This window comes from Nomascus leucogenys, chromosome 2 (assembly GCF_006542625.1).
Source record: "Nomascus leucogenys isolate Asia chromosome 2, Asia_NLE_v1, whole genome shotgun sequence".
NCBI lineage: Eukaryota > Metazoa > Chordata > Mammalia > Primates > Hylobatidae > Nomascus > Nomascus leucogenys.
Window position 1 is genome coordinate 106,872,280 of NC_044382.1, and position 72,089 is coordinate 106,944,368.

The window sequence follows — 72,089 nt, forward strand, 5'->3', positions numbered from 1 at the left end:
CTCTCTTTTATAGAATATTCCTAAAATTGCATCAAATGTCATAGCCCTAGAATCTTACAAAGTAATTATGCATATATTTTTATTCATAAAATATCCAGAGAGCCTTGACTGCAGCTCCTTGGTAAATGAAATGAACCATCCCCAGTATTTTTGCTCACCTTAGAAAACTCCTGGACCAATTTTTCCCAACAAATAATGTATCTCCAGTAAGATTTGCCAAAGGATTGCAGAACTTTCCTTGTAGACACCAAAATTGAAGTCATGCACACTGATTTATTTGAGGGACAGCTTTGTTTGTTCATAACTTACCAAGAGTTCATTACTCATATTAAGTGCCCAATAAATATTTCTACATTCTACTACTTTTTAGGGTTTTTAAAACCCCTGATTAAGGGTAAAAATTTGAGATATGGTGGCAAAGTAAAAGTTCACAAGTCCTAATTTCAAATCTTATCCCTGGGCCAGAAGCAAAGAAAAAAGACATTCTCTTAAAAGTTGACATCACTAGCTGAAAGACCATGCCCAAGTCTTGCCCTAACTGCCTCTCCCAAAATAGTTTCTTAATGTGTCACTGAAAAATCAACATCTAAATTAAACCTCGCATTATTTTGTGACTGCCTGAGACCTTAGTGATACATCTCAAGTTAGAGGGGTGTCCACAGATTTCTAGTCAAATCTAAGTAGGAAATTCTAAAGACAATGAACCTATTACTTATGAATAAGTGTATTTGCACAATAATTGTGTTGAGAAGATTGCATTATAGCGGTATATTCCTCCCTGGCACTATTTGGGCCAAGGTTATTACATTACAGTCAAATGACTAGAATAACAGTAAGATGCTCTTTGATTTTCTAATTATTATTAAAGAATGCCTCCTGAGCCGAGCCTCAGAGGCTTCTCTTTTGAATCATCTGCAACTCGCGCTGCTTTGCATGCATTATGCATTAAACCCATATGGCCGTTTGAGTGGAGGGTCTCTAGAGGGAAGTTTCATACTGCTTTTTTCACTGCAGGAGGGAGAAAGGTAGAAAAAACAAGAAAGAGGAAAAGGCTGGGGCTAGTGAGAAGCAAGAAAGAACACCACTGGGTAAAGATCAGGATTCAAGCAAAGGTGAGTCCAGTTAATCAATATTAAATAGACATGGGAGCCAATTCTAGAAGATATTGCTTATATTTTTGTTGCCAAACTTGAGGGAGCTCCTGAGCAAGCATGCTGTTTGTATCCGTCAGTTTTTTGTAAGCACCTCTACCCTATCATTTCCTAAGATGAGAAAGAGCTGCAGCTATTTGTCAAAAATATATGTATACAGCTGAAGTTTGACTTTAATAGAATCATGTTAAAAATTCATATTTAAAAGGCACCTATGCAATGTGGTACATCCAAAAATATTTCCCCAAGTTTGACAAAATACATGTAATTTTACTGAAAGATAATATATAGAAATTCCCCAATATGCTCAGAATTCCCCCACTTAAAGTCCTCCTTTGAGAACAGATAATAAAGCACTAATTCCTCAGAAATTAGGCACAGAAGTAATTCCTTCATCCATTCTCAACAGAGTAATGCACTTATACTTTAACTTACGCAAATCCTAAAAGTAACACCTATTTATTAGTCATATTCATTCTTATTTCCCTGCTCTGGAACAAGTTCTATTCTTCAGGCTCAACAGATTATGAATATCACCTAATAATATCAAATACAATTGAGCACTAATCATGTGTCAGGCATTATGCTCAGTATTAAAAATCCATTATTTTATTTATTTCTCATAACAATCTTATCCGATATATATTCATATTATCGTAATTATTTTCACTTTACAGGTGAGAAAACTAAGGCTCAGAAAGGTTTTACATTTACATAATGTTCAGCTCTATATGTTAAATTTTATAATTTAAATCTTAAAGTAGATAAAAGGCAATTTTTTATTTTTGTTCTTGCAATGTATAGATGGATTGATGCACTTTCATCTTTAATTTGATTAGTCATCTTGCCCACAGAAATATATTTAGCCTTCAAACTTACAGGTCATTTTCTCAGTTTTTCTTAGGAGAAAAACAAAATTAAATGACAATGACAACAAAACTATGTGAGATAAAATATTAATGATATTTCAGCCAATGGGCTGTTAAAAGTCCTCCCACTCATATTTTCATTATCTAAACCTTCCTATAAATGGGGTTATATTGTTTTTGAATACCAATATTAATTTCTCAATTAAATATTTACCATTTAAAATATTTTTTAAAGAATCTGATATAGGTTAGTAGCACAGAGTTGATGGAAGAGAAGCATGCAAATAGCTCTGAACAGATTCTCTGTATTTAGTTTTAAATGAAGCAGGACTCCAGGAAAGCATTACATTTTACCATTCCCATAAAGGTGGTGTTTTTTTTTTTCTCTTTACTATTCTGGCATCTTGTCCCTGCCCCTATGTAGTAAGGGGCCTAAGTGAGCTCCAGATCTTATTTTCTCACCCTTGCTTCCATCAGTAGCAGAAAAGGTCTCTCCCTCATGGCCAGTCTATGACTCAACTCATATGTGGCACGTCATCTATCCCTTACTAATCAGAATGAGATATGCATCTGTTTCCCCAAATTATCAAGCACGTGAATTGCTACTTGTGAATAAGAACTGAAAAGAACCGGTTAAAATACAAAATTCCCCATTATGCAAAATCTTGAGCACTTCCCTTTTTGAAATAATACAATCATAAATTGTTCTATTTGTTTTCTTGACGGCAAATGGTCCTCAGGAAATATTTATTCCATTACAGTTAAAAAGGAAGTTTTAAATAAATGCCTATCAATATTCCATTGCCCCACTTTAAAAATTAGGAAAATAGGAACTTAAAACTTCCTTTGTAAATACAATTACATGCAATGTACATATTTGTTTCTCTCTGTGTTTTCCATTGGACTGAGTCAAAACCAAGAAATATTTCATTTATCTTTACAATTTCCCCCACTGATAAGTGCTTTCCACAAGACCTGATAAGTAGAATATTCTCAATAAAATTTATTAAATGAGGACTGAATAAACAGATAAGTAAAAGAAAAAAATGCACAAAATAATAGAAAGGGGAGCTTTAAAGTGTATGTAGCTCAACAAATGGGAAAATTAATGGCTTTAGGTATAAAAAGAAAATGTCCGAAATGTGGTTAGTGGCAGAACCAGAACACAGTCCCAGCTCCGCTCACCACGCTTCCCGCTATTCCACACTTAAACTCTAAAGTGTGTCCACATAACTGTGAGATACAAAAAAGGGATTAGTGACTAGAAATGTATTTGTGTAGACAGAAAGAAACAGACAAATGGGAAAAAAACATAGGGAAAAGCACAGAAACACAGTAAAATAGACTCAAAACCACATGGAATATAAAGAATCAAACCCAGAGATAGACTTATGACCCAGTATCCCCACCTATGAAGCTCTGTTGCATTGTCTTAGCCTTAAACAGTGTTGTTCACCAGTTGGTATGTCCATCAGTAGGAAGTCAGTTGAATCGTGGTGCAGGTATATAATGAAATACTATATAACTGTTACATGAAAGATATACATATCTGTATATGTGTGTATATATACACAGATAGATACATGTATCTATCTGTGTATATATACTGTATATATGTGTATAAATATACATATATGTATATGTATATACTGTATATATACTGAGATAGGCCAAGTTTTTTTAAAAAGTAAACATAAAAACAAAGTGCACAAAAGTAAGAATCAGATACTATAAGTGGGAAAAAAGAAAGTATAAGATACAGATATTTACGTACATGATGCTTGGAGAGACTAGAATATCTCTGAATATGCATACACAAGAATCCAAAATCTGGTTGACTTCAGAGAGGAAACTAAAGGACTAAAGATAAGAAGTGGGCATTTGTTTTGTTGTATGTATTCTCTTTGGCAGTGTTATAATTTCTTACTAGATACAGATGACTTTTTAAGAGACAAAAATGAAAACAAAGGATTCATCTGGCACATAATTTACTATAATACCATTATTAACACCGTTTTTTGAATTTCTCAAGTTTTACCATGATTTTTGAACCAATAGTTACCAACAAGAATTAAAATTAAAATTATAGGAGATTATATTAGAGGTTATAGATGGAAAGAAACTTTGCATACTAGTTCAGAGCACAGTGCTAGACATCAAATAGAAAATAAATCACAAAACCTGATGCTAATAATCAGTAAATTACAGAGAAGGATCCCCTTCTTCCTCCTCCCTTCCAATCAAACCTCTCTCCAAGATCTAGCTATTACTTCTCAGAGATTCCAAGCCAAAAAACCAAAAGCCTTATGACTTATTTTCAGTTTTGAAAATATACTTTATCACCCTTTGATTAAGCCTCTGATCAGGAGATGTAGTAACACTGTTAAGCATATGGTTTGATATGGGCATTTGAATTAAACCATGAGACCAATTACACTAGACACTTTTTCTCTCAGACGGTAGGCATAATTCTTGAGAAAATATATTTCTGACAGGGAGCAACTGGAATAATACAAATTTTATAGGTACATAGTAGGTGTATATACTTATGGGGTACACGAGATATTTTGATACAGGCACACAATGCATAAAAATCCCATCAGAGTAAATGGAGTATCCACCTCAAGCATTTATCATTTCTTTGTGTGAAAAACATTCCAATTATACTCATTTAGTAATCTGTAAATAGATAATACATTTATGTTGACTGAAGTCACCTTGTTGTGTTATCAACTACTAGATTGTATGCATTCTATCTAAATACATTTTTGCACCCATTAACATGATCCACTACCCCCCACTTCCCTTTTCTGCCTCTGGTAATCATCATTCTATTCCCTAGTCCCATGAGTTCAATTGTTTTAATTTTTAGCTACCACAAATGAGAAGAATATGCAAAGAAGAAATGCCTGGTTAATTGCACTTAATATGATGTCTTCCAGTTCCATCCATGTTGTTGCAAATGACGTAATTTTCTTCTTTTTTATAGCGGAATGGTACTGCATTGCGTGTATGTATCACATTTTCTTTATCCATTTGTCTGTTGATGGACACTTTGGTTGCTTCCAAAGCTTGGCTATTATAAATAGTGCTACAATAAACATAGGAGCATAGATATGTCTTCGATTTATTTATTTTCTTTCTTATGAACATATACCTACCAGTGGGATTGTTGGGTCATATGGTAGTTCTATTTTTAGTTTTTTGAGAAACCTCCATACTCTTTTCCATAGTGGCTGTACTAATTTACATTCCCACCAACTATGTTCTATGGCTACTTTTTCTCCACATCTTTGCCATCATTTCTCGCTGCCTATCTTTTGGAGAAAAACCATTTTAACCGAGGTGATATGATTTCTCATCATAGTTCTGATTTGCATTTCTCTAATTATCAGTGACGTTGAGCATCTTTTCATATACCTATTAATCATTTGTATATCTTCTTTGAGAAAAGTCTATTCAGATCTTTTTCCCGTTTTTTGATCTAATTATTGGATTTTTTCGTATAGAGTGGTTTGAGCTCCTTATATATTCTGGTTTTTAATCCCTTGTCAGATTGGTAGTTTTCAAGTATTTTCTTGGCTATTAGAGTTATTTTTTGTTTCCATATGAATTTTTAAATAGTTATAATCCCTTTGAATAAACTTCCTACTACTATCTCTTTCTCTACCTCCTCTTTAAGGTCAATAATTCTTAGATTTATCCTTTTGAGGGTATTTTCTAGGTCTTATAGACATGATTGTTTTTTCTTTTGTATCCTCTGACTGTATTTTCAAATAATCTGTCTTCAGACTCACTAATTCTTTCTTCTGCTTAATCAATTCTGCTATTAAGATATTTTGATGCATTATTCAGTATGTCAGTTGCATTTTTCTAGAATTTCTGTTTGATTCTTTTCAATTATTAATATTTCAATCTCTTTGTTAAATTTATCTGAGAGAATTCTGACTCATTCTCCACACCACACACCCACTGCTGGTGGACGGGAGAGTGGTAGTGTTAGTAAAACAAGACTGTCTCTCCTACCCAATTCAATGCCTCTTTCAGTGATGTGAAGTTAAATCCAGGTACTGTGATTGCTGCACCTGATACTGATTCTTGTGATGGTGCTTTTCTCTGTGCAGATAGTTGTTGAAATTTGGTGCTCCTTTCAGGCAAACTGTGTAGGCTTCTATTCCACCATTTTGGTCTGCCACCCTCCTCTTGATACTGATTTCCAATTTTATTCCATTGTGGTTAGAGAAGATACTTGATATGATTTTTTTTTAATTCTTAAAGACTTGTTCCTTGGGCTAACATATGATCTATCCTTAAATATGATCTGTGTGCTAAGTAGAAGAATGTACATTCTGTAGCCATTGAATGAAATGTAATGTAAATATTAATATCTATTAGAAATATGTGGTCTATAGTGCAGATTAAGTCCAATTTTTTTACTTCTTTTCTGTCTGGATGATCTGTCCATTACCAAAAGAAGGCTGTTGAAGTCTCCAGCTATTATTGTATTGAGGTCTTTCTCTCTCTCTAGCTCTAATAATATTTGGCTTATATATCTAGGTGCTCCAGTGTTGAGTGTGTGTATATTTACTATTGTTATACCCTCTTGCTGAAATGACTTATTTATCATATATAATGAACTTCTATGTCTCTTTTTATACTTTGTGTCTTGAAATCTATTTTGTCTGATGAAGTATAGCTACTCTGCTCTGTTTTTGGTTTGCATTGGCATGGAATATCTTTTTCTATCTCTTTATTTTCAGTCTACATGTGTTTTTATAGGTGAAGAGCTTCTTGGCAACAGATCATTGGGCCTTTTTTTAAAATTCATTCAGCTACTCTATTTTTTAATTACAGACTTTAGCTCATTTATATTTAATGTTATTATTGATAAGTAAGAACTCTCTATTGCCATTTCATTATTTGTTTTCTAATTGTTTTATGGTCTTCTCCTCCTCTCTTCCTTTCTTTTTTTTTGTGAAGAGGACTTTCTCTGATGGTGTGTTTTAATTTCTTGATTTTTTGTTTCTGTGTATCAGTTGTATTTTTTTTGTTTTGAAGTTGCCACGAGACTTGCAAATAACATCTTACAGCCCAATTTTTTTTTTTTTTTTTTTTTTTTTTTTTTTTTTTTTTTTTGAGATGGAGTCTTGCTCTGTCGCCCAGGCTAGAGTGCAGTGGCGCAATCTCGGCTCACTGCAAGCTCTGCCTCCCGAGTTCACGCCATTCTCCTGCCTCAGCCTCTCCGAGTAGCTGGGACTACAGGCGCCCACCACCACGCCCGGCTAATTTTTTGTATTTTTAGTAGAGACGGGGTTTCACCGTGGTCTCGATCTCCTGACCTCGTGATCCGCCCGCCTCGGCCTCCCAAAGTGCTGGGATTACAAGCATGAGCCACCGCGCCCGGCTTACAGCCCATTATTTTAAACTGATGACAATTTTACTCTAATTGCCGAAACAAACAAACAAGCAAATAAAAAAAGACAAAAACTTTACACTTTAATTCATTCCCCTGACTTTTTAACTTTTTGTTGTTTCTATCTATATGTTATTATACTGTCTATGTCTTGAAAAGTTGTTGTAGTTATTATTTTTCATAGGTTCATATTGTAGTCTTTTAACTCCAGATATGAGTAGTTTACACACCACAATTACAGTGTTATACTATTCTATGTTTTGCTGTGTGCTTACCATTACCAGTGAGTTTTATACCTTTCAGATGACTTATTGCTTATTAATGTCCTGTTCTTTCAGACTGAAGAATTCCCTTTAGTGTTTCTTATAGGAAAGTTCTGGTATTGATGAAATCCCTCACCTTTCGTTTATCTGGAGAAATATTTATGTATTTTTCATGTTTGAAGTATGGTTTCACTGGATATACTATTCTAGGATAAAAGGTTTTTTTTTTTCTTTCAGCACTTTAAATATTTCACGCCACTCTCTCCTGGTCTGTTAGGTTTCTACTCAGAAGTCTGCTGTCAGATGTATTGGAGATCTTTTGTATCTTATTTGTTTCTTCTCTCTTGATGCTTTTAGAATTCTTTCTTTATCCTTGAACTTTGGGAGTTTGATTATTAAAAGTATTAATGTAGTTTTATTCAGATTAAATCTACTTGGTGTTCTATAAGCTTCTTGTGGTTGAATATTGATATCTTTTCTTGGGTTTTGAAAGTTCTGTTATTGCTTTGAATGAATTTTCTACTCCCATCTCTTTCTCTACCTTCTTGTTAAGGCCAATAACTCTTAAATTTGCCCTTTTGGGCCTATTTTTTAGATCTTGTAGGCATGCTTCATTGTTTTTTAATCTTTTATACAATCTCTGATTGTATGTTTTCAAATAACCTGTCTTCAGACTCACTAATACTTTCTTCTACTCAATTCTGCTGTTGAGAGAGTCTGACGCATTCTTCACTATGCTAATTGAACATTTCAGCTGCAGAATTGCTGCTTGAATTTTTAAAACTAATTTTAATTTCTTTGTTAAATGTATTTTATAGGATTCAGAATTTCTCTCTGTGTCACCTTAAATTTTGTTCAACTTCCTCAGTGCAGCTATTTTGAATCCTTTGTCTGGAAGATCACATAGCTCTGTCACTCTGGGATTGGTCTCTGATGACTTATTTAGTTTGTTTGGTGAGATCATGATTTCCTGGATGGTCTTGACACTTTGGGATGCTCATCGATGTCTAGGCATTGAGGAGTGAGGTGTTTGTTGTATTCTGAGCTTATTTTGTACCCATTCTTCTTAGGGAAGCTTTCCAAGTACTCAAAGAGAATTGAGTGCTGTGATCTAAGTCTTTGGTCACTGCAGCCATATCTGCATTAGATGCCTTCCCAAACCCAGTAATGCTGTGACTCTTGCATACTCATAGAGATACCCTCTTGGTTGTCTTGGGTAAGATCTGAGAGAATTACCTGGATTACCAGGCAGAGACTCTTGTTTTCTTCCCTTACTTTCCCCCAAACCAACGGAGTTTCTGTCTCTCTGAGCTGATCTGCCTGGAGTTGAGGGAGGGGTGATAGAAGCACCCGTGTGGTACCACCACTGGGACTATGCTGGGTCAGACAGAAGTCAGCACAGTACCGGGTCTCACCCAAGGCCTGCAGTGACTATTGTCTGTCTTCCACTGATGTTTATTTAAAGCCCAAGGGCTCTTTAGTTGGCAGGTGGTGAATCAAGCCTGGCTTGTGTCTTTCCCTTTAGGGTAGAGAGTTCCCTTCTAGCTCAGTGTGTGTCTAGAAATGGTGTGCAAGAGCTAGGACCTGGAGGTGAGAATGTTAGGAATCTACTTAGTACTTTATTTTACTGTGACTGAGCTGGTACTCAGGTTGTTAGACAAAGTTCTTTTTTTTTTCCTCTCTCTTTTCCTCAAGCAGGAGTCTCTCCTCATGGCCACCACTGCCCATGTGGTAAGTACTGACTGGCTACCACTGATGTTCTTTTCAATGCTCAAGGGCTCTTTAGTCTGCATGTGGTGAATGTTGCCAGGCTTGGGTCTCTTCTTTCAGGGAAGTGGGTTCCCTTCTGCCCCAGGATGGGTCTGGTAATGCTGTCCAGGAACTAAGGTCTGGAACTGGGGATTTTAGAAATTTACTTGGTGTTTTATTTTACTGTAGCTGAGCTGCTACACGCTGCAAGAAAAAAACCTTTTTACTCTTCCTTCTTCTTTCACGAAGCAGAAGGAGTGTCTCTGTGGCCACTACAGCTGGGAATCCACTGTCACACCGGAAGGCAGCACAGTACAGGGTCTCACCCAAGTAAGCGCCCATGGCAAGTGCTTCTTGGATACTGCTGATGTTTATTCAAGGCCCAATGGCTCCTTAATAAGCAGGCGATGAATCTTGAGGGAACTGGCTCCTTCTGTCCAAGGCAGCGGTACCCTTCTGGCCCTCAGTGTGTCTAGAAATGTCATGTAGGAGCTAAGGCCTGGAATGGGGACTTCAGGACCCTGCGTGGTGCCCTATTCCGCTGTGGCTGAGCTGGTAGCCAAGTTGCAAGACAAAGTCCTCTTTGCTTTCCTTTCTCCTCTCCTTAAGCAGGGGGAAAGAGTCTTTCCTGGAACTGCAAGCTGTGCTGCCTGGGGTTGGGGGAGGCGTTAAGCAAGCACTCTGTTGGCCACTCTAGCTGGTGTCTCACTAGGTCATGTGTACCCCAAGTACACTGTCTCTGAGCCCAGAATAGCACCAGGACTTGCAGTCCTTGTGGCGTAAACTGCCTTTCAAGTTTACTTAGGATTCTAGATCACTTGGATCACTTAGGATTCTAGCCCATAGTAGTGAGGCTGGCTGGAACTCAGTTCCCAAGCACTGGAACGGGTGATTTCCCTCTGCCTAGGGCTGGTCTAAATCCTCCCTCCATGGGCACCAGCTGAGTTCTGCCCTGTATTGCTTTCTGCTGTAACAGGTGGTACTGAGTTCCAATGCAAAGCCCACAATCACTGCACTTCCCCTCTGTCAAGCACATAGATTCTCTCTCAGTGCTATACTGTGCAGCTGGGAGATGGAGGCGGGATAGTTCAGGAGATTCAAGACTGTCTTTCCTACCCTCTTTAGTGTCTCTTTTCTTAATGTGATGTTAAAACCAAGTACTGTGATAACTCACATGCTTTTTGGTTCTTATAAAGGTGCTTTTTGAGACAAGGCCTTGCTTTTTCACCAAGGCTGGAGTGTAGTGTTACAATCTCAGCTCACTATAACCCCTGCCTCTGGGATCAAGTGATTCTCCCACCTCAACATTCCAAGTGCGGGGACTACAGGCATGCACCACTATGCCTGGCTGATTTTTTATTATTTGTAGAGATGGGTTTTTGCCATATTGTTGCCCAGGCTGGTCTCAAACTCCTGGGCTCAAGCCATCCACCTGCCTTGGCCTCCCAAAGTGCCAGGATTACAGGTGGGAGCCACCACACCTGGCATAGAGGTGCTTGCTTTTGTGGATAGTTCCATCTGGTGTTCCTGCAAGGGGTGGGAGATGATCACTGGAGGATTCTATTTGGCCCTCTTGCTTCACCTCCAAATCTCCTAGCACAAATATTGATAGCCATTCACTTGAATCATTGAAGTTAACATATTTTTAAATTATTTTCCCATTTTTCTTTCTCATCCCAGATTGCCTTTCTAAAACACGAATCTAATCGTGTTCCTCCCTTCCTGATAAACAGCCGTCAATGTTTCATATATATGTCTACAAGAAATCTATGTTCATAAACCACCTAGCATTCCTCAGCCTCAGTATGTGAACTGTGTAATAAATACATATTTTCAAAAAACATCTTCTGCTTGTTTCTTTGACAAATTAGCTTACTGTTGATACACTGAATCAAGAACAGTTTATTTATAAGCTTCTTTTCATCTATTATTGAGCATTTAAGAAAAATCAAAACCTGAACTGAGAAAAATCTTTTTAAGTGCTTGGCTGCCTCAGAAATGAGGACACTGTGAACAATTTGCAATAGAAATGGGAGGAGCCTATGTGAAGATATAGATTTCTAACATGTTATATGTGGTTAGAAAATGTTGCCTGGTAGCATCATTAATCAAAGCTAAACATTTACCTAACAGAACCCAGCAGCCCCAAACTCTAGCCATTTCCTCGCTGGTTTCCTATAAAAACACACCAGTGTGAATTTGATTAACACCTATCCCTAATCTGTCTGTTCAGCCCTACCACCTGTTTTACAAATTATTATCAGTCAGGGATTGGGACTGGTTTGTCTTCAGGAAAGGCAGAACCAAAAAGAGGAGTTTTCTGGCCTAATTACTTGTTTTTTAAACAGGCACACCCACACATTTTGCCTACAAATTGTGATGCTTTGATATGCAGTAAAATTATTTTTACTCTGTAGTAATTTTAGATTGAGCCATTTATCACAGAACATCAAGGGTTGTCTTAAAAAGATAAAATGAATTGTGCCTCAATTGCCTAAAATTGCCTCAAGTGCCTTAATTTCCTAAAAATGAAGGTTCCTTGTTTGTATTTAGCATGAGGATTACTCATGCAAACACTTAGTCTTCCTCACTGGGTGATTCTAAGCCCCTTAAGGTTAGGATTCCTGCCACACTCAAGACACACACACACACACACACACACTCACACACACCATCTAGCCCAATGTCATGGACATGGTAAATACTCAGTATATCTGAGAAATTAATAATTCAAGTTCCCTACCTTGTCTTTTTCTTTAGCGTGTGCTAGATATTGTACACAATTCCAGTGCCCGGTTAATTTTATCTTTCTGGTAATAGCTTGTTAGATTTGTGGAATTATAGAGCCCACAGGCAGCTTCAAGGTTTATTTGATGCACCTCTTTGTTTCACAGATGAGAACACTGAGGTTATATGGAATTAATAAGAGAGTTGTCTAAAGTCATGCAACTAGGGAGTAGCAAATCTGGAACTAGTCTCATTCCTGAGTTCCAGTGATCTCTTCTCTGAATCACACGGAACTGTCTCCTATCAGAGCAATCTAATTGGAGGTTAACATGCAACCCTTGAACCTTGCTATATATCTATTTATTTCCTAGGATACATCCTTTTTGCCTTTAAATGGAAAATATGAATATTTGTCCAAGACATACATGGAACAATCTGAATATCCCCAAAGAATGTCATTCATTAAAAAACACCAACAACATTTGGCATTACCACAATAAATGATGGAGAGAGAGAAAGTCCTTGGAATTTTTCTTAAGTTGATCAGTGCAATGATTTCTTAGCCAAATTTACTATCTTACACATAATTTGCATTAAATACAAAGACAGGAGTAAATAAAAAATAATTAATACATTGGCTTCATCTAGTCTTTCTGATACCTTGATTGAGAATTAACTTTGCCAGACTCTATGTGGAACAGACATAAAGAAACCGGTTTTCATTCTCAAAGAAGTAACGTGAGATTTGATTGCTCATACTCTGTGAAGCACGTAGGGACATTCATCACAGCCCACTAAAGAAAGAACGACTTTTGCATTGCCACACCTTAAATGCATAATAGCAACTGAACATTAAACATTTCAGTGTTTAAGTAACTGATAAGCTCCTCCTCCCCAAAGTGTTTAACTGAGAAGATAGAAAAACAAAACATGTTTTCAACTATAGTTATAATAATTATAAAAATCAAAGACAAGCCGCCAGAGCCCCTTAAGCTGGATATCACAGACAAAGCAGACAGTCCTCTGATGAGCTATGATGTGGTCCTTGTGCTGCTAAGCTTTAAGAGGAATGATGGAGTTCACGAGCTAGGAAAGTTTGCTGTGAAATTCCTCAACTTAGGGAGAGAGGAATGTCAACAGGAACAATGAAGTCTCTAGGAAAACCAAGAAAATAATTTTCACTCCCAGATATGTTTCTTCTTTTGGAAATCCCAACAAACCTGAAGAGGGAGTTTCTTGTGGAATTCAGAAGAGGTGGTGATAGCAACAACCAGGTACAACTAATGCACTGCAAGTGTTAAAAATCTACCATGCCCTACTTATGTACTGATTTGAAATCAATATAATTGATTTAGTCAGCTCTCTGACCCAGTGAATTCAAGGCAATCAAAATAGCAAATGCAGATAGCTACACGAATGTGATCATTCTTATTTAAATAAGCTACACTGGAAAATAAAAATAGCAGCAACTATAAAAATGAAAATAACGATGGCTAATATTTGCTAAGACTCTGTCTCAGTTGCTCCCTCTGGATTATATGTTGCATTTAATCCTTACAATACCCCCTCTGAGATAGTATTATCTGTCAAAACTCATGCTACTACCTTTTTCTGTTTGAATAAGCATTCTAAAGCACTCTATCGGTAATCTTTTCCAAGGCATTAAGCATATTCTGCCTTGATTTCTGAGTTATGTGCTTGCTTATCTCTTTTTCCTGATTATAAACACCTTGAGAGCAGGAAGCATAACAGCAAAATAACAGTGCTTGCTATTTAAGTGAGAATCAACAAATATTTACTGGATTGAACTGAATTAATTTGCATTGAAATGTAGATTGCAAATGTGCAGGAAAAATCCAAGTTACATGTGAGTTAATTAGCAAGTCACTGCTCAAACTCCAGGTGTTTATATCAATTACTAGAACATGGATATGGTTCTAAATTTAAGCCAATTTGCTCTTTCTACATTTCTATTCTACCATAATTTGAAAGTTTGTCAATATCATCAACTATTGCTATCCTGTTAAAGGACAGGATGACTAGAAATCTGAGACTATCAGGGTATGAAATGAGGAGCAGACCCCAAAGCATATAATTCCATGTAGCCAGATATTGCTATGCAAGATTATTGATGCAGTAATTAATGCAAATATCACAGGTCATGGGAAAAATTTATTATACTGAATTCATTAAAATGTTACTCTAACAAGCATTTTTGATGTTCTCTTTCTTATTTTTACTTTCATTTTGTAGGTATTGTCTTGGATCATAGTTTTTAATGACTTTGTGTCATAAAATATAGTTTGCTTTGGACTGCATTGAAAAGGTGGATGATTAATTTGTTGGCAGAGAAACATACACAAGGAATAAATGTAACTTTCTCAGGAACTTAACTGAAGCATACTGCTGCTCAATGCTGCATATGCTGTACCCACAAGTCATTCTAGTCATTTTCTGTCACATACTGCAACAATCTTCTGAAAAGATATTTACTACTACTTTTTTCTTATATAGTTTTAGATAAAGAGACCTGCATAGGAAGTGTTGATATTGTTATCCTAAGGTCAATAATTACATCATTTTTGGAGCTAATGTTGGAATTATGAACTTTTATTTTGTACATAACTACAGGTCATCGAACAATTTACAGGAGTGTGAAACTTCTTGTAGCTACTTATATAATCTGTTTCCATTTTCTATTACCAACTATTTCTAATTTGGGAGAAAAATTATTCAGAAAATTACTACTTAACCGGAAAATCTTTTTTTTTTTTTTTTTTTCTGGCAGAGATACCTGAGGTTTTATTTTGGACAAAAAAAAAAAAAAAAAAAAAGCAACTAAATTGTTTTGCAGCTGGAGAAATGGACAAGGGGGGTCCCCAGGCAGTAAACTCCCCGGCAGGTGAGCTGAGGGCTAGGGCTGAGCCTCCGGTGGGTCCCCCGTTCCCTGTGCTACTCTGCACAACGGCCTCCCTCCCAGGCTCTGGGGCAGCCGCAGGAGGAGTAGGCTGGGAGGGGCTTCCGCACCTGTCACTTGGGCAGGACGTCAGGACATCAGAGGACTCAGACACCAGCTTCCCACCGCGTGTCTCAATCTTCTTCACAACCACGCCTCTCGTGGAGCCGGTGCGGCTGAAGGAGCTGGAGCCCGTGCCAGAGCCAAAGCTGGAGCCCAGGCGGTAGCTGCGGCTGGGAGTTGTGAGGCCCCCATGGGCGGAGCTCAGTCCTCTTGCATTGCCGCTGGTGGTCTTCCTATGGATGAATACTCATGTTCTGCATCCCAGACTCCAGCCAGCTCTCCTCGCCCTCCAGCAGCTTCCTATGGGTAGCAATCTCAATGTCCAGGGCCAGCTTGACGTTCATCAGCTCCTGGTACCCACGCAGCTGCCGCGCTATGTCCTACTTGGCCTGCTGCGGGGCAGCCTCCAGCTCGGACAGCTTGCCGTTGGCATCCTTAACTGACAGCTCCCCACGCTGCTCGGCACCTGCGATGGCGGCCTCCAGGGAAACTTCTGGCCTTTGAGGCCCTCAATCTCAGCCTGAAGCCAGCTGATATTCCGGTTCATCTCAGAGATCCGAGTCCGTGCGCTGCAGGTCATCCCCATGCTTTCCAGACAGCGTCTGCAGCTACTCATACTTGATCTGGTACATGCTGTCAGCCTCAGCCTGGCTGCGGTTGGCCATCTCCTCGTACTGCGCCTTTACCTCAGCGATGATGCTGTCCATGTCCAGGGAGTGGCTGTTGTCCACGGACAGCACCACAGATGTGTCCAAGATCTGGAACTGCAGCTCCCGGATCTCCTCTTCATATAGCCGCCTAAGGAGGTTGATCTCGTCAGTCAGCCCTTCCACACGAGACTCCAGCTCTACCTTGTTCATGTAAGCTTCATCCACATCCTTCTTGATGAGGACAAATTCATTCTCCATCTCTGTCCGCTTATTGATCTCATCCTCGTACTTATTCTTGAAGTCTTCCACCAGCCCCTGCATGTTGCCAAGCTCCGCTTCCAGCTTCAGCTTCTCGTGGCCCAGAGTCTCCAACTGCCACCTAAGGTTGTTGATGTAGCTCTGGAACATGTCCATGTTGCTCTGAGCCGTCTTTTGCCGCTGCAAGTGGCTCCACTTGGTCTCCAGCATCTTGTTCTGCTGCTCCAGGAATCGTAACTTGTCTATCAAGGAGGCAAACTTGTTGAGGGTCTTAATCTGCTCCTTCTCCTGGGTGCGCACGACCTGGATGTTGGGATCCACCTCCAGGTTAAGGGGACTCAGCAGGCTCTGGTTGAACGTGAGGGCGGTGATGCCTCCCATGCCGCTGGCCCCACCATAGCCTCCACCCAGGCCACCCAGGAAGCTGCTGCTGCTGCCCACTCAGGAGAAGCTCAAGGAGCTGATGCGGGCACTGGGCCCACTTGTGTAGGAGCAGCTGCTGAAGTCTCGGGGGCCAGAGGTGGACACCTTGTAGGACTTCTGGGTCACCCTGATGGACAAGGTGGAAGCAGGAGTGGAGGCAGGCAGGTGGGCTAAACCAGACGGAGATCCCAGAAGGAGCAGAGAGGCTGCTTCTTGGTGGAAAATCGTTTTATACTTTAGGATTTGTATTCCAAAATATCAGTAGTTTTCAAAAATGTTAACTATGACCCATGATAAGAGGTAATATTACAGCGTGGCCAACACAAAAACAAGCATATATAAAACATGAATCAAAAGCTTTATTACATAGTACCTATCCTTGCTATGCACCACTGATTTTGACATTTTTTGTTAAATACTATTTTATTTCATGTTTTAAAAATGCTTAGCATAACACTAAATTAATTTCACAACCATTAATAATCACAACCTTCAAATTTTTTTAAATATCATGAACATTAGAACGATTATATAAATTAGAAGTGAGCTATTCTTAAATATATCCTTTTCTCTGGAAATTCCCTACAGATTTCCAAAAACTGCCCCTTAGCACCTCAGCTAAATGATTAGATTTGTGGTTATAGACATGAATACTTCGCCTGTAAAGGTGATATAAGTACTTCATCTTTTGGGTGTGTGGTATGTTAGTTTTCATTCAGAGCTGCAGACCCAGACAACTGTTAGGTATGGGCACAAATACTGAGATTTTTTCCTCCACAGAGATGAGAGTTCTTGAGAAAAATGGTGAAGTGCAAGATAGAAATAAAAACGAAGACTATGAGATGCAGCTGAATAAAGATAAAAGTAATAATTAATCTCTCCTTTCCCAGTCCCAGCAAATGGGATTATCTGGCCAGGTCAGTACCTATCTTGACAGAGGAAAGTGAAATTCTTTCTCAGACACCTGCTTGCAATTTCAAAGTAGAAATTAACAAACAACAAAATCACCGAACGAAACTATAAAGGAGAAATACTTTTATTCATTTTCTTAAAATTTTTATCTATAAATTCAGAGGATAATAAATTATTTAAACTGTTTAAATTATTAATTGCTCCCATGTTGCTGACACTGTGTAAAGAAAGATTAATTGTAATATTTGTTGAATTAAATTTATTAATAATATATGTCCAACTTATTAAATAATATTTTTAAATGAATGAATAAAAATCTTCTAAGTCAAAGATTTACAAGAAATGTTTAATATTATTTGGTCTTCTAAAGTAAGGTTATATTTGAAAATACGTAAAGTCCAGTTTCTCTAGTGTATTTGTTTTTTAGTTCATTCATATTTACCATCTGCAGTTATTAAATTATTCAAACAATTTATTCATTCCAATGTCTTCTTGCTTCTATTTCATTCAACTCCTAATCACCAGATGAGACAGTATTCTGGAAAACCAATATTTATTTCATTATTCTTCTACCTCATATATCCAGTGCCTTCTAATTTATATCCAAGGCCCTAAAATTAGAAATAAAGGTTTCCCTAACCTAGATCTAGCCAATCTATCTCACCTAATTCCTTGCTTCACTGTATGTTCAACACTATGGACAAATGGAAGCCAATGATAATCCCGAAAGACACACCCATGAACACCATAAATCCAAATGTTGAACTCACAAAAGATAAAAATCCTGACACCATAACTCTGCAAAAAGTAATTTTAAAAATATTTAAGGCCGGGCGCAGTGGCTCATGCCTGCAATCCCAGCACTTTGGGAGGCCGAGGCAGGTGGATCACAAGGTCAGGAGATCGAGACCATCCTGGCTAACACGGTGAAACCCCATCTCTACTAAAAAGACGAAAAATTAGCTGGGAGTGGTGGCAGGCGCCTACAGTCCCAGCTACTCAGGAGGCTGAGGCAGGAGAATGGCGTGAACCCAGGAGGTGGAGCTTGCAGTGAGCCCAGATGGCACCACTGCACTCCGGCCTAGGGGACAGAGCGAGACTCCGTCTCAAAAAAAAAAAAAAAAAATTTAAAAGATATTTACATTTTTAAAAGGAGATTTATTTGAGAAACATACAAAAACACAGCAGAACACTTCATAAGCCACTTTACCCAATAACATAAGCAATAATAACACAGATTTCAAGTATGAACATTCAGGTATACTGATAGTCACACTGATACAACAGTTATGAGCAGATGAACTATATTCATAAAAAAATAGGTCAAAAGCGAAATGTATGAATACCTACCACTATGGTTGTTAATAGTGTGTTTTAGGACTGCTGTCCTAAATACTGTGAGGGACGAACTAAGTCTTTTGACATGATTGATCGAAAACCAGAATGGGTCACCACTGTACCAATCACCCAAAGAGCCAAGATCTCAAAAAATTTTATCTTTCACAAATGCAGATATACAAAAATTGTCTTCATTTACTGAGGAAATTCCAGTGTGTTTACATACATGCTCCAATGCTTGCATTCGAAGTCAATGTTGTGATAATGCACTTTCATGGAATCATATTTACAAAAAATGCATAAAACAAATTAGAAATTTCTAGAAGTCTCTACATGATTTATACTTCCAGTATTGGAAATGATGCAAAGATAAAATACATATCACAGAGAACTGCAAAAGAAAAAAAATGCTGAGAATGTAAAATACTGGGAAAAAAACTGAAAAAAAGAAAAAAACTCCAGAAAACTAAAAAGAAAATTTAGCATTTGAAAAATGTGTATTACAAGGATAGATTATGGGCAATTGCACAGAGATCGTTCATAAGAGCTGGCTGACTTTCACAACATTAACAATATTTTGAACCCTAGCATCACAATGAGTAGCTGATTTGTTTTCTTTCAGGACATGGCTTTTCTCAGACAAAATGTTCACCTTCACTTTCTGCATGGTGCAGCTCTTTTTGAAATGCTTCTATGATTTGATATACACAGACATGAAGATTTTCTATTACATTTTCCCATCTTCTGTGCCATGCTTCTGTGTTGTTTTGCATACACAGAAATCTATTCCACATGCACTTATATACAGACCACAAATTTGGCAGAAACGATACTGGTGATCAAACAGCAACACCATTGCTTAAGTGTCTTCTTATCCTACCATCATATAATTATTTATGCATCAGTAAGCAACTTCATGAGCTTCTTCAGGCAGCTTCAATTCATTAGAAGCTCCTGGAATATCATCAGCTGAAGGAAATGCCAATGCAGGCAATGACGCATTTTAAACTGAAGTTCTCATTGTTGCTGTAACATGTGGCCAATCCTCTCATCTGAATTTTCTGCCAAGTGCATTGGCTGAATGGAAAAAAGCAAACTTTATTGGTAACACCTTGAAATTCACTTTTAAAGCCTTGATTGCACCTAGTTCTAAATCTGTCATTACAGCTTGGGGATTCAAGTGAAATTCATTTTCTTCTGCAAAAAGGCAGTAACAAGGTAACTGTTCTGCCTAACAATGCAACTATCCTGTGATTGTGATTTTCAGGATTTCAGACTTTAGCAATTTTAGGCTTTAGGAATATTGATCATTAGGAAACTTGATCTTTTGGGATCTTATGGCACTCAGGATTGTGTCTTTCAAGATTATGACCCAAACTTGAACAAATCTGTCCCTTTGAATATAGATGTATCTGTGTTTCTGCCTTAAGCAATATACATCCTTCTTTCAAGAAAGGCTTCTCATTGTTTCAGCACCCAGCCAAATCCCATCCTATACTTAAGGAGCAATTCAAGTCTTGCCCAAACTCTCCTCAGGTCTTTCTATCCTGTGAGTAAAAATGGGGTTCATATTTCTGCATACCGTATTATTCTATAACTTAGTGACTTTAAAAAAACTATTAATCACACTTCTTAGTATTTCTCTTTGTTTCTTGTATTAGGAATTTGGAAGAGGGTTGTCTGAGCAGCTCTGGCTCAATATCTCATGAGGCTGCAGTCAGATGTGGGTCAGGACACAGTCATCTGAAGACTATGTGTGAAAGATACGCTTACTCACATGGATGGCAAGTGTGGGCTTTTGGTGGGAGGTCTGTTACCCTCCCTGTGGGCCTTTCCATAGGATGGCTTGGTTTTCCTTAAGACATGAAGTTTAGTTTCTCCCACAATCAAAAAAAAAAAAAAAAAAAACAAGGTGGAAGCTGCAACGCCTTTTATGTCCTAACCTCAGATATCATACACCATCACTTCCACAGTATTCTACTGGTCACATGGGTCAGCACTAATTAATGTATATGGGCTCTACCCAAGGATGTGAATATCAGAAGCCAAGGACTGCTGGGAGGCCTTTGGGAGGCCAGATACCACAGTTGTAATTGTAATAAATGGACTCTCTAGGGCCTGCTTCTACCCACTATTTGAAATACCTGGAGTCCCTCAAAGTTTCCCTTTATTATTTTTAAAAGTATCTCATATGGACTGAAGCACAGAGTTCTCTCAGATACCACGCAATCACAGCAATTTTTTTCTCTCTTTTGGCTTCAGGCTTATAAAATCCCATGAAGGCCCATTTCTTCAATATCTGGCACAAATCCTGATCATTGTGACTGAATACGCGCTATGCACATGCCCCACTGGGCCAAATCCTCTCTGCTGGGCCAAACATGATGCGGTGCCCAAAGCTGCGAACCTTGGGCAGCCTCCCGTATGCTTGATGCCATCAGGTGGCAGGCACGCTCTGTTGTCTGTTCTCTGCACATGTAAGGGAGAATGAATCCCAGGGAGTCAGCCCACGTGGCGCAGTACATTATATGGTTATGGAGCTCCCAGTGATTTCAGAACTTTTGATAAGAGAGCCCTTTCATGTGTTACCTCAGTTTTCCTAGCACTTGACCTAAGTCGTTTCAGGCTGAAGGATGAGCTGAGTGACAGGCATTATTCTATATTAAAAACAGCTCTTCACTTCCAGTACCTATCATGTTATTGGGCATAGCAATGTGCCAAATTTCTTTCTCCCTTGTAATAGTTATTTCCCAAGAGGTTTGCTTTCTCATAAAAATCTGTCTCTACGAGTCCTAAAGTGCATTCAATTTAGGTTCAACTGGGACTCCAACTACACTCCTCCTGCTAATATCCTTAAAAGGTCTCTAGTCCCAGAAATGGAAAATCTTTTTTATTGGGATAAACAGAATCTTTTCCTAGGCTTGACTCTGAGGGATGCTGTTACCTACACAATAAATAGCCAAGAGCCACCTGCGTAAAGACTTTCCAGAAGCTCTGGCAGAAGTAGTATAATCAACGTTGATTTAACAACTCTTGTGAAAAGTTAATTTAGAATAGCTTTATCCGTTCCCTAACAGTATCACTTAAGGAAGCAAACAGACTAGTGATATAGTTCATAGGTTTTGAAGAAAAACAGGCTGAAATTAAAAGCCCAGTTTGTCCACACAGCAGCAAAATACACTTGTAAGTTACTAAGTCTAATTTTCCTCATCTGATATCATATGGTTATCATAAGAATTACATAAGACTGTTCAAGTCTGTGTTTAAAAATAAATGATAGGAACATTCACTATTATCATTATCATCCTAATAATTACTGATACTATCCCATAACAGGGCTTCTCAACATTCTGTAAAACCCTTTTGTAGCTTAGGGGCTAATAGTGGACTGAGGTCCAGCCTGTAGCTGATCTTCCAGGCCACACCATCAACAGTACCCTCTTTGTCCCCAGAGTCAAATTTTAATTTTGGATCTTCAGGACACAAGCAAGAGGGAGATTGAATCTCAGCTTACCTCCAGTCTTTATGATGGGAACTGGAATAGACAAAACTCTATTGTTAATATCAAATTTGAAATCAATTTGAAGCAATTTGAAAGGCAAGATCATGGAGTTTCTGACTACATTCCCTGCTCTGCACTTTCCTTCTTGGTGGTTGTCTTCCTCCCCCTGCCTTTCCTCAGAATTCACCAATCAAAATCTCCCTGGAACTAGGCTTCTCAAAGTACAGTCCCTACAGTACTTGTCACTTCAAGAAGGAAAGCATAATAGTTGAAATTAAGATTCCCAGGACCCACCTCTCTTTCTCTTTCTCTCTCTCTCTCTCTCTCTCTCTCTCTATATATATATATATGTATATACACACACACACACAAAACACACGTGTGTGTATATATATAAAACATGCACATAAATATATATATAATATATATATGTGTGTGTGTGTGTGTGTGTTTTTCTCAACACACTTCTAAGGTGATTGATGTGCAGGGAGCTTGGATCCAAACTTTGAGCAGCACCACCCTACTGCACAAATAATTTGGGAGCCATGGAATCAAACCATCATTAATTAAGCCTCATGTTTAAAAGACCAGAAAAGCCAGGCTTCACATGGCTTACCAAGTAAAACTGCGCTTTTAAATTACTAAAATTTTGCTTTTGCTGTGGTCATGTGCCACAAGAAAAAATGGTATTAATGAAACAGTAATGAAATGGTTGTTCCGACTCACAGTTCTATATGTTTATTACACAGAATATTAGGGAAGAACTTAATGATCAGCCACTAGTTTGGGTTACCTGAAAGTTACTTCTAGGATAGTGCCTTGAAATGCTGGATAACTTGGTAGCTGTTCCAATGATTAGTGCTTCCCCATCTTGGGTTTTGCCCATCTTTATGCTATAAATGACTTTCTATTTTTCCTCTATCAATTTGTATTAAGTATGGGAATCATACTTTCTTTCCTATTATCCTAGCCACCATTAAAATATTTTACTATAGCAACCATTTGCTTAGAGTGAACCTCATCTCACCTACTATTTCTATTACTGTCAATAAAAAAGCTTTTTTTCCACAATTACGAGCACAAATGTCCTACAGTCTGATATATCTTTAAAAATGGAATCCATATGGTTGTGGGGCCTTTTCCTTGGTTTAAAACACCTATGTACCCATCACCAAGCATTCCCCCACAATTGTAAGACATTCTTTGCCTTGATAGAGCAGATGTTATTCCCTATGGATCCTGTAGGCTTCAATCAACACACTTTTCTTTCTATTTTCCATCCCTACCTCCTTTTACATAATGCCTTGGTGGAAAGTTCCAGCTAGGGTCAAAACGTTCTTTGCCTAATGCTGGCAGGGACCCTCTGGTCTCCAGGGAAGACCATCACTTTTGCCTTGGAAACTAAACAGTCTTTTCTACTAGCTGCAATAATGTTTCTAACCCGGTTTTCTATTGCTATGCCCAGGCTTGGGGATATATAAATAATCTGTGGCAGTACACATTTTCTCTATGCTCATGCTATTATCTGTTTAATACAAGGCAGTTAGTTCTAATCTTTGGGTAGCAATTAGTCCATGCTATAAATAGATGCTATACTGGAATTACTAATTACCCAGAGAAACCCAAGGAATATAATTTCTGTTTCACAGAGCACACCAGCCTGAGGATTAAGAAAAATCATAATGGCAGTATATTATTTCTCTAATTTGGCTCCATTTCATGACTGTGGAATTTGCAGGCTTCCTTTTCCTTGGTGCCCATACACAGAAACTTCTGAGCTCTCACATTGCCTCTGCCAGTCCCTCCTTTCCTACTTTGGCTCCGACACACTGTGGTGGCCCAGCTGGCTTCTGTCTGTGAAACCCCTTCTAGGCCCCTCTCCATAGGCAGAAAAGGTAGTGCCATTTCGCACTTATGCCCTCTGCAGTCCAAGGTACTCCAAGGGAAGACCCTCTTCCTCATGATAAAGTTACACCCTGGGAGCACAAAGCAGAGCTGCTTTGTGGTCAGTATATCATCTCCCAGAAATTTTGGAATACTTGCCTTTTCTAGAAAACTTTATTTCATTTTTCCCAAAGCAGCTTTCTCCATATTCCTGTTTGTCCAGGCCAAGCAGTCCATTTAAGTAGAGCATCAAGCTGTGTTCACTCTTTTCTAACACTAGGACTTGACTAATGTAACAAATCTTTTTAGGAAGAGTTTATTCCCAGGATGCTTTTAAGTGCCCCATGCAAATGTATTCTCAGCATGTCCACTTTATCAGTGTCATAGGAATACACAGGTCCAACTTTTAGGGCGAACAGAGTTTTGCCTTATGCTCAGTTCTCCCCTTCCTCCACCTCTGCCTTTGCAGAGTACTCAAAATCCAACATTTGGTTGAAGGTACAGTCTTGAGTAAGGTACTAATTTTTTTATGAGACTTTAAGATGCTCAAGGCTGGTGTATTAGTTATCTATTGCTGCCTCACAAATTACCCCAAAATGTCATGACTGCAAACAACAAGCATTTGTTATCTCGCAGGCTCTGTGAGTCAGGCACCTGTGAGCAGCTTAGCTAGCTGGGTCTGTCTCAGAGCCCGTCATGAGGCTGCAATCAAGGTGTTGGCCAGGGATGCAGTTATCTCCAAAGTAAATTCAGAGACCTTTTTAAAAAAATATTTACAGTGTTATGCCAAATTAGATATTGATTACATATATCATAAAATTAATAAATTAAGCAGATTTTTCTACTTCATAATTCATGTCAAATTTAATAGTCTCTTCACGGATTCTTTGTACTGAGAAAGGGTATTTTCATTTTCCCCCTCATTCTTTTTTTTTTTTTTTTTTTGAGACGGAGTCTCGCTCTGTCACCGAGGCTGGAGTGCAGTGGCGCAATCTCGGCTCACTGCAAGCTCCGCCTCCCGGGTTCACGCCATTCTCCTTCCTCAGCCTCTCCGAGTAGCTGGGAATACAGGTGCCCGCCACCACGCCCGGCTAATTTTTTTGTATTTTTAGTAGAGACGGGGTTTCACCATGGTCTCGATCTCCTGACCTCGTGATCTGCCCGCCTCGGCCTCCCAAAGTGCTGGGATTACATCCCCCTCATTCTTAAGACTAATAAAGGACAATTCTGTAATCTTCAGTTTCTTTGGTACCAAGAAGCTCTTATTTATTCCTTATACTTCTCAGCAGCTTTAATTTGGATAAATGTTTTCAGGATTTGTTTTTTTTTTTTTTTTTTTTTCCAATTGCTTCCAACCTCACGCTCAGGTCATTGCTGGCTCTAGACTGAAAACACCAGTTTCTCCTCAAATAAGTCTCCCCATAAGAGTTGCTCGCAACATGGTAACTGGCTTCCCTCAGAGTAAGGGCTCAAAAAAACAGAGGCAGATAGAGAAAGAGAGAGAGACAGATACAGACAGATGGAGAGAGAAACAGAAACAGAGAGACACACAGAGAGAAAGAAAGAGAAGGAAGGAGATGCTCAGAATTCCTATGCCTGGTTACATGGATTTTGTGTATGTGATTTTTTTCCATTGTAATTTGACAATATTTCAGGATAGAGTCATTTTATAGTGTTTATTAGGAAATTCTAATGAGTATTGGGCTCCAGGAGAACTCTTTGGAAATGGCATGTGACAACTATGTGACTATTAATTCATTGAATTCATTGCCATTACACTGAACACAAAATAATAAATATATCCAAAGTAATTGGCTGTTTAAAATCACGTTTGCAAAACAGCCTGTGGTTAAACTGCTTGTTAACTTGGCAGTGGCAAAATAGGACAATTTTATACTGAAATGGTTTTTATAAAAGGTCTCTGCCAGAACTAAGGACTTTCCTGGAAATGATTTGTAAAAGGCTTTGCATAAAGACATACTGCAAATGAGGCCACCAACTTCATATTTCTATACTCATTCTTTATTGTTGTAAGCTGAGTAATACCTGCACCCCCCCAACCCCAGAGATGTCACATTGTAATCCTTGGAATCTGTGGCCTTATATGGAATACCTACAACGAAGAGGTGGCCTTACATGGTAAAAGAGGCTGTAGACATGATCAAATTAAGGGTCTTCAGATAGGGAGATTATTCTGGATTATCTGAATAGGCCCAGTGTAATCACAAGGGTCTTTATAAGAGAAAGAGGTGTGGCCAGGCGCAGTGGCTTATGCCTGTAATCCCAGCACTTTGGGAGGCCAAGTCGGGCAGATCATGAGGTCAGGAGTTCAAGACCAGCCTGACCAACATGATGAAACCCCATCTGTACTAAAAATACAAATATTAGCTGGGCATGGTGGTGTGCACCTGTAACCCCAGCTACTTGGGAAGCTGAGACAGGAGAATAGTTTGAACCCAGGAGGTGGAGGTTGCAGTGAGCTGAGATCGTGCCACTGCACTCCAGCCTGGGTGACAGAGTAAGACTCCGTCTCAAAAAAAAAAAAAGAAGAGAGAGGTGTCTCAGACTGAGAAAGATGACCAGGTGGTGACACAAGCAGAGGGACAGAAAGAAAGAGATTTGGAGATGATGTACTGCTGACTTTGAAGATGGAGGAAAGGAGCCACAGCCAGGAAATACTATGACGTCCAGAAGCTAGAGAGAGCAAGTAGATGGATTCTCCCCTAGAGCCTCTAGAAGGAACCAGCCTTGCTGACCCCCTGACTTTAGTCCAATGAGACTGATTTTGAACTTCTGGCCTCCAAAATGGTAAGAGACTAAATTCATGTTGTTTTAAGCCCCAGGTAATTTGTAGTAACTCATTACAGCAGTAATAGGAAACTAATATAGTTATAAAAGAAATAGTGATGAGTCTGTCAGCATTTTTAGAAGTATTCCATGATAGGTTAAATGTCTTAAAGCTTTTTTAACAAACATGTAGCCAACCCAGTTCTCCAAATACAGAGAGAGGCATCATTTCCACATCATGAAAGAGCTAGACTAAGAGGACGTTCCTCCCCAAGAAGACCTCTCCCTCTTCCAGGTGGAGCTGGGGCTGGGAGCAGAGCCTGAGCATCAGCTGGGATACAGATCCTCTACCAAGGGACACAGAAGGGGAGAAACCCTGGCAGCAACTGTTCCCTGGGATCCCCATTGGGCGGAGCCCAGGGACTGCAAGCATCATCGTTTCCATAGCAACCCATGGATTTTTTTTTTTTTTGGAATATTATACGGTGGCTCTATTCCTGCAGAAAATTGGGATTATTCACCCATTTCTACAAAGAGGTATAAATTAAGAAATATGAAACATATCCATGTCTCCCATGGCCCAAGTTATGCACTCCAATCCTTCCCTGAACTTTTCATTACGTGCTGAATTGACCATGAAATGAAATTTCAAACAAGGTTCTTAGAGCTCATGCTAGAGTTACTTGTAAGACAAAAGTACTTATTTTACAAAATATGTATACCTCTCCCACAAATATTCCATATAATTTCAGAATCAAAAGTAATTAATGAGACAAAGTTTTAACATATTTCTAGCCACTGTGGCTTTGTTTTATTTAGAAGACATTTTACTATAGCATTTACAGAACCACTTGTGCATGGGAGATGAATAGTTGGCAGACCTCCTTCTTACAGAAAAAGAAGTCTTCAAGGGGACTTTGTAAAAATCTCAGAAATGAAATTGTGTGATAGAGCATTGGGGGAATGCCACTAACTGCTGGGGAGTGACGCTGGTAGGCAGAGGGCATTTTCAGCTCATAATTGGGTTTCAATGGTGTGGCTTGGGAGACTTAACTGAAGAAAAGACCCAGGGCTCAACAGGCAAAAAAAAAAAAAAAAAAAGTCTAAATGCTAAAAGTAGTGATGTGTACACTGCCTCCAGCTGCCTACCCCTTCTTCTAGCTGACCCCAGAGAGGGGGTCACTGGCAGGGAGGGCTGCTGTGCCTATTCTGTGGCAGGGCAGGCACTCCAAGTGAACACTCCTAGCATGAACACTACTACGTAAACTAAAAAAGATTTCTGTAATTTAATGCTCAACAAGAATCTGGCAGAGCCTTGTCCTAAATCCCACGGCACTCTATTCCTTAGTCTTCAAGGGTAAGGAGAAGCCCCTGGTGACTCCACAACCTCCCGTGATCAACCATATTAAGCTCAAGTCTCTGCCCACAGCACCTACCTACAGAAGGACCTGTCCCTATATAAGTGGGGGGCCATAATGCCTCATGAGGCTGGACTCAGGGGGCCATAATGCCTGTCCACCAAGAGTTTTCCACATTTTCCCTGGTCCTCAATGTCTCCATACTGGACATCCATGATATCATCCTCACCTGAAGGATCTACAAGCCAAACTTCTTTGAGCATTGCTGTCAACGCTGCCTGCAACTCTGAAGGAATGCCATCCCCAGTTCTTCTCTTCTTTGACCAGCCCACTCCAGGGCAGATGCCCCTCTCCCCCTGCATCTGGAGAGTAATTACATGATAGACCTAATAGTGATACAAAATTTTGGGGGGTTTTTTGTTGTTGTTTTTGTTTTTTGACCAGATTCAAGGACCTCTGAAGACACATAGCTCTACCCTCTGCAGACACAACTGGAAAGGGGTCTCAGGCCCTCTGTCACTTCAACTCTTCAAAACCTAGAGAGCTTCATCTATGCAAAATAGCCACAGCCCAATGAGATAACCAAGGGAGAGTCCCCATGTTCCCCATGAGTCCCAGCACCTGAGCCTACTGAGCCCGGGGATACATAAAACACCTATATCGAATAAAACAGTTCAGACTTCCAAAACCATCAAAATAAAGAAGACACTCTTACGGATTTTTCCCACATAGTTTGAGTAGATTTTCATATAGTTTTCATGCAACCTCCAGGTAACTTTAATTGAATGAAATACTATCTTACCTCCTGGTCCATGGCCACATCTAAAACTTAAATGACATTTTAACAGAGTGGATTGATTTCACCTCCCTTAAATCTCTTGTTCAGGCCACTCACTCACTCAAGCTATACTGAGACATGTATATTCAGGACCATGAAAATCGAATTTCTGCCTTGCAGTGTTAGCGTAGAGATTTACATGCTTGTGGACAAGTTACTAACAGTTCTGAATGTGAAAACACCAAACAATCAAGGATGTCCAGTGGTTCTTGGATTTGCATTAAGTGACCACCTTAAGTGCTCAATTTATCATGCAACTCACAGGTTCTTCTGAAAGGAAAGAGATTTATTATATATCTACTCAAAGACAAAATATTTGAGTAATTGGAATCCCTGTCTGCCTGATTTTATTCTACTCTGATCCAATCCAGGACACACAAGATGAAACTGTTTGCCCCAACATCAGAGTGGAGGCCATTGTATCTCCTCACTGGTGGAGGTAAACATTGGGCCTGCATCTTCAAGATATTGGTCTCAGACCTAGACAACTGCCTTATGAGAAAGAAAGAGTTTCTGGTCATTAAAGCTGTCTTTGAGTCATTAAAGTCAGATGGTCTTTCATGGTGGCACAATCTTATCACTGCAGCCTTGAGTACCGAGGCAAGGGCAGACACACTGAGTCCACTGCTGGGTAAGATGGGAATAATTTTTAAATACTTCTACTCTCAAATTATTTATGGGTCAGAATGCATAAACCATCATGGAAAAGCAAAGTTTCACAAGAGACAAAACAGAGTGGAAGAGGTTGCCCTACAGTCCCCATTTTCTCAATATAATATCCATGGAATATTATGGCTGCTTGCCCTCCTGGCCAAGGACAGAGATGAAAGCACAAGGGCTAATAAAACTTCTTGCTGTCACTGCTTGTTCCCAGGTGATATGGTTTAGCTGTGTCCCCACCCAAATCTCATCTTGAATTGTAGCTTCCATGATTCCCACGTGTTGTGGGAGGGACCTGATGGGAGGTAATTGAATCATGGGGGCAGGTCTTTCCCATGCTGTTCCTGTGATAGTGAATAAGTCTCACAAGATCTAATGGTTTTATAAAGGGGAGTTTCCTTGCACAAGCTCTCTCTTGCCTGCTGCCATGTAAGACACATGCCTTTCATCTTCCACCATGACTGTGAGACCTCCCCAGTCATGTGGAACTGTAGTCCATTAAACCTCTTTTTTTCTTTATAAATTACCCAGTCTCAGGTATGTATTTATTAGCAGCATGAGACCAGACTAATATAACAGGATTTGTGCAGAGGATTTGCCTCTCCTCCATGACTTGCTGCCATCTGGGTGGTGGTGGGCCACTCACCAACATGCTGCCCCTTATCCCACACCTTGCTTCCTTCTGATCTAGCCACCGCTACACTCTTCACCAAGGAAGTCTCCTTCTTCTGTGTGCCATCCAGACACCTGGGCTATTACTATGACTCCCAGTTTAAAAACTACTATGAAAAGCATTGCTTGAATTATTTAGCTTTTGTATTCTTCTGGTCTGCTAACGTTTAGATACAAATCTACAGCCAGATGCAGAAAGTTAACCCAAACACGTGGCAGAAAGAGCATCCACTCAAACAAACCCCATGGTCAGAAAAAAAAAGTAAACTATGTGGCTAGAAAAGCAATTATTGCAGGACTGGCTACATCATTTATGGGTCCAGTGTAAACTAACAGTGTGGGGGCCCTGGTTCAAAAACTATAAGAATGTCAAGGTGGTGACAGCAGAGCATTAAACCGAACATGGGGTCCTTTTAAGCACATGGCCCTGTGCAACTACACAGGCTGCACACACAGGAAACAGCACTGATTATGGGAAATCATTTCCCACTTCCCAAATTAGGAGTTTTCACCAAGAATCCACCAGAACATGAGATACCTTTCTTCTCAACAATCCACAAGAAGCCTTGGTACACTCCAACTGGAGAAGAGAGCCTATAGATGATGGAACTAGCGTCTGTTATTCCACTGAGACTGACCCAATGTGGCTACACCTGGGCTGTTACATTTTTTAAAAGATCCTGATCTGGGAGGAAGTTCTAGACACCTCCCTTCTATTCTCACCTTGCTTGTGCTTGTTCTAGTCTTTCTTTGTAGTTTCCACCTTCCTGTCTCCATAACTCAGCTTTGATATCTGATTCTGGTGCCTCGAGCTTGGTAATCATCCAGATGCCCCCTTCTGACTTCTCAGACTCTAGTTTCAGCTCTGGCTGGTTTCAGCTTTCCTAGCTCCTCAGGTTTTGATATCCCACATCTCACATGAGACACCCTCTCTTTCTGTTTCCTCCCTAGCTCTTTGTAATCTCACTGGCCAGACTAGCCTTCTTTCCCCTATTACACAGGGAAGGGAAAAACTATGATCAGAAGGTAGCATATGTAACCATGACCTAGTAGTTACTTTCTTTAAAAATAGTCACTAAAAAACCTTTACATGAATCAGGGAATACATTGGTATTCCCTGGCCTCTCTTCTCCTTTCTATGGCCTTTTCCCTAAGTGTCACATACTTTCTATAAATTAATGACCCCCATCTCTGACTTCATCCCGAATTTCAAACCCCTACATGAGTTCTTAATGACTATTTTTTAAGAAAGTAACTACTAGGTCATGGTTACATATGCTACCTTCTGATTGTAGTTTCTTTCTTTACTTGCCTGTTAACCTTCTTGAAATGCTGTCTTTTAACTTTACCATTGTACTCTCCTCTTCTTCCTCATATCCCGTTGAAGTGCCTTCTCTTTTTTCTTTTCTAACTAGTCTTCCTCTACTTTGCTTCCTCCATCTCTAGTACCACAACTACCATGTTCTTACTTTACTTTGCTGTAAAGGTTGACATGGCACAATGCCCATTCCTGAGCTCTCTTCTCTTTTTTATGACCTTTTCCCTAAGTGTCACCACATACTTTCTACAAATTAATGACCTCCATCTCTGGCTTCATCTCAGATTTCAGGCTTGCATATTTTACTGCTTTTCTGTATTCATGTATTTTGCTTATCAAACTGGCACATACTGATGTACTCCTTGATTCTAAAAAGACTGTTATTCCCTCAGTCTTTCCCATCTTGGTAAGAGTAAACGTCAAATGTATAAAGCTAAAAACCAAGCAGGCAACAGTTATTCTGCTCTCTTCTTCACTCATTTATTCCTATCAGTAAGGGCTACTGTAGAGTACTACTGAATATATCTTCTGTCAATAGCTTCTCTCCAAAGCCTCTGCTATCTCCCTTATCTGAACCACTATAAAAGAATAAATCTTATTCTTATAAGGTTATCAACTCTGAGGAGTTGAAGTTCTCCTGGCTTTAAGTCTGCTGTTGAAATCATACAAGAATAGAAGCCTAAATCTTCAGAGTCTGTATGTTTATAGCTTCAATGTCATTGGTGGCCAATTGCTTTGATGGTAAGAGAAGGGTTGCTAACCTCGTCTCTTATGTACAGAATACGTACGGATGGGACGGCAATTAAAATTAAGATAATGGTGGGTAAAATAGTTCACACAGTCTCGATTTCTTGGGCATGTATGGTGCTAATACGAGTTAATTTTATTCTGAGTATTAGGGAAATAGTGTATGGGACTAGGGAACTAATTAGGAAAATAATTATAAGAGCTTGGTCATGGAAAGTGAGTAGTTCTTCTATAATAGGGGATGTAGCGTCTTGAAGGCCTAATTGAACAGGATGAGCCATTAAGACATATAGGGTTTAACCTATAAATTAACTTTGACAAAGTTATGTAATAATCTTACTAATATCTCATCAAGAGAGTCACGGAGGTTATGGGATTGGCTTGAAACCAGTTTCTGGGGGTTCGATTCCTTCCTTTCTCATTTAGGTTTTCACATAGGCTGGCTCTTCGAATGTATGGTAAAGTGGTGGACAGCCGTAAAGCCACTCTAAATTAGTAGATAGTTGTTCAATTGTTAGTACTTTTCGTTTTGAAACAAAGGCTTCTCAGATCATAAAGATTATTAGCATAACTGCTGTTAGTGAGGTAAATGGGCCTACGGATGAGATAATATTTCACGTGGTGTACGCATCGGGATAATCAGAGTAACATCGAGTCATACTGGATAGGCAGAGGAAGTGCTGCGAAAAAAAGGTTAAATTAACACCTACCAATATAATGGTGAAGTGGATTTTCGCGTAGGTCTGATTAAGTGTATAACCTGAAAATAGGGGGAATCAGTGGACACAGCCTCCTATAATGGCGAATACAACTCCTATTGATAAAACATAGTGGCAATGGGCTACGACATAGTATATGTTGTGTAAGACAATATCTACTGATGAATTAGCTAATACGATGCCGGTAAAACCTCCTACTGTGAAAAGGAAAATGAATCCTAGGGCTCAGAATATTGCAGAAGATCATTTGATGCTACCACCGTGCAGGGTGGCTAATCAGCTGAAGACCTTGACGCCAGTAGGGATAGCAATAATTATGGTAGCAGAGGTGAAGTATGCTTGTGTGTCTACGTCTATTCCTACTGTAAATATATGGTGAACCCGTACGATAAATCCTAAGAAGCCAATTGACATCATGGCTCATACTAAGCCCATGTATCCAAATTGTTCCTTTTTTCCAGAATAATATGTTACAATGTGGGAGATTATCCCGGAGCCTGGTAGGATAAGTACATAGACTTCAGGGTGACCAAAAAATCAGAATAAATGTTGGTTCAAAATAGGGTCACCGTCTCCAGCAGGGTCAAAAAAAGTAGTGTTGAGGTTACGGTCAGTTAGTAGTGTAGTAACAGTGTAGTAATGCCGGCGGCTAGGACTGGGAGGGAAAGGAGTAGAAGGACTGCCGTAATGAGGATTGATCGGACGAAAAGGGGTGTTTGATACTGGGATATAGCTGGGGGTTTTATGTTAATAATTGTCATAATAAAGTTAATGGCCCTTAAAATAGAAGAGACACCTGCCAAGTGGAGCGAGAAGATGGTCAGGTCCACAGGGGCTCCTGCATGTGATGGGTTTCCTGCTAAAGAGGGATAAACTGTCCAGCCGGTTCTAGCGCCAGCTTCTACTATTGAAGACGCAAGTAGGAGTAGAAAAGATGGGGAGAGAAGTCAGAAGCTCATATTATTTATCCGGGGGAATGCCATATCGGGTGCACCAATTATCAGAGGGACTGGCCAGTTGGGGAAACCCTCAGTTATGATTGGTATCACCATAAAGATTATAATGAATGAGTGGACAGTAACAATAACATAGATCTGATCATCTCCTAGCAGAGTTCCTGGTTGGCCTAGTTCTGCTCAGATCAGAAGGCTTACAGCGGTGCCAACTATCCCCATCCATGCGCCGAATAGCAGGTATGGTGTTCCGATATCTTTGTGGTTAGTTGAAAACAATAAACGATTGATGAAGATAGGTGGTGGTGGGACAGTGATTATCATATAAAAGAATAAGGTTTATAGGTTTATAAAGAATAGGCTTATAAACCTATTCTTTATAATACTATTCTTTATTATAAAGAATCACTTGAATTATATCACAAGTGGTATCACTTGAATTCTGTGTAAAATAATTCTTAAAATGTTCAGGCATGACCCTTTCTCCAGTATGAAGGCACTCAAGTGATCATGGGCCCTTTTGAAGTTGAACTGGGAGTGTCAAAAATAGGTTTATAAACCTATTCTTATAAAAAAGTAAATCAATTATTTCCAGAATTACAGCAATAGCCTTCTAAATGGTCTCCCATCTTAAGTTTTTCCACAAAATCCACTCTTCAAATAGGACCAGAGTTATCTATTTAAAAAACATAAATCAGAAAATGTAATTTTTCACTTAGAACTCTCCAGTGTCTTCTCACTGAATTTAAAATAAAACCCAAATGCTTTACAATTCTCACACTTTCCTCTCCCACTTCAAGTCCTACCACTCTCTCTTTAAGTCAATTTGTTTGACAACACTGCACTTCACTCTTTTCTCAATCGCACCACAGAGACTTTGAATTTGCTTTGTCCCATTATTGGAATATTTTTCCCAGATCTTCACATAGTTGAAACCTTCTCAATTATTACTGAACATGGAAAAGTATTTGTGGCAATGCTATCAAATGTGGCCTGTCCTACAATCTGATTTCTCTATCTCATCCCCCCACCACTGCCGCCTTTTATTTGTTATTATTTTTTCTTGCTTATTTGCTTCTACATAGTTTGCTTTCTCTATTTTTTTCTTTTTCTGTTCTTTCTCTTTTCTTTCTTTTTATGTGTGCTTATTTATTGTTTGTTTGTTTATCAAGGCAGAAATCTTTCTTGGATTGTCTGTTTCGTCCACCAATGTGTCCCTAGAAGAGTTGGCACACAGTATGTATTCAATATATATTTGCTGAATAAATAAGTTCAAAAAGTTATGAAGGATACTGTGATTCAACAATATGTGGGACAACAGATCACAACCCACAGGCCAAATGTGGCCACCACCTGTTTTGGTAGATAAAATTTTATTGGAATACAACTATGTGTATTTGTTTACAAATTGTCTATAGTGCCTTTCGAACTATGACAGCAGAGCTGTGTAGGTGCAAATAAGACCATATAGCTCACAAAGCTGAAAGGTTTACTATCTGGCCTTTTAAAGGAAAAGTTTTCTAACCTCTGCAATAACACATACCAGGCCAAGTTAACATTCAATTTAAAAGAAACATAAACATTGTCAGGAACGGTTTCTGAAAAGGTATATAATTTTCTGTTGCAGATGACTTTGCCCTGAATCTTACAGGACTTGTCTCCCTTCCTCTAGAGTTCATGTATCTTACCAAGGTCTCCAGGGCACTAACCATTCCTGCTTATTTAGTGCAGTCAGCATGATGTCATCAGTATAATGGATCTATGTGACATTCTGTGAGATGTCAGAGAATCCATATCTCTTTGGAATACATTGTGTCAGAGTGGACAAGCATTGACATAACTCTGGAGCTAATCTATAAGTGAATATTGGTGTTCATTCTACACAAACTTGAACTTTTTCTAATCCTTCTTTCTAGTTGAAATAAAAAGGAAGGCATTCCCCAAGTCAATGGCTGAATTCCATATACTTAAGTACTTATTAATCTGTTCTAGCAATAATACCACAGTCAGCATGGAAGCTGTAAATGGAATGTTACTTTATTGAGTTTGTGATAGTCTACAACAAGTTGAACAAAGTCAGTCACCAATTTGACTATCAGGACCCTACATAAAATGGATAAATGCTGGAAAATTAAATGGTGAAATAATAAGGACCACCATCCCTTTAACTTTTAGATCTGTAACTGAAGAACTAATCCCAACCATTTCCTGCAAGGTGTTACAGTATTTTTCAATTTAATATCTTGGTCAGGGGGCTGTGAAGAGCATTTTCAGAGTTTTCCACTTGGCACTGGTATTCACCGTGATAACTCTTACTTCACAGGTCAAAGACTCAGATGGATGTTATCCAACTGCCAAGAATATCATTTCCTATTATACGCTCAAACACCAGGGAAATAATAATTAGGTGCTTCTACCCAGGAACACAATAGCTTAACTTTTAGCCAGGACTCCATTTATTACTTAGCCCTTGTTACTCCCTACTCTCTCAGGGAACAATAATGAGCTTTGAGTCTCCTAGTATGAATATCAACTTGAATTCTCTGTAAAATCATTCTAAAAATGTCCAGGCATGACCGTTTCTCCAGTGCGAAGGCACGCAAGTGATCATGGGCTCTTTTGAGGTTAAACTGGGAGAGTCACTGCAGTACATACTGGCAGCTCTTTACTCTAGAAAATCTGGCTAATTCTTCTGTCAGTAGTTGCTGTATTTGAAAATTAGCTCAGATCTGGAAACTGAGCAAGGAAATATGATTGCTTATAGAAGTGACTCCCCACAGCCTCCTGCTCTTCCATTCTTACCATGTTCTGGTTCTAGATATTAAGCAACACCCTTGTTGGCTGCCCATCTATTTTCCCTCTGAAGCCATCATCTATTAACCATCTCCCTGAATCTTGACTGCCCCTCTGAACTTTCTGATTGTTATAGTTATTGTAACCTTCTGGTTTCTGATTTTAAATGGTACCCCTGGTGTTTATTATTTTGGTGCCTCATCATCCACATGGTTATTAAAGAGCCGAGGTCTGTGGGCCCCTCACCTGCTGTCAGCCCTAACCTAAAGAGAAGATACACTCCTGAACTTCTCAGTAATGCTGAAGATCCTCTCACCAGAACATTCCTCATGGCCTTAGTGATAGAACATAATCATCTGGTGGGCCTTCTGGCCTTGCACAATATATCCATTCCAGTATGTCCACATGCCTGAAACATTTTATTCTATTTCTACAATATAGCAAGAAAATTTACGAATTTCTACTTTATTCAGCATGGCCCTTTGATTTTCCATACATTGAAGGGCCACCTCAGCAGTAAGTTTTCCTCATTCCCTTCAGTCCTTGCAAGGTACTAAATCACATCTCCTGAGAAAGTACCACCAAGTAAATGAATTTTCAAATATCCTGCCTTATATTCTGCTCCCCTTGATCAAAAACACCCTCTAATCTAATCCAAAATTAATCTCTGACCATGCAGAGAGGAAAGGCCATGTGAGGACACAGCAAAAAAGTGGTTGGTCATCTGCAGGCCAAGAAGAGAGCTCTCATCAGACACCAATTCCACTGGCACTCTGATCTTGAACTTCCAGTCATTAGAATTTGAGAAATAAATTTCTGTTGTTTAAGTCATGCAGCCTGTGGCATTCTATTATGACAGCCTTGGATGACTAATACATGACTCCGGGCTGGTCTTTCTACAGAAGAGGAGGGGATTTTTATAAGCTACCAAATTACTTAACTGTCTGTTAATCACCCTCAGTGTCAATACAAGTAGTAGTAACTAGGCAACTCCACAGTCCTTAAAAAGGAGTTGTTGTCCACATATGTCTTAAATACCCGAAACATTGCACCAGCAAAATTATTTCTCTATAACAGGACATTTTCCCAGGGCCCTTCATGAATTAGGCCATTATTTTGTGATGGGGATTATTCATGCTGCACATTCCCCTTAAAACAATCTCATCTTTATTAGTCAGGTAGAGAGTGACTCATTCTCAAAACTCATCTTGTCTTATTTTCTAAATAAATCAATCCTAGCTCCATTTCTGTCAGTTCAGGTCCTCCAGTAAAGAAAAATCAAAATACAATTAGACAGTCGAGAGATTTATTGAGGTGGCTCTGTGAAAGACAAAAGTGGGAGTAAGAGTGACAAGAAGAGCCTTTAAGCCACCCTATAGGTCTGACACTTGTGAAAGGAGAGAGGGAAGAAAAAATGAGTTAGAAGCAATCTCTGAAAACTGCAGTTCTAAGAACGTCTTGGCCAGGCCAGGTCAATGGTGGACTCTAAGAACCAGTTGTTCTTGGAGAAATCTCACTTTGAGCATTAATGGTCTGGTTCTTGCATTCCCACTAAGCTCAATCATTGACTCACATCAGCTTGAGGTATCGACTCAAATGTGTAACAGCTGGGGCTGTAAATCAACTATGCTCCCCTCATCAGATCCTCTTGAAAGAGATCTGAGTGGCCTACTTCCATGGCCAACATAGTGTGAACATTAATACTCTGACTTAATTAAAGAGTGAAACTCAAATGCTTCTATTTTCTTACTAAACCCATTTCTTTTTCTGCCTCTCCTGAGCACTAAATTCCCCCTCCTCCTTAAAGGTGGTGGGGCCATATGACTCTACTTTGGTTGATGGAATAGGTGCCATTTCAATCCCTGGTCCCTTAAATCTCCCACAAGCAATCCTCCACTCTCTTTCCACATCCGAGGCAAGCATGAAAGTCATGTGTTGAACAGGCACCAAAAGATGAAGGGAGAGGATGAGCTTCTGCATCACTATTTTGAAGAGAGATGCCAGACTGCCATGGACTATGTGATGTGAGCAAGCAACAAGTCTTCACTGAAATAAGATTCTGATATTTAAGAGCTGTTTATTTCAATAATTAGCTGGCTTTTTTTTTTAATATTCTAGGAGGTATCCTACTATTTTGACAGAAACATTGCTAAATAGGCAATTTTTTAAATTGTCTTTTGGTTACTTAGCTAGAGCCATCATGTTCAATGTGTGTTGAGAGGCTTGAATGAAAAGAAGATGGAACATACACACTAACAGCTATTTATTCTTATCATTATTATCTGTCCTATCTTTTATAGTGATATACTGTAAAACACAGCCAACTCTACTAAACAATCAAATAAAGTTCTTAATAACCAATGTAATATATACTTTTTAATCTCTTAGACAAATTCTTTGAGATCAACTTGCAAAAATAGGACTCACTGGTATTCTTTAAAAATGAGAATGACCACAATTTCTAACATCTAAGTCATTGTTGTTCAGATCATGCCTAAACAAAATTAGCATTTTAAAGCACTTTTCATGTTTTCTCTAAATGATGTATTAATGAAATAAGCCTTTACCTTGTATTTCCACAATAACTTGTGAAAATTGTGTGTAATGTTGAGGACTGTGTGAACAGTTACAGAAAATCTTTTTAAACTCAGTGAGATAGATACAATCAACTTTATCTCCAAGCTTTTAATATGCAATGGTCGAATAATTTTTACATGATTTGTTAATCTGAGAAGTGCCAAATCACAAGTGAAATGGTTTGTAATCATCTAAAATCTATTATACTTCACCTACCCATGAAACTAGAATCTTAATACTTTGCAAGTTGCCAGGATGGCATGTATTCAGCATATCCTAAAAGTACAAGTTACTATTTTATTTCATGTTTTAAAAATCCGTGGTCTGTCTCACCTATCACCTTAAAGGCACAAATGTCTGCTAATTGTAGTAATTTTTCAGTGGTTCTACTTTAAGCAATTTCCTCCAATAATTACACCTAGATTAACTAACTAATTACTTTGCTTTATGATTTCTTCATTTTGTCCTGGAACTAATCCCCCATAGATACTGAGGAACTACTCTACACAAATCTTTATTTGTAACAATACCAAAACCAGAAATAAATACACTTCAGTGGGCAAACGGATAGATAAACAAACTGTGGTACATTCATACAATGGAATACTACTCAGCAATAAAAGGAGCAAAGTTTTGATAGATACAATAACTTGGATGGATCTCAATGGGATTATGCTGAGTAGAAAAAAAAGCTTATCCCAAAAGATTGCATACTTTATGATTCTATTTATATAGCTCTCTCGATATGACAAAACTATGGAAGTAGACAAGAGATTAGTGGCCACCAAGGATTAGTGGCCACCAAGGAGAATAGAGTGTAAGGATAAAAGCTAACACAAGGGAGTTTTTGAGGTTGATGAAACCATTTTGTGTCTTGATTGTGGTGGTAGTTACACAAATCTACAAATGTGATAAAATTTTATAAAATAATATGCCAAAAATAGCTCCATTAAAAACTCCTGAAATCCAAATTAAGGTCTGTAGTTAATAGTATTACGCCACTGTCAATTTTCTGTATTGGATTATTCTATTAAAGTTATTAAGATGTTATCATTGGGTAAAGCTGAAAGACTAGAATGAAGGAACTCTGTATACTATTTTTGAAACTTCCATGTGAGTCTAAATTATTTCAAGATAAAAAGTTTAAGAAAAAAATACTAATCTCCAGGACTACTTCCAGAGATTCTAATTCAGCAGGTCTAAAGTGGAGCACGGAGATCTCCCCAAGTGGTTCTCATGAGCAGTCATATTTGAAATCCCTCCATATAATGTACAATGTGATTAAGAGCATCACTTGGCAGTGAAGATGACAGCAGGTTCTACACAACAATTTTCTACAATGCCTCTTATTGCAAGCTGAAGGAATCACGACAAAGCACAAGATAACAAATCTATGAGGGACAAAACAGCATCCAAGGGGGTTCTGGAACTAATACCCCCCAGATACTGTACACAGATATTCACTGCTGCTTTATTTGTAATAACCCCAAATTGGAAATAACACTGCATCCCAGTAGCATGGTTTGATTCCCAGTTAGCTTCTAAACTAAGACTAGATGGCTTCAAATATTTCAAGCAGCACTCCATAAGCATCAGTTCTTACCCCTAAACGTTCCATAAGATGTTTCACATTGCCAGTTAGGGGCAGATGAATACAACATGATATTATGCCAAGTGGAAGTAACGGTGACATCATTTTAAGAATATTACAGAAGATTTCTATTTGAAGAGTAGACCTCCCACCTTCAAATGGAGGTAGGCTAAAGGAAAACCTGTGAAAACGGTCAAGATTTTACTAGAAAAGCTGCATAGAATTTAAAAAGTAATTAAGCCCTAAGGCATTATCTTTTTTTCTTCTGGAGTTGATTTTTTTTAATTTTATTATTATTATACTTTAAGTTTTAGGGTACATGTGCACAACGTGCAGGTTTCTTACGTATGTATCCATGTGCCATGTTGGTGTGCTGCACCCATTAACTCGACATTTAGCATTAGGTATATCTCCTAATGCTATCCCTTTCCCCTCCCCCCACCCCACAACAGTCCCCGGTGTGTGATGTTCCCCGGCCTGTGTCCATGTGTTCTCATTGTTCAATTCCCACCTATGAGTGAGAACATGTGGTGTTTGGTTTTTTGTCCTTGCAACAGTTTGCTGAGAATGATGGTTTCCAGCTTTATCCATGTCCCTACAAAGGACATGAACTCATCATTTTTTATGGCTGCATAGTATTCCATGGTGTATATGTGCCACATTTTCTTAATCCAGTCTATGGTTGTTGGACATTTGGGCTGGTTCCAAGTCTTTGCTATTGTGAAGAGTGCTGCAATATGTGTACATGTGTCTTTATAGCAGCATGATTTATAATCCTTTGAGTATAAGGCCAGTAATGGGATGGCTGGGTCAAATGTTATTTCTAGTTCTAGATCCCTGAGGAATCGCCACACTGACTTCCACAATGATTGAACTCCTTTACAGTCCCACCAACAGTGTAGAATTGTTCCTTTTTCTCCACATCCTCTCCAGCACCCGTTGTTTCCTGACTTTTTAATGATGGCCATTCTAACTGGTGTGAGATGGTATCTCATTGTGGTTTTGATTTGCATTTCTCTGATGGCCAGTGATGATGAGCATTTCTTCATGTGTTTTTTGGCTGCATAAATGTCTTCTTTTGAGAAGTGTCTGTTCATATCCTTTGCCCACTTTTTGATGGGGTTGTTTGTTTTTTTTCTTGTAAATTTGTTTGAGTTCTTTGTAGATTCTGGATATTAGCCCTTTGTCAGATGAGTAGGTTGCAAAAATTTTCTCCCATTCTGCAGCTTGCCTGTTCACTCTGATGGTGGTTTCTTTTGCTGTGCAGAAGCTCTTTAGTTTAATTAGATCCCATTTGTCAATTTTGGCTTTTGTTGCCATTGCTTTTGGTGTTTTAGACATGAAGTCCTTGCCCGTGCCTATGTCCTGAATGGTATTGCCTAGGTTTTCTTCTAGGGATTTTATGGTTTTAGGTCTAACATTTAAGTCTTTAATCCATCTCGAATTAATTTTTGTATAATGTGTAAGGAAGGGATCCAGTTTCTGCTTTCTACATATGGCTAGCCAGTTTTCCCAGAACCATTTATTAAATAGGGAATCCTTTCCCCATTTCTTGTTTTTGTCAGGTTTGTCAAAGACCAGATAGTTGTAGATAAGTGGCATTATTTCTGAGGGCTCTGTTCTGTTCCATTGGTCTATATCTCTGTTTTGGTACCAGTACCATGCTGTTTTGGTTACTGTAGCCTTGTAGTATAGTTTGAAGTCAGGTAGCGTGATGCCTCTAGCTTTGTTCTTTTGGCTTACGATTGACTTGGTGATGCGGGCTCTTTTTTGGTTCCATATGAACCTTAAAGTACTTTTTTCCAATTCTGTGAAGAAAGTCATTGGTAGCTTGATGGGGATGGTATTGAATCTATAAATTACCTTGGGCATTATGGCCATTTTCAAGATATTGATTCTTCCTATCCATGAGCATGGAATGTTCTTCCATTTGTTTGTATCCTCTTTTATTTCATTGAGCAGTGGTTTGTAGTTCTCCTTGAAGAGTTCCTTCACATCCCTTGTAAGTTGGATTCCTAGATATTTTATTCTCTTTGAAGCAATTGTGAATGGGAGTTCACTCATGATTTGGCTCTCTGTCTGTTATTGGTGTATAAGAATGCTTGTAATTTTTGCACATTGATTTTGTATCCTGGGACTTTGCTGAAGTTGCTTATCAGCTTGAGGAGATTTTGGGCTGAGACAGTGGGGTTTTCTAGATATACAATCATGTCATCTGCAAACAGAGACAATTTGACTTCCTCTTTTCCTAATTGAATACCCTTCATTTCCTTCTCCTGCCTGATTGCCCTGGCCAGAACTTCCAACACTATGTTGAATAGGAGTGGTGACAGAAGGCATCCCTGTCTTGTGCCAGTTTTCAAAGGGAATGCTTCCAGTTTTTGCCCATTCAATATGATATTGGCTGTGGGTTTGTCATAGATAGCTCTTATTATTTTGAGATACGTCCCATCAATACCTAATTTATTGAGAGTTTTTAGCATGAAGGGTTGTTGAATTTTGTCAATGGCCTTTTCTGCATCTATTGAGATAATCATGTGGTTTTTGTCTTTGGTTCTGATTATATGCTGGATTACATTTATTGATTTGTGTATGTTGAACCAGCCTTGCATCCCAGGGATGAAGCCCACTTCATCATGGTGGATAAGCTTTTTGATGTGCTGCTGGATTTGGTTTGCCAGTATTTTATTGAGGATTTTTGCATCGAAGTTCATCAGGGATATTGATGTAAAATTCTGTTTTTTGGTTGTGTCTCTGCCAGGCTTTGGTATCAGGATGATGCTGGCCTCATAAAATGAGTTAGGGAGGATTCCCTCTTTTTCTATTGATTGGAATAGTTTCAGAAGGAATGGTACCAGCTCCTCCTTGTACCTCTGGTAGAATTCAGCTGTGAATCCATCTGGTCCTGGACTTTTTTTGGTTGGTAAGCTATTAATTATTGCCTCAATTTCAGAGCCTGTTATTGGTCTATTCAGAGATTCAACTTCTTCCTGGTTTAGTCTTGGGAGGATGTGTGTGTCCAGGAATTTATCCATTTCTTCTAGATTTCCTAGTTTATTTGCATAGAGGTGTTTATAGTATTCTCTGCTGGTAGTTTGTATTTCTGTGGGATAGGTGGTGATATCCCCTTTATCATTTTTTATTGTGTCTATTTGATTCTTCTCTCTTTCCTTCTTCATTAGTCTTGCTAGCGGTCTACCAATTTTGTTGATCTTTTCAAAAAACCAGCTCCTGGATTCATTGATTTTTTTGAAGGGTTTTTTGTGTCTCTATTTCCTTCAGTTCTGCTCTGATCTTAGTTATTTCTTGCCTTCTGCTAGCTTTTGAATGTGTTTGCTCTTGCTTTTCTAGTTCTTTTAATTGTGATGTTAGGGTGTCAATTTTAGATCTTTCCTGCTTTCTCTTGTGGGCATTTAGTGCTATAAATTTCCCTCTACACACTGCTTTGAATGTGTCCCAGAGATACTGGTATGTTGTGTCTTTGTTCCCATTGGTTTCAAAGAACATCTTTATTTCTGCCTTCATTTTGTTATGTACCCAGTAGTCACTCAGGAGCAGGTTGTTCAGTTTCCATGTAGTTGAGTGGTTTTGAGTGAGTTTCTTAACCCTGAGTTCTAGTTTGATTGCACTGTGGTCTGAGAGACAGTTTGTTATAATTTCTGTTCTTTTACATTTGCTAAGGAGTGCTTTACTTCCAACTATGTGGTCAATTTTGGAATAGGTGTGGTGTGGTGCTGAAAAAAATGTATGTTCTGTTGATGTGGGGTGGAGAGTTCTGTAGATGTCTATTAGGTCTGCTTGGTGCAGAGCTGAGTTCAATTCCTGGATATCCTTGTTAACTTTCTGTCTCGTTGATCTGTCTAATGTTGACAGTGGAGTGTTAAAGTCTCCCATTATTATTGTGTGGGAGTCTAAGTCTCTTTGTAGGTCACTCAGGACTTGCTTTATGAATCTGGGTGCTCCTGTGTTGGGTGCATATGTATTTAGGATAGTTAGCTCTTCTTGTTGAATTGATCCCTTTACCATTATGTAATGGCCTTCTTTGTCTCTTTTGATCTTTGTTGGTTTAAAGTCTGTTTTTCAGAGACTAGGATTGCAACCCCTGCCTTTTTCTGTTTCCCATTTGCTTGGTAGGTCTTCTTCCATCCCTTTAATTTGAGCCTATGTGTGTCTCTGCATGTGAGATGGGTTTCCTGAATACAGCACACTGATGGGTCTTGACTCTTTATCCAATTTGCCAGTCTGTGTCTTTTAATTGGAGCATTTAGCCCATTTACATTCAAAGTTAATATCATTATGTGTGAATTTGATCCTGTCATTATGATGTCAGCTGGCTATTTTGCTCGTTAGTTGATGCAGTTTCTTCCTAGCCTCGATGGTCTTTACAATTTGGCATGTTTTTGCAGTGGCTGGTACCGGTTGTTCCTTTCCATGTTTAGTGCTTCCTTCAGGAGCTCTTTTAGGGCAGGCCTGGTGGTGACAAAATCTCTCAGCATTTGCTTGTCTGTAAAGTATTTTATTGCTCCTTCACTTATGAAGCTTAGTTTAGCTGGATATGAAATCCTTGGTTGAAAATTCTTTTCTTTAAGAATGTTTGAGTATTGGCCCCCACTCTCTTCTGGCTTGTAGAGTTTCTGCCGAGAGATCAGCTGTTAGTCTGATGGGCTTCCCTTTGTGGGTAACCTGACCTTTCTCTCTAGCTGCCCTTAACATTTTTTCCTTCATTTCAACTTTGATGAATCTGACAATTATGTGTCTTGGAATTGCTCTTCTCGAGGAGTATCTTTCTGCCGTCCTCTGTATTTCCTGAATTTGACTGTTGGCCTGCCTTGCTAGATTAGGGAAGTTCTCCTGGATAATATCCTGCAGAGTGTTTTCCAATTTGGTTCCCTTCTCTGTCACTTTCAGATACACCAATCAGATGTAGATTTTGTCTTTTCACATAGTCCCATATTTCTTGGAGGCTTTGTTCATTTCTTTTTACGCTTTTTTCTCTAAACTTCTCTTCTTGCTTCATTTCATTCATTTCGTCTTCCATCACTGATACCCTTTCTTCCAGTTGATCGCATCAGCTACTGAGGCTTCTGCATTCGTCACGTAGTTCTCGTGCCTGGGTTTTCAGCTCCATCAGGTCCTTTAAGGACTTCTCTGCATTGGTTATTCTAGTTATCCATTCATCTAATTTTTTTTCAAAGCTTTTAACTTCTTTGCCACTGGTTCGAACTTCCTCCTATGGCTCAGAGTAGTTTGATCGTCTGAAGCCTTCTCTCAACTCGTCATTCTCTGTCCAGCTTTGTTCCATTAAAGGTGAGGAGCTGCATTCCTTTGGAGGAGGAGACGTGCTCTGATTTTGAGTTTCCAGTTTTTCTGCTCTCTTTTTTTCCCCACTTTTGTGGTTTTATCTACTTTTGGTCTTTGATGATGGTGATGTAGAGATGGGGTTTTGGTGTGGATGTGCTTCCTGTTAGTTAGTTTTCCTTCTAACAGACAGGACCCTCAGCTGCAGGTCTGTTGGAGTTTGCTAGAGGTCCACTCCAGACCCTGTTTGCCTGGGTATCAGCAGCGGTGGCTGCAGAACAGTGGATATTGGTGAACCGCAAATGCTGCTGCCTGATCATTCCTCTGGAAGTTTTGTCTCAGAGGAGTACCTGGCCATGTGAGGTGTCAGTCCGCCCCTACTGGGGGATGCCTCCCAGTTAGGCTACTCGGGGTCAGGGACCCACTTGAGGAGGCAGTCTGCCCGTTCTCAGATCTCAAGCTGCATGCTGGGAGAACCACTACTCTCTTCAAAGCTGTCAGAGAGGGACATTTAAGTCTGCAGAGGTTACTGCTGTCTTTTTGTTTGTCTGTGCCCTGCCCCCAGAGGTGGAGCCTACAGAGGCAGGCAGGCCTCCTTGAGCTGTGGTGGGCTCCACCCAGTTTGACCTTCTGGGCCGCTTTGCTTACCTAATCAAGTCTCAGCAATGGCGGTGCCCCTCCCGCAGCGTCGCTGCCGCCTTGCAGTTTGATCTCAGACTGCTGTGCTAGCAATCAGCAAGACTCCATGGGTGTAGGACCCTCTGAGCCAGGCATGGGATATAATCTCCTGGTGTGCCATTTTTTAAGCCCTTTGGGGAAGCGCAATATTAGGGTGGGAGTGACCCGATTTTCCAGGTGCCATCTGTCACTGCTTTCTTTGACTAGGAAAGGGAATTCCCTGACCCCTTGCGCTTCCCGGGTGAGGCAATGCCTTGCCCTGCTTCGGCTCGTGCATGGTGCACTGCACCCACTGTCTGGCACGCCCCAGTGAGATGAACCCGGTACCTCAGTTGGAACTGCAGAAATCACCTATCTTCTGTGTCGCTCACACTGGGAGCTGTATACCGGAGCTGTTCCTATTCAGCCATTTTGGCTCCTGGAGTTGATTTTTTGGCATTATCTTTTAATTAAAGTCCAAAATGTGATTTATCTTAATGAATATCACTTGCATTCAGTGAATAAGGTCTACAATGTGGTAAGGAGCTCAACACTTCTGTATTGCTTGCATAATATCAACTTCTATCATATGATAATTCTACTATCATGAAGAAAATGACTATGTCAGAGTATTATCTCTCAATTGTTTAAAGTATTACCATTAATATAAAAATTAGATGGGTAATATTGGTAATAAACACTTGTAACTTTATGTAAGCATATACATTATAAGAAGAAAATTATTCATTTAATAGATACATTTTTAGTATCTCTACTATATGGAAGTTATTATACTAGATACTGACATTGAAACATATAATATATTGTTTCTTTCCTCAAGAATCCGGTGTCTACTGGAGTAAATAACTCAACAATTACTATATAGTCCATTGATTATAGTATGGGTGTCTCTTAATTTGAATCTTGAAAGCTGAGTAGAATTTAGCTAGATGAAGAAAAGGTACATGTGCATTGCAGGGAGAAGAAGCAGTTTGAATGCATGGAAGAATACAATTCAATGATGTATTCAAGTAGCAGTGACTATATCTGAAATCAATAAACAATGAAGCATTTGAGTATAGGTTTGTGGGTGGCAGAATAACTACCTGAAGGCAGGTCATGGTGGGTGTGTGGGTGTCTCCAGCACAACACTGGCATGCAAGGCCATCCTGAAAGTATTCAAGCATTTTGGAAACAGCATTCATACAGTAGTGTTGACAATGGACTGGAATATGATTAAACTGAAGGCAAAGAGAAAAATAAAAGTATTGAACCAATAAAATGGGGTGCAGAATTATTCAGTATGATGATTTTCATTGTCATTATAACTTATACTGGTCTTTGCACATTGGAAAGCCACATCTTTGTTAAAGCAGCGAAATTAATTAGCAAAAATCCCAAAAGTCGGTTGGGTTACACCTGTAGTCAAACCATCTGTATACAATAATTTTAAGGAAATTTTTTAAAAATACATGTGCAGTGAAGTCTCTGTTACAAGAAAAACAAGTGTCCTTTGGGTTGAAAATACCATCTGGATCATTTCAAACTTACCAGGTACAAAACATAGCACTGAAAAAGCCTGAGGTCTGAAATATATAAACAAAAAAATCTTAAAAGAGATCTTAAATCTTTAAAACATTCCCTCCAGATATCAGGTTGGCATTTTTTACACTGCACCTGGATTTTCTTACATTAAAATGTCATGTTACTTCCTAGAAGGGATATTGTGAAGATTAACACAATCACATTTTAAAGCTCTTTGAGTTTGTCAGAGTGAAGTTCTGTAAGTACAAGGTGTAACATTCACTGTTCACTGCACAGTTATTTGAATCCTAGTTATGTGGGATATCAGAGTGATGCAGATAAACTTCCTTTTACCCACATGAAGTAGAAAAATGAAATTCAGTAGAGAATTAGAATTGGTAATGTTTGAATTACTATGCAAAATTGAGGCATTCTTCTTGCTTCTTGGTGTCTTGACAGACCCTTCATAATATAGAAAAAGATTTATATCCAAGTCAAGTAATAAAGGAATTTACTCATTGATTTTTAAGGTTGGGGGAGTGAAAGAACGTTCTTGCAAGTTAAAAAAAAAAAAGTGTAGATTAAAATTTTTTTTAAAAATATCGGAAAATCAAATTTACTTATTTTAATCAATTTTAGTCAGTCAACAATACACATTCAATAGTCTTTGATGCTAGGCATTCCAAAAACTTATAAAAAGCAGTAAACTCAACAAAAAAATAATCTGGGTCTTTTTTTATCTTTTAAAATACTTAAATTTATAGAGATAAATACACACACAAACAATGGAAATATTATCTGGTGTTTCCTAATAATATAGTCCATGAGATCTGTGCCAAACACTGTTAAAAGTGAAGATCTGCTTTTTTTTTCCCCTTCCATTCACTCATTTAATCAACTTTTATTGATTACCTCATGCAAATAAAAAGAGGGTCATATGGCTTGCACTGTAATTCCATTTGTTCATTCAAACATTTATTGAGACCCAGACACTAGGGCAAATATGAAATATAGTAAGCTCAATTTTATGTCTTAAGATTATTTTTCTATAGTGGTGGAGTGAGATATGTAAATATATCATAAGGTCATATTTTAAGGTGGAATAGTAACTACAATGTATAAATAATACAATGAAGCTTAAGTACTTAGACAGGAGTTCTCAAGGCTAGCTGCATTTTAAGATCACCAGAAGCATTTTCCTTTAAATAAAATGCAAATGCCTCATCCATCCAGCCTCAATTCTAATTTAATTGGACTACAATGGAAAACTAGGATGTTGTGTTTTTGTTTTTGTTTTTTTCTCAAAGCTTTCATTGAGTGTAATATGTGCCCAGGGTTGAAGCTTCCCCACTCCCACGCTAAATGGTTTGCTTAAAAATCTAATGAAGAGAGAGTTTAAAAATTGTGTCAAAATTGAGGACACTCTTGAGAAAATCTGTAGGTGAAAAGTGAGATCACTTAAGACACCTATCACTAAAATTGAATACAATATGGTACATGTATTCTAAAAATTCAGAAAAATATAGCAGAGCTTTAAATAAAATCCACTAAAACCAGGAACCCAAACTTAGGACTAAGTATACTATGCAAATATTTATCCTTGGGCCCTCAACCTCCAAATTCTTCCAATTACCCAATTAAATTCAAACTAGTCAAAACTGCTAAGGCAGGCAGTGCCATGTTTTATATTTGGAATAAATGAGTGATGATGTAAAGATGTTACATTCAAGGAGCCTGCATTTCAAAACAAAACTGAAATTCCAAGTACCAACAAGAACAGTGAAGAATCTCATGGGATGATCAGATCTTCCTAGCCACTGAAATGTCAGAAGGCAGTAGTCTACATTGGCAGGGTATTCCATCAGGAATTACAATTCTGGAATTTGGGGTTCTTGCTCAGTTTTCCTTGGTAATAAACAAAAAGTAAATGAAATTTTAAAACCCAAGAGTGTCTTCATTTAAGAGTTTTCCAAGAAGTTCAACTTCCAGGTGTTTCTGCGCACAACATTTACCATGTCACACAACTATGATGAGAGTACAAATCAGACAAAAGGTGATCCTTTATTAAGCAAGGCAAAGGGAGGCTTAATAGAAATAAAAACTCAGGACCAAAAAGCACTATATTGAAATTTTCAACCATGAAGTATCCAAAAAAGTACAAAGTTTATAGTCTTTTAAAAATATTTTTTCCATAACATCACACCTCCACGTAATGTTTTAAAGCATGCCTAGCAAGTTGGATTCAACACAATTAGAGAAAAAGAACCATATAAATGAGTAGGTAAGTTTCTTCAAAAGGGGATTTAGAACATAGCCACACATTCTCTCCACTTCAGCACTCTTTTGGGGGCTTACGGTCTTACATTTAAAAACAGGGTTCTGTTTTTGTTTCTCTGACTGATATATGTAAATACACCTTTGAAATATATCAGTAAGTTATAGACCTAGAATTGTTATCAAATACTCATAATAGAATTTTCCAAATCTAAATTGTCTATGTACCTATAGGCTACTGACATGGTGTTTTCTTGATGTTTGAATTGTTAGAACACAACACAGGATTACATAAACATGTATAGATAAAATTTATGGTGACATTTTTTATAGCTAACAGAAATGAGTGGTCAAAAGCAATCTTTTAACTATTAGCGTTATTCATAGAGGAAATAAAGACACCTTTTTATTTCTTTGGGTTTTCTAAAATAGCAAGCTGGATGACTGAATAAGTAAGCTTCTTGTTGAGTATTGGCTCCCATGAGGTATTTGCTTTTTATTACTGATCTATTCCTATAAATCTTTCTCTGTTTTTTTTCCATCACTCATACAACCCATACTTACTACTGAGACAAGATCACTACCAAAAGAGATATTGGGAGGCTGGAAGTCCATTTCCCAAGCAGTTATGATCACAGAAATCTCCACGTTAACTCACAGCCCCTGCATAAGGAATTCCACTAGATTAGTAGTCCCCACCCTTTTTAGCACCAGGGACTGGTTTTGTGGAAGACAATTTTTCCAGGGTTTAGGGGGAGTGCAGAGGGATGGTTTCAGGATGGATTCAAGCACATTACATTTAATCTGCACTTTATTTCTACTATCATTACATTGTAATATATAATTAAATAATTATGCAAATAATGTAGAATCAGTGGGAGCCCTGAGCTTGTTTTTCTGCAACTAGACAGTTCCTTCTGGGGGTGATGGGAGACAGTGACAGATCATCAGGCATTAGATTCTCATAAGGAGTGCGCAACCTAGATGCTGCACATGTACAGTTCACAATAGGATCCATGCTACTATGAAAGTCTAATGCTGCCATTGATCTGACAGGAGGCCAAGCTCAGGCAGTAATGTGAGTGATGGGAAGCCGCTTTAAATACAGATGAAGCTTTGATTGCTCACCTGACCCTCCCCCCCACTGTGCAGCCCAGTTCCTAACAGGCCACGGACTGATACTGGTCCATGGCCTGGGGGTTGAGACCCCTGTACTAGATGAACCGAGATATTGTTTATCATTTTTAGCAAAAGTGTTAATTCCTTGAAATACTCAGAATAATAGTAATGAGTAAGACACAGAGCAATCAGAAAGGCTTTTTTTTGTTAGGCTACATGTAAGCTATAGACAACATCTGACGGCAGCAAAAAGATAATCTTTTCCCCGGATATGGCAAGGACACTCAGCCTCACTTTAGTCTTTTAAAGTTCACCCTATACAAAGACATAGATTACCATCAGTGGTGGTATCTTCTGAAACAAAGGGCAGAAATTGGTATTTCTCTTAGTGGGAGGTAATGTCAATATAATAACCCAACCCCTTCTCAAGATGGCAAAAATGTTTTTTCAAGCTGCTACTAGAATCTATTTTGCCTAATTTTCACAAATAAAAAACATGACGGTTTTGTTTCCCTGACAACACTCTTGAATGTGACTGGCCTTCATGCTTTGTCCTCTGGTCTGTGTCCAAGTAACAGTCCAACACCTTAAATTAATCTTTGCATCCAATGAGAAGTCCCGAGGAAGACCGGACAGATGTTCCTATGATTATCACTGTCATATATTCTATTAAAGATTATACAGATAAGAAAAGCTATGACTTCTTAGAAGTTTCCGGTTTTCTGTGGCTTTAGTAATAGAAAATGTGTAATTCTTTAGGAAACAACAGATACAAGATATTTTGTATATACAGGGTTTTTTAAAGATTGTTTTTCATATTGGTCAAGAATATTGGCTTGGATAAATACACAGAATATGTATGTAAAAGTATGAGAAATGGACTAGAAACCAAGCGCATTAACCTCATGATAGATGTTGTCTCTGGGAAGAGAGCATAAATAATAGAATGGTGAAACGTGGTTATGGAGAGTTTGGCTAAATCTGTAATGTTTGTCTCTTTAAAAAATGATAAGGTAAATATGACTGTTAAGTTTTAAATATTATGCATTATTATGGGTGTCTTTATGTTGTTATTTAATCTTTTCTGCATTTGAAGATCTCCAAAATTTAAGAAAACAAGACTATTAGCTAATCACATGCCATTGTGCTTTCTCTTCTGAAGAAAATGATTGCAATTACAACACCCTTCCTTGTTGTCCAATTAGTAGCTTGCATCAAAGAAATCTTCACTGGGCATTAATCAATTCAAAATCATGATTTTAATGGTACTAGTCACCCTGCTTTTAAAAACACATTAATATTCAAATTCATGTGTAAGTGCCCCATATATCTGATTAACTGGAAGTAAGAAAAGCCTTAATATATGCAGAACACCATTCACGTGCTCTAAAAGACAAATGAAGATGCTTGGATATATTATGAGTTATATGTGCCTGTCTTTTATGAAAATGAAGAAAAATTCCCTCAAGAACCCAGATATTTGGCCGTTTTGACATTTTACAAGGTATAGAGCAAAGCACTCAACCAGGCAAGCATCGGTAAGAAATAAAAATGAGTGCATTTACTTACAAAAATAAATTCAAAATAACACTCATATTATGTACATGCATCACACACAGCAACTGGGTAAGTATGTAGAAGTTCTTTGAGTACTGTTTATAAGAACTTTCAAAAAAAATCCTAAAATTATTGATGACTGTTTACTTTTGGCCCATGAATCATTTCCTGAATGTATTTTACAGTTGTGATTCAGCTCAGTTTTTAATTAATTTATTTTTTTGTTTCTTTTTTAACAAAATCACCGTTTCTCTTTTCAGACTATCCACAGGTTTGGCCTAGCTCCTGAGGTAACACCAGGCACATCTGTTGATCTCCCCAAACACCAAGACAGCAACAATAATGGGCTTACAAAATAAAAGCTAGAGAGAGAGTCTTTTCAAAACACGACGGGAAAAATAACTCAAAATGAGATAACCAGCAGATGCTCCAGAATATGGAAGTCATCTGTAAGCGTTTAGTGGAATGGAGAATGCTGAAACAGTTCTCCATTTGCCAGATGCCTGAAATAGAGACAGAAGAGCTGTTTCTCTGAACTTCAACAACAGCGCCAGCTGAAAAAGCAGACCCTTTCTGCCAAGGGTCACTTGTTGGAGCTGTTGACTGTAAATCAGAGTTCTCCTTTTGGACTTATGGTACCCAGAAAATGCAACCAAAATGTTCATATGTGCACCTTACCTTGGGCACAAAGACCATCATCCTTAGTTGCTGAAGGTCTGTGGGGGTGGGCGCAAATTGTTTAGATGTTTTGAACAAAGGTACCTTTTTATAAAAAACACATGTTGTACACAGCATTTCTTACCTTTCCCATGAGCAAGAAAGGTTCCCAAATAAAATAACCCACATTTCAACTTCATTGGTAAATAGTGGTAAGATATTTAGGTCTGAAAATCTTTATGAAAAGGCCCTTTATGTCTTTTCTTCCTCGCTAAAATAATTGCTGCTATATTACAGTGTCTAACCTGCATTAGTGGAAAAAAATGCCTTTGTGTGAAATGTACTATCTGGAATCCTTTTTCTCATATTGTTTAGATCAGGAGTCTGTTTTTTTGCACTCTCTCCCAGGGTGTCTGAAACATTTAAAAATAACAGTGGGTAGTCAGAACTGCTCATGCTGGCAGTGGGTGCCTTACGGTTTGCCATCACATAAATGTCAACTTTGCTTTCTTTTATAGAGCTAAGCAGAGATAAATCTCAGTTGCAAAGAAAGAGGTCTTTAGATTTTGTAGTTTCCTTCATTTCTGTGTGTGGCCTACCAATCAGCCCAGAGCATCTCTGCACCTCTTCATCCTGTTTAACTCTATCACCCATTTCTTTCAACTTTTCCAAATCTGCCACGAGGCTGGGAGGAATCTTTAGTGGTGTTAGAATGTAGTGGGGTATAGTGGGATATAGACCAATGGGTCTCACAGTGCAGTCCAAGACCAGCAGCAGCAACAGCATCACCTGGGAACTTGTTAGAAACACAGATTCTTTAGACCTCGCCTTCTGAATCAGATACTATGAGACAGAGATTTATTAATCTGTTTTAATAAGCTTTTCAGACCATTCAGACCCACACTAAAGTTTGGGAAACTCTAGTCTTGACCACAATGCCAAAATTTCCCATAGGAACTCCATAAATGTTACCCTTAGATTTCTCCACCTGGTGTTTCCCAATTGTGAAAGCCCAAATATTTTTAGATGCCCATTTAGTATCTATACTACAGTGACCCCAAGATACAAAAAGGACACCATCTAAATTAAACCTGGTGTCAGCTTTTTGAATGTGTAGTGGTGAATTAATTTGCCTTAAGAATTTGTCTTGGATCAGCAAAACAGATTGGCTAAGCTACAGCCCCAGTGCCTTCTAAAAATCACACCCCTTTTATTTTCCTACCAACAAAAGAGAAATTTAAGAGCCTTGCAGAACAACACTGCCAGCTGTGCATAAGACAAGCACTTGGGTTGGTTGAGGAATGGATTACAACTATCAGTGCAGGTGTCCTTATTCATGTATAAAAACAACTGATTCATTCTCTCTCTTAATTAGCTTTGAATGTACTACTGCACTGTACTCACTGAGTGAGGCTTTGCTGAATATTTTAGGTTAAATTCCAAAAGTAGGAACCGTGGAAATATGAAATTGAGGAACTGCAAAGAAAATATCAGCCAGGTGCAGGTCATGTGCCTGTAATCCCAACACTTTGAGAGGCCAAGACAGGAGGATAGCTTGGGCCCAGGAGTTTCAGACCAGCCTAGGCAACATAGGGAGACCCTGTCTCTACAAAACATTAAAAAAAATTAGCCGAGTGTGGTGGTGTATACATGCTGTCCCAGCTTTTTGGGAGGCTGAGGCAGGAGGATCACTTGATGCCAGGAGCTTGAGTGAGCCTTGATTGAGCCATTGCATGTTAGTCTGGGTGACAGAGGAAGACCCTGTCTCTGATAAGAAAGGAAGGAAGGAAGGAAGAAAGAGACAGAGAGAGAGAGAGGAAGGAAGGAAGGAAGGAAGGAAGGAAGGAAGGAAGGAAGGAAGGAAGGAAGGAAGGCAGGCAGGCAGGCAGGCAGGCAGGCAGGCAGGCAGGCAAAAGAAATATCAACAGACATTTTTTAAATTGATGAAGTTGTTTATGAATCACCTGTGAAAAAAATATCTTGAACTTACGTTAAGAAAATAGATGACTCTATCTACTCTTTAATTGTACTTTCCAAAGGTATTATTGTGAAGATCCTTTGAGAAAACTCCCGCAATGTCACTTATATGTAATCTTCACCAGGACCTCTCCACACCCCCAATTAGAAATTGCATGCTTTTCTTTCTTTCACCACCCAGCTTCAAGTCCAAGAAAGGGCCTTCTCTCTCCTCATTTGTTATGTCCTTAACCCAGGTCGGAGAAAGCTTGCTTTACAGGGGAGACGCCAGAGGACACGCCTGGAGCTAAGAAGTGCTCAATTGTCAAATAAACCAGGAGTTTGTTTGCTTTTAAAATGGTAACAAGATAATCCTTTCTTCAAGCCTTCACTCATGAAGTATTGTGGGAAACGTATTTTAAAATCAAAATGTCATTTTTCTAGCATTTTTGGTTTTTTATTTTTTAAGGGTTAAGAAGACATTGGTTTTGACTGGGTTGCTGAATTCTGAGTTCCGAACCCAAAAATGAGTTCAGCTAGTCTCATGGCTAAGTGCCACAGATAGAGCTGTCTCCTTCAGGACCTAGTGGAACGTGAGGGCCCCAAGCACCCAGAAGCATTTTTTTAGCAGGAGCCAGCCAAGCAAACAAAAGAATTTCCAGCCTTCCACAATGATTGGATTATATTTACTGTACCAACACTGAAAATATGTTCTTAATTATTAAGCGTATACTTCAATGCCTACTGTGTGCAGATATCCTGAGTGCTATGAAAAAGTATGGAAGAGATAAAAAACAAAAGACAAAAAACAAGCTCATCCCAGGAATAAGCTGCAACTCAGGTGAGAAGAGCAAACCTATGGTAACGAAATGGCACAAGGGTGCTACGAAGGAGTCCCACCTTAAATCAGGGTGTTAAGCTCCATTACTTTGCACTGAAGCTCCTCTCTCCAAACTCAATGCTCTGAAAGTGCAAAAAAGGCAATCATGTTAAGTATGCTGCTGAGAATGTGCTATCTGTAGGTCTGGGAGACATTAATAAAACATGGACAAATGTATCAGGCATTAAAAAACTAGAGACTATGCCACTTAAATTATTTTTGACAAAATATTCGTGTTATACTCTCAGCTCAGAAATGCAGGCTTTGTTGCAAACATAGGGGCATTTCATCCAGTGATTAATCTCAATAGTTATAGCAGGAGGAAGAATTCACCAAGAGCAATCCACACTCTTCTCTCCTACTCTAGAGGTAAATCAGGTATTCAGAGAAATTCTGCCTCTAAATAAAAAGTGAAGGAATTTAGCTTTCTAGTTCTGTGGCTGTTTAAGATGCTATCTTTTCACGTCTTTAAATAAAAAATTTAGAGTATTTTCATGTACATGTAATGTAAATGCATGCATGCACACACACACATACACACATATAGCATTTGGTTGCATTTTAGCAACTAACATTCCTTTTGTGAAATAAATGGTCCTCAGTGCAACATTACGTCCTCTAACAATACACTATGGCATTTCTAGAGCACAACATTATGTTCTGAACTTAGAGCTATGTGAACAAATTCACACCCAAAGCAAACCCAGCAAAGTGTCTGGCTTGCTTCCAGTTTCACTTTCCATGTTGTTTTGCAGAAATGAAGAGCAATTTTGTGGTTGAAAATGAAAATGTCTTTTCCCAACTGTGATCAACCCTTTGACCTGGCAGAAAATGGCTTGACACCTGTGCCTTTCAGGCCCTGGAGGCTTCTACCCTAAAACAATTTCTGCTCAAAAAGACAGTTTCTGGAAGTTTTAAAGCATCTCAAGTGCTGGTCTACACTTACCTACCCGCTTGGTCTTGTCCTACTTTCCTGTATGTGTACGGTAAGTTCTCTTTTTTCCCAAAGTCTCTCAAAAGGGAAATGTATTATTAGAAGATGTGACTTAGGGGCATATTGAAGAGTTAAGCTAAATCGGATCTTTAAGTTAAAGTGCCTACAGGGCCAAATATAGTATAAAGTGTGCCCCATACAGTATGAAATGGAGTTAAGCTTCAGAGCAGGAGTTCCGATTGGTGTCAAACTTGTTCTATTACATATTTTTTTGACACAAAATAGAGCGTTCTGTAGGAAAAAGCTATTCTTGGATTGAAGTAAAATTATTCAGTTTTACAAATTATACACTTTGACAAATTTTTTATGAGAGATTTATGGAGCAAAATGGTGGCGATGTAAAACAATGGAACTAAACTTTGAAGAATTGTGTACCAAACAGTTTTAGGTTGGTATCATATATAAGCAACCACATACAGAGAAAAATAAACGATAGGTAAAATTTACTCAACGATTTTTTTTTCTTTTAACTTGTGGAAATGGAGAAACGAATGGATTAAGAGTTTTATGAAAAGTGTTTAAATTAGTAAGTAAAAATTAATTATTTAATCTCTGGTGTTATGAAAAAATCAATATCATTTCAGTTTTAGCATTTATATATGGAATTAAATATATATTTTAAACTGAATTCTGTTTGACAGAATTGAAATTTGAAATCTTCTAAAAACTTTAAAATTTAAAATTACTCAAAATGAGATGCTATATTTTAAAGACTCAATAAAATCACCTACTTTGCAAAACAAAAGTTCAATGGGCTTATTTTCCAAAATTTTAAGAGAACAATACTAACCAACGTCTCTCTCATCTTCTCCCTTTTTTTAAATCTCTCTCCACTTGTTCACCCCCTCTTAGTGCTTAAATGTTTTTCTATAGGCAGAAGAGAGTGAGTTTTCATTTCCATTTTCATATCCCTCTTTGGTATTCTCAATTATCTTAAGGAATCTCTTAAAAATTTCAGAGCAAAGACAATTTATACTCTCTCCCCACTTTCTAAGATACATTATTATCATTCAGTGCCATTGGAAATGAAGAGATAAATGATGGTATTAGAAACCCAAACAAATTATACATTCTTTGTGTGCTCCTCCTTTGAAAAAAAAAAGTGTAACTCAATGAAACAAATTAAGGAATTAAGTTTAAGCTATTTCAAAATGTGCTGAAAATTACAATTGAGTCTATTGTCTTTTTGAGAGAACTCACCTGGACCTTTTGACTCTCACCTTTATTACCATATGCACCATTTCTGGGCAATACATGCAATGTACAGAACTTGGAAAACCCTTACCCTGTAGAACAAAGCAAATGCTTAATGGGAAATAATGACTATGAATTTTCTTCCTTTTCATATTATGGAAAGCTCAGCCATAATAGGTCCCATTGCAGTAAGACTAACCACAAGTATAATATGGAAAGAAAATTTGTGTCAATCATCTTTATCCTTGTTTTTCCTAAAATATCAGAAAAACCTAGAAATCTGAAGCTGGAAGGGATCCTAAAGATCATCTAATTGAAATGCATTCTTTAAAGAATTATGGGAATAAGGTCTGTACGAATTACCTGACATTGAAGATCACACAGCTAAGCTATGAGACATAGAAATCTCCTAGCTTCCTAACTGTTTCATGTTGCAGAAGCAGTATAGGATTCTTGCCAGCATATAGCTAAGGGCACAGTCTAGTTGCACCATGTCAATGGGAAGCTGGTGCTTTCAGATATTGCAAGTATCCTTCATGACTATCCCAACTTTCTCCAGTTGAAGAAATTGCAAAGAAGAAGGAATAAAAATCTATTTCTGTGGTTAACATTTTTACTTTCTAATTCAAACATGGTTTTCTCCTCTAGCTAAAAAATCATATGTTAAATTTTTTTTACCTATTTGTTGTTGATTTTAAAATAATGGTAGATACCACTTTGCTTCTCACAGTATTGAAACTTCATACACAAGCCTTCAAGCAAGCCCAGTGCTAAATTACCAATGGCTAGATATGTTGGTCCATAAAGCCAAACAGCTGCAGAGAAGGATGTTTGATGGACTAAACCTAAAGAAGGGAGCATTCTTCATTTCTTTCAGCTATGCAACACTAATGAGAATGTTCACCCTAAAATTAAAAATTAAAGAGTAATATAATAACAATGTGTACCTACAATGTGGTCAATTTCTACGTTGAGCAGAAGATGCAGAGACGAGTAAGAGACAGACTCTCAACTCAGAGTTTATAGTTGAGCAGGTAAGATACAATAGTACGCACACAACTGATTACAATTCAAAATAGCTCAGTTCCATAAAAGTTGTACAAAACTCTAAAGGGACTCAAAGAATATAGCTTTCTAGAAAACATGAAAAACATCCTGTAATAAGTGAATTTGAGGTAAAACTTGTAGACTTCCATAGGCCTGGAATAGCAGGAAAAACAAAAATTGTTTAGGGCTGAGGTGGCTTGGAAGCCACCTCAGACCTCTCACCTGTTCTTTCTCATTTCCCTACCTCTGTGTCTGTGCATGAGTTTATTCTTCTGAAATATCTACCCCCATCTCTTTGCCCCCACATCTCCCTCATTGCTTGTTTGTGGAACAGATAAATATTATGAGCTGGACAGCTCCAGACATGCAAATAACTACTTGCAAAAAATTGAACCCATGTTTCTGCTTTTAGTGGACTTCACCAATGGAGCCTGACAAAGTGCCACATACATAATAGTTGATCAATATTCATTCATTCAATAAATACTTATTGAGCACTTACTAAACATGAGGCACTGTGTTAGCAGGTTGAAGATATAAATAAGCTTAATGTAATCTTTACTTCTATGGAGTTTAAAGAAATTTAAATAAGCAATTGCAGCAATGTGATGAGCCTTATGGTGGTGGAAGCACAAGATGCTGCTGTAGTGCAAGGCAAAGACACCTGCCCAGGTTAGGAGGGTCAAGGAAGCATCTCAAGAAAACAAGTTAATTCTTCAACAATGGTTATAAGTTAGCAGGTGCCATTGTACACTGGAAACATGAAACTGCTACCACATTGGGAAGCCTGTGGCCTTACAGGAAGGCACATCTGAAGGCAGCAATAACTGGGAGCAGCCAGCAAAATGACTGTTGTCAAACATTTCCAAGTGAAAAGCTAACCTTTTCCGGCGAATTATGAGGCCACTGACCAAAGGTCAAAAGAAGGGGAAAGGGAGCTGAGGCTTTCCTAGAGTCAGTGAAAGGTAGGACTGCCATTGAGGTTAACAGCAAGGAATGTATCAGATAAAGGGAATGGAGCCTAAGATAAAGGATGGGGTATTGCAGCCTTTTGAAGCTTCCCCATCAATAATTACGACTGGAGGTCAATCCGTCAGAAGTTCAAACAGCTAAAGCTTCAAATGAAGAGGACTCATTCTCATGCAAATGTCTCTTAAAATGCAAACTAAGGAGAAAAAAGATAAGAGAATGTGGCATGAAAGACAGGAGAGTGTCTTATTCAGCAGCAATTTCTTTAAATTAAAAAAAACAACTTGCAAATGGATGGGGAAAACATCTCTTTACAACAGCAGGTGGCTAAGTATGTTCCATGTAGATGGCATTCTGCTACAACTCTCTAAATTCCATCTTTTGAAACATTACTCTAAATTCTTTCTTTTAAAACATTGATTTGCCAAATAGAAGAAGGCTTAAGAACATTTCACTCTGTAATTTCAACAGAGCAGGCATTTGGGGTCCACCAATGCAAAAGAAAGATTCTTTAAATAACAGATTGACTGTGCTGTGACCACACTGGATGAGGTCTCCTGCTTAGGGGTTTTGACAAAAAAGAGTAGATTTAAAGATAGTGTATTTGACTCCAAAAATGGTGCTGCAAGACTGAATATTACTTCACTGTGGGCTGTAGGAAATGTATTTTGTCGTTCTGTTTAATTCTGGGGTTAAAAGCAGTAGTCAAATCATGACAGCAAGGAGCTGCTCTGTTATATTACAGCTCACTTATTTCCCTCCAAATATTAAACAATGCCAAAAAAACTTTTAGTTATTTGGGATAGGATCCATTTTCATTTTACTCTTGTCCTTTTTTGGTTATGAGATGACAGTTTAATATTCCAGGCTCCAAAGCAGAGTTTCGCAAATGGATTTTTTAAAAAAATAAAGTTCAATGCTGTAGGGAAGAAAAAAGGTGTGCAATTAATTTTCCATAAGAAATTGTATAACTGGTATTATACAAAGATGACTGACTATGTTTATCATCCATTTATCTCATACAATTCTTTGAATTTTCTAGGATAACATAGCATATTCATAATTTTACTAACGTTCATTCATCCTTGGTTTTATTATATAAAAATTGACTCATTTTGTTCTACTTGAGGTTTTTTCAGTTGGTGGTTTATGATCTGGATTCAGTGTAGGATAATATAGGGATTACAAACACAAATTTGAGAATTAAATTCAAATTTGAATCTTCACTGAACTCTACCCTTAGAAATGGTGAAGGTGCTAAATTTTGTAAGTATAATGCACCTCAATTTTAGTAAAAAAAACTAAGAAGAAAATAAATAAATAAAGCAAATTAATACTCCATAATATAGTTTGAGTCTCACTCATGACTCATAAATTGTGTCACCTTGGGAATGTTATATAACCTCTCTTAGCATTAGTCATCTTTAAAAATGATAATGTTAATAATTCCAAATTCCCTGTGCTGTTCACAGGATTAAATAACATAAACCATATGAAGGAGCTGATACATAATAAGCTTTCAGTGAATTAAAATTTTGTAAAATTTCAGTAAATTAAAATTGTCATTAAATGAATGGACTCTTCTGAAGATTTGAAAAGCCTTCCTTGGCCAGGGTCACCATTTGGTTCACACAGAATACAATATTTTTCTAAGTATTTCTGTATTTTATTATTTCATTTCAAAAAAAAATGCCACTTTAAATATGTATGTAACATGAGAGCTAGCTCAAAAAAATGAAATAAAGCGATTTACTCAAATGAGTATACCTAACCTGATTCAGAGCTAAAAGTTGACCACAAAGACAATCTCAGAAACTCTTTCACCACAAGAGAAATCAAACAAAGAAAGACTCATGTGCCCAGTTGCCTTGTTTACTACCAAACATAGTAGGAAAAACAGTCTGTTTTGGCTTACTAGCTTCAAGGCTTTCTTTTAAATCCAAGTTTATAAAATGAATATAACAGAGAAAAAGTGCAGTTCTGAAAATGCCAGGTGCTGTGAAGAAATGCTACCAAAATAATGAGAGGATAAGAGGTTGAGAATATTTGATATCATAATTGTCAGGCCTCTGAGCCCAAGCTAAGCCATCATATCCCGTGACCTGCACATATACATCCAGACGGCCTGAGGCAACTGAAGAACCACAAAAGAAGTGAAAATAGCTAGTTCCTGTCCTAACTGATGACATTCCACCACTGTGATTTGTTCCTGCCCCACCCTAACTGATCAACCTTGTGACATTCTTTCTTCTGGACAATGAATCTCACCCCCACCCCTGCCCACAAAAGAACAACCCCTTTAACTGTAATTTTCCACTACCTACCCAAATCGTATAAAACTATCCCACCCCATCTCCCTTTGCTGACTCTCTTTTTGGACTCAGTCCGCCTGCACCCAGGTGATTAAAAAGCTTTATTGCTCACACAAAGCCTGTTTGGTGGTCTCTTCACATGGAGGCGTATGACAATTGGTGCCAAAGACCTGGGATGGGGGACTCCTTTCGGGAGACCATTCCCCTGTCCTCACCCTCACTCCATGAGGAGATCCGCCTATGACTCCGGGTCCTCAGACCAGCCCAAGGGACATCTCACCAATTTCAAATCAGGTAAGCGATTCCTTCACTCTCTTCTCCAGCCTCTCTCACTACCCTTCAATCTCCCTGTCCTTCCAATTCCAGTTCTTTTTCCTCTCTAGTAGAGACAAAGGAGACACATTTTATCCATGGACCCAAAACTCGGCTGCCGGTCACAGACTCAAGAAGACAGTCTTCCCTTGGTGTCTGATCATTGCGGGGATGCCTGCCCTGATCATTCACCCACCATTCATCCACTGGTGTCTGATCACCACGGGGACACCTGCCTTGGTCATTCACCCACATTCCCTTGGTGGCAAGTCAATTGTGGGGATGCCTGCTTTGGCTGCTCACCACCCCCTTCTCCGTGTCTCTACCTTTCTCTTTAAACTTACCTCCTTCACTATGTGCAATCTTCCAACCTCCATTCCCCCTTCTTCTCCCTTAGCTTGTGTTCTCAAGAACTTAAAACCTCTTCAAGTCACACCTGACCTAAACCCTAAACAACTTCTTTTCTTCTGCAATGCTGCTTGGCCCCAATACAAACTTGACCATGGTTCTAAATGGCCAGAAAACGGCACTTTTGATTTCTCCATCTTACAGGACCTGGATGATTTTTGTTGAAAAATGGGCAAATGGTCTGAGGTGACTGACGTCCAGGCATTCTTTTACACATAGGTCCCTCCCTAGTCTCTGCTCCCAATGCAACTTGTCCCAAATCTTTCTTCTTTCCTGGCTGTTCCTTCAGTCTCCACCCCAGGCTCTGAGTCCTTTGAATCCTCCTTTTCTATGGACCCATCTGACCTCTCCCCTCCTCCCCAGGCTGCTCCTCGCCAGGCCGAGCCAGGTCCCAATTCTTCCTCAGCCTCTGCTCCCCCACCCTATAACCCTTCTATCACCTCCCCTCACACCTGGTATGGCTTACAGTTTTGTTCCGTGATTAGCTCTCCCTCACCTGCCCAACAATTTCCTCTTAGAGAGGTGGCTGGAGCTGAAGGCATATTCAAGGTTAACGCCCTTTTCCTTTTTTTCTTTTTTTTTTGAGATGGAGTCTCGCTCTGTCACCCAGGCTGGAGTGCAGTGGCGCAACCTCGGCTAACTGCAAGCTCCGCCCCCCAGGTTCATGCCACTCTCCTGCCTCAGCCTCCCAAGTAGCTGGGACTACAGGCACCAGCCACCATGCCTGGCTAATTTTTTTTTTTTTTGTATTTTTAATAAAGGCAGGGTTCACCATGTTATCCAGGATGGTCTCGATCTCCTGACTTTGTGATCTGCCTACCTTGGTCTCCCAAAGTGCTGGGATAACAGGCATGAGCCACCACGCCTGGCCAATGCTCCTTTTTCTTTATCCAATCTCTCCCAGATCAGTTAGCATTAGGCTCTTTTTCATCAAACATAAAAACCCAGCCCAGTTCATGGCCCGTTTGGCAAAACCCCTTAGATGCTTTACCGCCCTAGACCCAGAGGGGCCAGAAAGCCATCTTATTCTCAATATGCATTTTATTACCCAATCCACTCCTGACATTAGAAAAAGCTCCAAAAATTAGATTCCGGCCCTCAAACCCCACAACAGGACTTAATTAACCTCGCCTTCAAGGTGTACAATAATAGAGAAGAGGCAGCCAAGCGGCAACGTATTTTTGAGTTGCAATTACTTGCCTCTACTGTAAGAGAAACCCCAGCCACATCTCCAGCACACGAGAATTTCAAAATGCCTAAACCGCAGCAGCCAGGCCTTCCTCTAGGACCTCCTCCCCCAGGTTCTTGCTTTAAGTGCCAGATATCTAGCCCTGGGCCAAGGAATGCCTGCAGCCCAGGATTATTCCATCTGTGCCGGACCCCACTGGAAATCGAACTGCCCAACTCACCCAGCAGGCACTCCCAGAGCCCCCAGAACTCTGGCCCGAGGCTCTCTGACTGACTCCTTCCCAGATCTTCTCGGCTTAGCGGCTGACGACTGACACTGCCCAATCCCCTTGGAAGCCTATTGGACCATCACAGATGCTTTGGGTAACTCTTATAGTGGAGGATAAGTCCATTCCCTTCTTAATCAATATGGAGGCTACCCACTCCACATTACCTTCTTTTCAAGGGCCTGTTTCCCTTGCCTCCATAACTGTTGTGCGTATTGATGGCCAGGCTTCTAAACCTCTTAAAACTCCCCAACTCTGGTGCCAACTTGGACAACATTCTTTTATGCACTCCTTTTTAGTTATCCCCACCTGCCCAGCTCCCTTATTAGGTTGAGGCATTTTAACTAAATTATCTGCTTTCCTGACTATTCCTGGGCTATAGCCACAACTCATTGCCACCATTTTCCCCAGTTCAAAGCCTCCTTCTCATCTTCCTCTTGTATCCCCCAACTTTAACCCACAAGTATGAGACACCTCTACTCCCTCCCAGCAACCAATCACACACCCATTACTATCCCATTAAAACCTAATCACCCTTACCCCACTCAACTCTAATACCCCATCCCACAGCACACTTTAATAGGGTTAAAGCCTGTTATCACCCACCTGTTACAACATGGCCTTTTAAAGCCTACAAACTCTCCTTAGAACTCTCCTATCCTACCTGTCCAAAAACCGGACAAGTCTTACAGGTTGGTCCAGGATCTTTGCCTTATCAACCAAATTGTCCTGCCTATCCACCCTGTGGTGCCAAACCCATATACTCTGCTATCCTCAATACCTCCCTCCACAACCCATTACTCTGTTCTGGATCTCAAAGATGTTTTCTTTGCTATTCCTTTACACCTTTCATCCCCGCCTCTCTTCACTTTCACTTAGACTGATCCTGACGCCCATCAGTCTCAGCAACTTACCTGGGCTGTACTGCCACAAGGCTTCACAGAGAGCCTCCATTATTTCAGTCAAGCCCTTTCTCATGATTTACTTTCTTTTCGTCCATCTGCTTCTCATCTTAATATTTTAATGACCTCCCATCTTATAGCCCCTCCTACAAATCTTCCCAACAGGACACCCTCCTGCTCCTCCAACATCTGTTCTCAAAAGGATATCACATATCCCCCTCCAAAGCCCAAATTTCTTCCTCATCCATTACCTATCTAAGTATAATTCTTCACAAAAACACACGTGCTCTCCCTGCTGATCGTGTCTGGCTAATCTCCCAAACCCCAACCCCTTCTACAAAGCAACAACTCCTTTCCTTCCTAGGCATGGTTAGGTACTTTTGCCTTTGAAAACTTGGTTTTGCCATCCTGACTAAACCATTATATAAACTCACAAAAGGAAACCTAGCTGACCCCATAGATCCTAGATCCTTTCCCCACTCCTCTTTCCATTCCTTAAAAACAGCCCTAGAAGCTGCTCCCACACTAGTGCTCTGTAACTCATCCCAACCCTTTTCATTACACACAGCCAAAGTACAGGGCTGTGCGGTCGGAATTTTCACAAAAGAGTCGGGACTGTGCCCTCTCCAAACAACTTGACTTTACTGTTTTAGGCTCGCCCTCACATCTGTGTGCAGCGGCTGCTGCCACTTTAATACATTTAAAGGCCCCCAAAATCACAAGCTATGCTCCACTTACTCTCTACAGTTCTCGTAACTTTAAAAATCTATTTTCCTCCTCATACTTGACGCATATACTTTCTGCCCCCTGGCTCCCTCAACTGTACTCACTATTTGTTAAATCTCCCACAATTACCATTGTTCCTGGCCCAGACTTCAATCCAGCCTCTCACCTTATTCCTGATACTACATCTAAACCCCATGACTGTATCACTCTAATCCACATGGCATTCTCCCCATTTCCCCATATTTCCCTCTTTCCTGTTCCCCACCCAGACCACACTTGGTTTATTGATGGTGGTTCTTCCAGGCCCAACAGCCAATCACCAGCAAAGGCAGGCTATGTTATAGTGTCTTCCACATCTATCACTGAGGCTACCACTCTGCCCCTCTCCACTCTCAGCAAGCCGAACTCATTGCCTTAACTCAAGCCCTCATTCTTGCAAAAGGACTATGTGTCAATATTTATACCAATTCCAAGTATGCCTTCCACATCCTTCACCACCATGTTGTTATATGGGCTGAAAGAGGTTTCCCCATTACACAAGAATCCTCCATCATTAATCCCTCCTTAATAAAAACTCTACTTAAAGCTTCTCTACTTCCAAGTAAGCTGGGGTCATTCACTGCAAGGGCGATCAAAAGTCATCAGATTCCATTGCTCAGGGCCATGCTTATGCTGATAAGATAGCTAAAGAAGCAGCTAGTGTTCCAACTTCTGTCCCTCATGGCCAGTTTTCCTCCTCATCGGTCACTCCCACCTACTATCCCACTGAAACTTTCACCTATCAATCTCTTCCCACACAAGGCAAATGGTTCTTGGACCAAGAAAAATTCCTCCTTCCAGCCTCACAGGCTCATTCCATTCTATCATCCTTTCATAACCTCTTCCATATGGGTTACAAGCCACTAGTCCGCTTCTTAGAACCTCTCATTTCCTTTAAAACATTTGCCCCTTGTTCTTCAGACTCTCCTCCCAGCCCCCCTTCTTGTTTACTTATACCCAGCCCCATGAATAGCAATGAAAGGTTGCTTGTAGATACTATGTGCTTTCTTGTACACCATAATAATCAAACCTCCCTCTCTACCCAGTTGCCCCATCAATCCCCATTACAATCTCTAATGGCTGCTGCCCTCACTATATCCCTAAGAGTCTGAGCGCAAGACACCTCTTTTGGTGCTCCCTCTCATCTTTTCACTTTACATTTCCAGTTTTGCCTTACAAGATCTCTTCTTCCTCTGTGGCTTCTCCACCTACATGTGTCTACCTATTAATTGGACAGGCACATGTACACTAGTTTTCCTTATCCCCCAAAATCAGTTTGCAAATAGGACCGAACAGCTTCCTGTTCCCCTCATGACACCAACACTTCACCACTATTTTGTTTTATTTTTCTCATTAATATAAGAAGGCAGGAATAGGCCTCAATTTACTCACTGCTGGAAAAGGAGGACTCTGTATATTTTTAAATGAAGAGTCTTGTTTTTACCTAAATCAATCTGGCCTGGTATATGGCAACATAAAAAAACTCAGAGATAGAGCCCCAAAACTCGCCAACCAAGCAAATAATTATGCTGGACCTCCCTGAGCACTTTCTAATTGGATGTCCTGGCTCCTCCCAATCCTTAGTCCTCTAATACCTGTTTTTCTCCTTTTCTTATTTGGACCTTGTGCATTCCATTTAGTTTCTCAATTCATACAAAACCACATCCAGGCCATCTCCAATCATTCTATATGACAAATGCTCCTTATAACAACCCCACAATATCACCCCTTACCCCAAAATCTTTCTTCAATTTAATCTCTCCCAAGCTAGGTTTCCACGCCACCCCAATCCCTCTCGAAGCAGCCCTGATAAACAACACCCATTATCTCTCCATACCACCCTCAAAAATTTTCACCACCCCAACATTTCACTACTATTTTGTTTTGTTTTTCTTATTAATATAAGAAGACAGGGGCTGGGCACAGTGGCTTGCGCCTATAATCCCAGCACTTTGGGAGGCCAAGGCAGGCAAATCATGAGGTCAGGAGATCGCTGACCATCCTGGCTAACATAGTGAAGCCCCATCGCTACTAAAAATACAAAAAATTAGCCAGACATGGTGGTAGGCCCCTGTAGTCCCAGCTACTCAGGAAGCTGAGGCAGGAGAATGGCATGAACCTGGGAGGCGGAGCTTGCAGTGAGCTGAGATCACATCACTGCACTCCAGCCTGGGCAACAGAGCAAAACTCTGTCTCAAAAAAAAAAAATAAATAAAGGACAGGAATGTTAGGCCTCTGAGCTGAAGCTAAGCCATCATATTCCCTGTGACCTGCACATATACATCCAGATGGCCTGAAGCAACCAAAGAACCACAAAAGAAGTGAAAATAGGCAGTTCCTGCCTTAACTGATGACATTCCACCACTGTGATTTGTTCCTGCCCCACCTTAAGTGATCAATTAACCTTGTGACATTCCTTCTCCTGAACAATGAATCTCAGGAGCTCCCCCACCAAGCACCTTGTGACCCCCACCCCTGCCCCCAAGATAACAACCCCCTTTAACTATAATTTTCCACTACCTACCCAAATCCTATAAAACTCCCCCACCCCTATCTCCCTTTGCTAACTCCTTTTTCAGACTCAGTCCACCTGCACCCAGGTGATTAAAAAGATTTATTGCTCAAACAAAGCCTGTTTGGTGGTCTCTTCACATGGACGCGCATGACAATAGTGAGTTTGAGCTAACATATTTATAAAGATGTATCATACATAAGTGTGAAAAGTACTGTATTAGTCCATTTTCACACTGCTGATAAAGACATACCTAAGACCGGGCAATTTACATAAGAAAGAGGTTTAATGGACTTACAGTTCCACCTGGCTGGGGAGGCCTCACAATCATGGCAGAAGGTGAAAGGCATGTCTCACATGGTGGTAGACAAGAGAAAGAGAGCTTGTTCAGGGAAACTCCCCTTTTTAAACCATCAGATCTTCTGAGACTTATTCTCTATCACAAAAACAGTATGGGAAAGGCCTGCCTCCATGATTCAATTACACTCTACTGGGTCCCTCCCACAACACATGAGAATTCAAGATGAGATTTGGGTTGGGACACAGGCAAACCATATCATTTCACCCCGTCCCCCCCCAAATCTCATGTCCTCACATTTTAAAACCAATCATGCTTTCCCAATAGTCCACCAAAGCCTTAACTCATTTTAGCATTAACTCAAAAGTCCAAGTCCAATGTCTCATCTGGGACAAGGCAAGTCCCTTCTGCCTATGAGCCTGTAAAATCAAAAACAAGTTAGTTACTTCCTAGATACAATGGGTGTATAGGCATTGGGTAAATATAGCCATTCCAGATGGGAGAATTTGGCCAAAATAAAAGGGCTACAGGCCCCATCCAAGTCTGAAATCCAGCAGGGCAGTCAAATCTTAAAGCTCCAAAATGATCTCCTTTGTCTCAAATGAAGGTCATATTGATACAAGAGGTGGGTTCCCATGGTCTTGGGCAGCTACACCCCTGTGGCTTTGCAGGGTGCAACCACCCTCTTGGCTGCTTTCACAGGCTGGTGTTGAGTGTCTGTGGCTTTTCCAGGTGCATGGTGCAAGCTGTCAGTGGATCTTCCATTCTGGGGTCTGGAGGATGGTGGTCCTCTTTTCACAGCTCCACTAGGCAGTGCTCCAGTAGGGACTCTGTGTGGGGGCTTGAATCCCACATTTCCCTTCCCCACTGCCCTAGCAGAGGTTTGCCATAAGGGCCCCGCCACTACAGCAAACTTCTACCTGGACACCCAGGCATTTCTATACATCCTCTGAAATCTAGGTGGAGGTTCCCAAACCTCAACTCTTGACTTCTGTGCACTTGCAGGCTCAATACCACATGTAAGCTGCCAAGGTGAAGGGCTTGCACCCTCTGAAACCACAGCCTGAGCTGTACCTTGGCCCCTTTTAGACATGGCTACAGTGGGTGGGACACAGAGGACCAAGTCCCTAGACTGCACACAACACAGTTGCTCTGGGCCCAACCCATGAAAACATTTTTCCTCCTAGCCCTCAGGGCCTGTGATGGAAGGGGCTACCATGAAGACCTCTGACATGCCCAGGAGGCGTTTTCCCTATTGTCTTGGAGATTAACATTTGGCTCCTAGTTACTTATGCAAAATTTCCATAGCAAGCTTGAATTTCTCTTCAGAAAATGGGATTTTCTTTTTCTATCAGATTGTCCAGTTGCAATTTTTCCAAACTTTTATGTTCTGCTTCCCCTATAAAATTGAATGCCTTTAACAGTACCCAAATCACCTCTTGAATGCTTTGCTGCTTAGAAATTTCTTCCACCAGATACCCTAAATCATCTCTTTCAAGTTTAAAAATCCACAAATCTCTAGGGCAGGGGGCAAAATGCTCCCAGTCTCTTTGCTAAAACATAACCACAGTCACCTTTGCTCCATTTCTCAACAAGTTCCTCATCTCCATATGAGACCACCTCGGCCTGGACCTTATTGTCCATATCACTACCAGCATTTCTGTCAAAGCCATTCAACAAGTCTCTAGGAAGTTGCAAACTTTCCCACATTTTCCTGCCTTTTTCTGAGCCCTCCAAATTGTTCCAACCTCTGCTTGTTACTCAGTTCCAAAGTTGCTTCCACATTTTTGGGTATCTTTTCAGCAATGCCCCACTCTACTGGTACCAAT

At 39.3% G+C, this 72,089-nt stretch overlaps 1 pseudogene; it reads right to left on the reverse strand.

The window, feature by feature from the left end:
* Positions 1-12,925: 12,925 nt before the first annotated feature.
* LOC100580009 lies at positions 12,926-29,117 on the reverse strand (annotated as a pseudogene).
* Positions 29,118-72,089: the final 42,972 nt, after the last annotated feature.